At 39.8% G+C, this 72,089-nt stretch overlaps 2 protein-coding genes across 3 annotated transcripts; one reads left to right on the top strand and one right to left on the bottom strand.

Annotated features, from left to right (window-relative positions):
- Nucleotides 1-3,210: 3,210 nt before the first annotated feature.
- LOC119803018 (mas-related G-protein coupled receptor member A-like) lies at nt 3,211-4,201 on the bottom strand. The gene is given in 2 exon segments (XM_038314215.1): nt 3,211-3,336; nt 3,338-4,201. Coding segments are annotated over 2 exon segments (960 nt in total). The 5' UTR covers nt 4,172-4,201.
- Nucleotides 4,202-35,547: 31,346 nt separating this feature from the next.
- LOC119802829 (mas-related G-protein coupled receptor member B4-like) lies at nt 35,548-59,408 on the top strand. 2 transcript variants are annotated; one of them, XM_038313976.1, is made up of 3 exons: nt 35,548-35,637; nt 42,523-42,709; nt 57,686-59,408. In XM_038313976.1, the coding sequence occupies exons 2-3, from the start codon at nt 42,699-42,701 to the stop codon at nt 58,716-58,718; spliced, it is 1,044 nt and encodes a 347-aa protein (XP_038169904.1). In that variant the 5' UTR covers nt 35,548-35,637; nt 42,523-42,698; the 3' UTR covers nt 58,719-59,408. The 2 variants fall into 2 exon arrangements, with proteins under 2 accessions (XP_038169904.1, XP_038169905.1); XM_038313977.1 differs by lacking the exon at nt 42,523-42,709 and having other exon boundaries at nt 35,554-35,637.
- Nucleotides 59,409-72,089: the final 12,681 nt, after the last annotated feature.

Raw genomic sequence — 72,089 nt, 5'->3', positions numbered from 1 at the left:
TTATGAACTACAGAGAGAAGGCTCATAAGAAACTGGATGAGCTTGCTGTGTTCCTCACAGAATGGCTAAATTACTCTGGCAATGGTTTGGAGAAAGCTTAGTTTTCACACACTACCAATAGGAAAGTAACACAGCTTAGCACTATGGAAAGTACTTTTGCGTTTCCTGGAAAATTAAACATATACTTCATATTCTACCCAATGTTCCACTGTGGCACACATCCTAGGCAATGGAAAATGATGTTCACTTAAAAATCTGTGCAGGCACTCTGAACTCATCTTTATTTATAATAGCTAGTCTGGAAACAATCCCAACACCCTCTTGCTTGTGACATGTGGAAAAACCTATGTGATCTTATCATAGAATCCTGCTCTATCATTAAAACAAGTCAGCAATGGACTATTAGTGCACACTTCAACTTGGATGACTCCTAAGGACAGTATTCTGAGAAGAAAAAGACAAACTCAAAGTTAGTATGTGAGTCCAATCACGCAACACTTCTGAGCTAATGAATTCTCAAGTGGGCCTGGGAAGATAGCTCAGCCAGGAAAGCACTTGTTTGTGAGCCTGAAGACCATGTGTGATGCTTGATGCTTATTGTCTGTCTGATAGGATCTAGAGCCACCTAGAAGACAAGGGTTATCTGGGTTAGGCTAGTCTCTGGGAACCTCTGTGAAGTGGGAAGTCCCACCCTGAATGTGGGTGTCTCCATTCCATGAATTGCGGTCCAGGACCGAATAAGGAGAGAAGTGGATGGGTGTGGAACATTCATTATTCTGCTTCCCGACAAAGGTTGTGAAGTAGGCAGCAGCCTCAGGTTCTTGCTGCTGTGACAGTCTTGTCATGACAGCCCTCACCTTGGATCATAACTCAAAATAGACCCTTCCTTCCTCAAGTTGCTTTGTTCAGATATTTTGTTGCAATAACAACATAAGTAACTAATACACCATGTGAAAAGCAGGGTGTGGTGGTGCATGCCTGTAATCAGTGCTGCAAGGCAGGAGACAGGGTGGGAGATAGAATCCCTGGAAGCTTGAAGGCTAACTCTCCTGGCCTGTGTGATGAAGTCCAGGCTAATGGGGGTGGGGTGTCTCAAACAACAGGTGACAAGCACCACACACACACACACACACACACACACACACACACACACACATGCTCATATGCTTGCACACCTATCACACACATGTGCACACATGCACGCACATACATGCACACATGTGCAGGCACACACACGAGTGAGCATACACATGCACACTAGAATGCATACATGCACACCACACACACACATCTACAATTAAACCAGAATACAATGTATTCAGCAGGGCAGTTTGTAGGTAGATGATCCACATGAGTACATGGGTGTCCGTCACCTCTAATAAAGATACTAGTCTTCTGGAGAGGTATTATAACCCAGACACCTAGGCAGGAAGAAAATGACCCAAGCATTTATGGTAATTTAGCAGTATTTAAATTTTTATCTTTTCTTCCAGTGGCTTTTGGGAAGGAGTAAAGGACAAGGTAAAGGGAGAGCATAAGCATTGTCACACCACATCTTACTCCACTGTCCTCAGAGCTTCTGAAGCCCATCTGCTCTGTGTTTTGACTAGTGCAGGGCTGACGACCCTGTCTGAGTTGACATTATTTTGGAGCTGGCTCTGGCTGCTTTTGTATGTTTGTGCCAGTTGTCTGTCAGGGCTACTGCAAACACTGCTCAGAGCTCATGGTCCTCCAGCTTCTCCAGCAAAGGCCAGGATAGTAAAAAGTGTGTGTCTGTGTGTGTGTGTGTGTGTGTGTGTGTGTGTGTGTATGTGTGTGTATGTGTGCACGTGTGCACGTGTGCCCTGATAAACATTCATTTAAGAATCTTAAGGTTTATTATTATTTTATTAACAATGCCACAATGAATTCCTCCCTGTCCCATTTTATTGTATCTAGACTGTTTATTTTCCCACCCTGCCACAAAATTTTATATGATGGTTTAAATTATAGAATCATAGGTTTAGATTTCAAGCATCCCAGGAAATCTCCAATTTACGCACTTCAATTGCATAGTTACAAATGAGGTATTCTTCTCTTGACATATCTGTGTTTTATTCTGGATGGAATCAGAGGCAGTTGCACCTGTATGATAGCTCTGTGTAAGGAGACCTCTTGTATACTGCTGGGAGCAGGGACTGAGACTAGGAACACAATCACATCTATTTTATGGCCAACAGAGTCACGGGGTAATACTGATGCCTGACTCGTACCATCTCCACATTCAGAAAGAACATGTCACAGCAGCCTCTCCAAATCCCGGCAGCTGTCAGTCACGTAAAGGAGAATGTGCTCATTTTGATTACAGGCATGGTGGAGAGGGTACATTTCTGGGTCTTTCTTAATCAGTATGGTTCTTATATTCAGGCTGTGATTACAGTAAGATCAAATTCTACAACCTTGTTCAGAAAACAGGCCCCAGATTCCTTAGGGAATAAGATCGATCAGATCAGCAACATTTCCTGACTCCGGTACCTGCTTGTGTTTCTGTGGATGGACATGAGCTCTAAGGCGGTCATGGAACCAGCTTGAGAACATAGCCTAACCCTTCTTCTTAGTCTAGAACTCATAGCGTACACATCACAGTTATTTCAGATCTGTGACTGCTGGGGTCAGCTGACTGGAGCCCCGGGATTCTGCTGCTGCATCACAGGGCTGTGGGAGTGTGCGAGGCAGCACAGTGCCTGGGCCTTGGCGTCTGTCTCTGTAAACTGTGCAGTAGTCTCACGACAGAGAGCTACTATCAGCACCATGAGCATTATGATCGCAAACACTTTTGCTGTTGCCGAAGGCATTGTCTCTTGAGAGTGGTTCCCAGGAAACCATGGAGCTCCTTCGTCTTTACTGTCCAGTACAGAACAATCGCAAACAAGAGTCATGGTTTTAGATAGGGGCTATTTCCATGGCAACAAAAGTTGCAAAGAAAGCGTTCAGAGGACATTAGCTTGAGAATTCTATTCATGTCAAGGAGGATGAAGACACGATACTTTCAGATAAATACTTTTACTCAGGAAAGGTAGAAAAAGCTAAGTCAACGGTGATCTGTTGTAGACGTTGATGAGCCACTGAGGCGTGTCAGGTCACAGGGCTGAGAGGAGAGCAGCCAGCTGTCAAGAGCACAGAGCGGTGATCTCTCCAAAGTCACCTCTGAGGTCCAGGCAGTGCTCTTCGTCACTGCTCCACTCTGCTGCTTGACATCTCTGTGGTGTCCTGAGGGACACTGCTTCCATTTTCACCCGTCTCAGGGGCGTCCTGTAGAGCCCTCTGGAGAACCATCTTGAGGGTCTGATGCTTCAAACTGATGCCTGAAGGAGCCCACGAAGAAGTAAATGACAGAGTTGGCACAGCTGTTAATGGCAGTCAGAACAAGAGATGCCAGATAAAGGCCATAAGCAAATACGCCATAATCAATTTTAATCCAGATTAACAGGAACCAGTGGATGCCAAAGAGTAAACCGCAGAGAAGAAAAACCAGCACCGTGAGCATGATGGTAGCATAGAGTCTGGTGAGCTTTATCCGACCAGCACCACAGAACAACCTGGTCAGCAGGGCCAGGCTGAACAGAAAGAGGACCACAAACAATAATATCAGGCAAGCGGCAAGGAAGAAGTTTGATGCCAGACACCAGTTATCATTTTCATATTTGGTATCTAAGAAGCCACAGAAATACCGGTTCAGAATGCTGATCAATATGGACAGGATCCAGATCGCAGAACACACGACAGTTGATGTGTGTTTCGGGCGGCGGCAGCGATACCAGATCGGGCACAGGACAGACAGGCAGCGCTCGGTGCTGATGGCACTGAGCATGCTCAGGCCTGCTATGTAGGGAACCATCTTGACTGTGTTAAAGGCCGGGAGGAAGATAATGTCAGGATAGGAAAACTTGAGGAGAAGCAGTGTGGAGTCTATGATGTGACAGACGAGAAACAGGAAGTCAGCCACAGTCAGGTTTAGGATGTAGACGGAGAAGGTGTTCTGGCGCAAGCAGAAGCCCAGGAACCAGAACACAATGGCGTTTCCTGTCAGTCCTACTAGTCCTGAGATGACAATCATCAAGTTTGGGATCAGGGTCCTGCTGTTGAAACTCCCAGGAACAGTTTTGTCCATTGGATTTGTTGTGACTGCCATCCCTGAGGCTGAGGTGTTGAGGCTCAGAAACCCTGCCATGGTGATGCTGGGAACACAGAGAAGAGGTGAGCCTGCTGTATGTATATACATTTTTATTAAAGATGTACTTTTCAGCACATATTAACTGTATAAGGTGATGGGTTTATTATGAGATTTTCAGACATGTTTATAATGTACTTTTTATGATCACTAATTAATTGATAGGCCTATGTTAACATCTTGTGTTTCACGGGAAGTGATTCAGGCTGGCAGAGTTCATACAATTTACTAAAAATCCCAAAGCCCTGGAACCTGCTCCTACCCCTTTGAGCAGTTCTGTAGAATTATCACCACAGTGCAATGTGTGTGTGTGTGTGTGTGTGTGTGTGTGTGTGTGTGTGTATGGGAGATAAGCAGGAAAATGTTCTAATTATTTTCAAAATGGCAATCAATATTGTGGATTAAGAAACCACCAGGCTTAAATGAAATACAGAAGGAGCAAAGAAGCCAACAACATGGAATGAAATATTCATTTAGAGGAAAAATCAGAATCTGGAAGTTTGCTTTGCTTGCTTGCACACACACACACCCTTACAAAAGCAGTCATTGATTTCAGGAATTTACAGAGGCAGGAGGATGCATTGTTCTTCGGGGATTCAGACAGACATCCAGCACTGAATGCACCCCATTCTCGATGCCCTCTCTAAGAGACAATGACTGTTTTGGTCCCTGTTCCCATTTATGGAATTTAAAAAATTGTACAGCTAGTTGTAGGATCTGATGCATTTTCTTTTTCATGAAACCAGGAAATCCATAACAACAAGTTATTTATACTTAGTTTTTTGACTAACCTACTTGGAAGGGAAGACTAATGCTTACGGAGACAAAGAAATTTTCATTGGATGATGCCATGCAAGGCATTTTATTACTCATCCCTGATCTATTGTAGGTGCTGCTTAAGGCTTTCTCTCCTCACATCACTATACCCTCCCACCATGATGCTCTACATCACTACACACCCCATCATGAAAGATGTGTAGTTTGACCAGAATAAAGTCAATTATAATCTGTGATCAGTGAGTGCATGGTTGTTAAAGAGAGTAGCACCATCAAGAAGAAGCCAAGCACTGCACTAGGACAGTAGTGTCTTAGTTAGTGTTTCTCTTGTGATAAAACATCGTAACCAAAAGTAACTTGGGGTGAAAATTATTTGCTTCAAGCTTAAAACTCTCATATCATGCTTTATGATTATTACTGAGGGAAGTCAGGGAAGAAACTCAATACAGGAACATGGAGACAGGAACTGAAGTACAAGAAATGGAGACCACTGTTAACTAGTTTGTTACTCAAGGATTTTTCATCCCACAAGTGGATGGGACCCTTCTACATCAATCATTAATCAAGAAAATGCCTACAGACTTGCCTACTGGCCAATCTGATGGAGGCAGACAAGTTGAGAAAAACCAAACCAAACAAACAGAAAATTACTGTGGCCAATAAATAGAAAGTTTTCTGAGGGCATTTCAAGATTCTATCCACTGGCCAGACTCACCTCTTTGCATTGTAAGTTCAAAGGTGCAAACTAGTTCACTAATTTGAAAGACTTTCCTGTGAGTGAACGAGCCCCGAGGGCATCCTGCCACAGTGGAAGTGCTTTCCCAGCCTCATTGGCCAAGGTCTCAGAGGCTGTTGAAGTCAAGGCCTTTGTGCGCCCAGCTACTGCTTGAGCTGGTGTTCATGTAGTACATTCAGGGTGAAAAGGTTTCTGGATCATAGAATTTTCTACTGTGATTCCTGAGGAGAGCTAGGAATCTGGAGCAGAGTTGTACTCTCTACAGGGAATCCCTGAGAGTGTGATGTGTGAACTATTAAGGTAAATCCTTTTTCTCTGCTCCTCCATTTATTGCTGCTTGTATATTACTCTGTGTCACAGTATTATAGAATTATATTTTATATGTATATAATTTTTTATTGAGTCTGTGTCTTTTACATCATGCATCCCTTCATATCTGCCCTCTGCACTTGCAATATCCCTCACCAAAAATAAAATAAAATTTGAAAGAAAAACAAAAAACAACAAGAAAAAAAATCAAACGAACTAAAGTCTCAGCATGGAAACTGTGGTGAGTCACACAAAATACCCTTTAGTCTGTACATCTTTACTTGTAACTGTTCATTGCAATGAGTTAGAGATCTGGTTCGAGGGCTCTGGCATCTACTACATCATTTATACTGAGCCTCACTGGGACTCCGCTTGGATATCCTGTCCTTAGAGTTCCTACTGCTTTAGATCTGCAGGTCCAGCCACTTCAATACTCTAGCAGTTTAATAGATGGGGTAGATGTTGGAGTGGACCAACTCATAGCCTTGGTTCTGGGCTGGGATGGTAGCTGGATTGGTCAGTCGGCTGGTTTTCCCTCATCATCAGCCTCAGGTTAAGTTCTCCAGCACTGCCCCAGCTAACTCACCCACTGTAGTAGGCAGCAAGGAGCAGGGCCAGTTCTCATGCTCTCATGCCCTTGGGGATGACTCCACCACACCCACAACACCAGGGCCAGCTCTACTGTTTGGCCCAGGCAAGGGTTAGGGCTTGCTCTCCCAATTGCTGCAGTTAGTGAGGGGCAGGGCCAGCTCTCCCTCCCTCTCTCTTGACTCCATGGTCATCTCTTCCACCTGCTGCAAGTGGCAAGGGGTGGGTGAAGGAGGGTACCACATGACAGGTAGACAGGGGAGTGGTCAACTTTCCTGCTTTCATACTCTCAGGGCTGGTTCACCTAAGCCACTGCCAACAGGGTTATTTATGCTGTGTTGCCTAGGATGCGGTACAGGGCCTGCTCTCCTGAGTACTGCAGCCAGTGAGGGGCAAGACCAGCTCTCCCATTCCCATGTACGTTTTATATTCTCATATAGGTGTTCACAGCTGAAAGTTTGTCTTGCATCTCAGAGGAGTCTGAATTTATAATGTTGGAACTGCTAAGACTTTGGGACTTTTGCAGTTGGACTGGATATTTCATTATGAAAGAGACACAAGGCTCAGAGGTGGAATAATGTGGTTTAAAGTAATGTTTTGGAGTGCCAGACTGGGAAGGGGTGGACTTTGGGATGCCAGGCTGAGAAGGGGTGGACTTATATCAGGTACTAGCCACAGGAAAAGTAACAGATATGGCCATTATCAATGATTTTGTCTTTTCACTTTTGCATTAGGCTTAAAATTGTTGTCATCCAGGTAAACTCAAACCTGAACCCATCCCTTAAGGACCTGACAGAAACAGAGTGGACACTCACGCATGCATAGCAGGCAGTACCTTGACTCTGTATGCAGGTGCAAAGGTCTCATTAAGAGACAAGCTCTGAACACTTCTGTTTTCTGCATTTCTCGAGCAGAGGAACATCGCGTCGGGGCTGCGTGCGGAGGTAGTGGTGAGGAGGAGGAGGAGGAGGCGGAGGAGGAGGAGGATTCGGAGGCGGAGGAGGAGGACGAGAAGACGAATACCAAACGCGCATCATCCTCTCTCACTCCTCCCTCCTCCTCCTCCTCCTCTCCACCCTCCCCTCCCCCCCCCTCTCCTCTCTCTCATCTTTCTCATCTTCTCGTCTCAGCCTCTCCAGTGCCTCATTACTATCCTTCCCCTTCCCGTGTAAGCTGTGTGTGATGGCCTATTTGTCCCCAACCATGGGATTTATGGTCCCCTCTCGCCCTGCACATCATAACAAAAATCATTGAATACAAAAATTTTAGGTATAGAATATTTTTAGTGTTATGATAAGAACACTTGACGAAAGCAGTTCGAGAAAGGAAGGGTTTATTTGGGTTCATCGTTTCAGAGGAGCTTTCATGATAGGGAAGGACCTTGCTCATCACGGGTGTCTTAAATCAGAAAGTAAAGATTCCAACTATGGGGTGATGTCACCACATTCAGGATGACTCTTCCCTGCTTACTAAAACTGCCCTGGAAATATCTTCACAGACATGACCAGATATGCATTTCCTAGGCTTCTGTAAAGCCAGTCAAGCCACCAATGAAAAGTAACACATTGTGGCAACCTGTATTATTTCATTAGTTGGACTTATATTCTGTCCTTTGGTAAGTCTTATGTTATTAATAATGTCCTATGTTTTCTAGTTTAAAATTTTCCCTTTCACATTTACTGTAAATGTCAAGATGTTATGAACTTTGCCTTATTTATCCAGGAAAGTTTACTATTTCTACAGCCCTTCTGGGTGACAGACATGCTTGCTATGATGTTCTTGTTCCACAGTTATTTTTTTACTACAGTAATTTAAGTATTTTATTCTGTGTTCTGATCTGTAGGATTTGTGTCAAGGAGTCCACAGATGGTTTTATTGGGATTTTTTCATTTGTAATAAAGTTTCCATGATTTTGTAGAATTTCTGTAGTTTGTGAACTCTAACTTCACAGCGTGGTCTGATAAAATTCAAGGGGTTATTTTTTTTATCTGTCAAGGTTTGCTTTATGACTTAGTGATGTGTGAGTCCCCTCTGTGTGCTGTGATTACCATTAATGAATAAAAAACTGCTTTGGCCTATTGATAGGAGAGAACTTATGCAGGCGGGAAATATGGAACAGAATGCTGGAAGAAGGAAGAAGGAAGAGTCAGAGAGATGCTATGGAGCCACCAGAGCCAGACATGCCAAATCTTTGCCGGTAAGCTACTGCCACGTGGCAATATGCAGATTAATAGAAATGGGTTAAATTAATATGAGTTAGCCAATAAGAAACTAGAGCTAATGGACCAAGCAGTGTTTTAATTAATATAGTTTCTGTGTGGTTATTTTAATTCTGGGCGGCCAGGACAAGCAAGGGGCCTGCTGCTACATTTTGGTGCCCATGTGGCCAACTAAGTCCACTTAAAAACCTGAGAGAACTTAAAAAGACATTCTAGACACAAAAATACAAAGTTTAACACAGTTTCTTGCTGTTTGCTGACTGTGTGAGGCAGATTTTTAAAGAGGGGTTTTAAAAAAAAACAGCAGTTTTGAAATGCCAGCTTTCTGGGTCTTGCTGCCAGCACAAACTCTGGCTCTTTAAGGAGACAGAGCATTTTACTGGAGTTTGTGAGCAGTGTGTGGCAACTTGGTTGATGAAAATATAGACCAGCTTTGGGCCTGGAACTGGGACAGTGTGCACGGCTTGAAGTCACAGGTGGCTGTGACATGCTGGACTGTGCAGAGCAAGGAGGAAGTACCATATATATTATAGTATAGCACACTTTAAGTTTTAGATTGGGCTGTCAAGCAGTGCATACCATATATGCCATACTAATGGTGCAGCCTAAGTTTTAAGAAGTGCTTAGTTTTTAAAAAGTTTTCCGGGATATTAAAGAATTAAAGATATGCAATAAAGACAAACACAGATGTGTCATAGTGGTGGATAAATGTACATGGGCTTGGAAGAGTATAGAGAGTCATAAAATAACATTTATGCTTTTAAAAAAGGTAAAGTCTTTAAAGAGACAGAGTACAGCCAGTCATAGATTAAAAGGAGTAAAGAAAAATAAGTCACATAAACATGAAAAATTCACAGAGAGTCTGGATTATGTTTATTATCATGTTATCTTTGAATTTTTTGCCTGTGAAGGAGCTAAGTACAGAGAAACATTTCATTGTATGGACTGCTAAGTTAAACCAACATAAAGGTATCCAAAATTTGAATCTAAGGATATGTTCCTTTGAAAAGAGCTTCTTTTGTTTCCACAGAAGATGAGAACCTTTGGATTGCTTCCAGACCAATATAGTTTGATGTAACAAGATCTTCTGAAAGGTTGCTGTAAACACCCCCACACAGAAAACACTTCATCCAATAAACAGCAGGAAGCAGTTTAGAGAACTGTGCCCATAATCCCAAATATCTATAAATGTTTGTTTACATTTAAAAGGGGATATGTTATAGAGATTTGCATTGGCATGGATATTGGTTTATTGATACAAATTTAAGGTCAATTTTGTTATATGTATATTTCTGCTCTTGATTAAGGTATTGTGTTTGTGAAGTTCATTAAAAATGTATAGTTAAGAAATATAGGTTAATAGATAATCATCTATAATAGTCAATCTTATAGTCATGCTAGTTAGATTTTCTTAATATATAGAGATATATTTCAGTTAGATAGGTATTCTTTAAATCTTTCAGAGATCTTCAGAATATGGCATTTAAAATGTTTAAGAACTTAAGACTTTTCATGACAGTGAGATACGTCTTATCCTGGCAGCATCAAGCTACTTCAAAAGAATGATGGGCATTGAAGAGGCTCCTTATGTAGTTTGCTAGCCATTTGGGCAAGAAACTGCTCTTGTCTAGACTACTTAACTGGACATGTAGGACCCACAGAGAAATGACTGTTGAACTTTCTTAAAGGTGAGATGGTTCTTTGGGGTTCCTGCTTCATGAAAGATTCTGTGAGACATTCTGCAGGATACAGAAGAAAGTGACTGACAAACTGCCAATATAGGCAGAACTGTCTTTGAAATTTTTTGCTTTGTGGAAAAAGTCTACTTCTTTGTCACAGCATTCAGTTCTATCTTCCCTGCCTACCTAACTTCTGCCCTATCAACAGGCCAAGGCAGTTTCTTTATTCATTAATGGAAACCAAAGCACACAGAGGGGACTCTCACATCACCTCCCTTTTCTGTTTAAATAAAATGGAAGGCTTTAACTTTAACATAGTAAAATTACATATAACAAAACAGTTATATTTTTCATCCTGTAGACTGAATATTGATGCCTCAACAGTACAGAAGAACTTTGGGTGACTATCCAGGCATTGCTTACAATGCACTTCCTGTTTATTTCAATATTATATCCTTTTGGAGTCTTTGCTGGAGTTGAAGAATAGATAGATAGTTGTAATTTTCCTTAGTTATGATAACAGATAAAGCAAATATAAATATTGTAACTATAATTTCTGCTTGATAACTGAAATTTTAAAGTTGCCACACACAGTAATGCTGTGGAAGGGGTTCTACAAAAAAACACTTAGGTAAAAGCAAGCCAAGCAGGCAGGGCTGGGAGAATTTCTGGACTGTGGACCACCTAGTAGATGTGGAGTCTGAATCTACATGGGCACCAGATGAAGATGGACACTTAAAAGAAATCCGATACTAGGTCAGAATTGAGAATAATAGAAGGTTAATTTATTTAGGAGTAGACTCACATATCAGAATCCTCTGCTGGAACAGAAAACAGAAACTGAATCCTTCAGTTGAAAAAGAGGCCAGATGCATGCTTTACATCAGCATAAATAGTATAAGAGGGCATACCCAGTAGGAAGGTAACTACTGGCTATAGGATTTCCTACAGTATGGAGAAATTTGGGGAAGTTTCCAGGTGATGATACACTCTATCCTATTTTCACAATAAAATTTAAGATGTGACTACATCTGAAGTGTTTTTTATAGAATATGTAACATCTTCTATATAGATGGGTTTTGTAGATTTACTGACAAGAAATCAAGCTCATGATAAGGTTGTAGTGGAGGACCTGGTATGGTCTCTGTTCTAAAGACAGGACAAAAGTCACCAGGCTACTAAGCACATCCTATCCTGACCTTTGGTGTGGAAAACTCATTATTCTCTTCTCACTTTAAAAAGAAAATCCTGTGTATTTAATATTCCTGGTTTTTCTGGTGCTTATCTGTGAGCACAAGAACCCTTGTATCTCCTACAAAAGTTAGGCTAGAGCATTCATTCACTACAATAATTGCAATTCATCATGGTACAGGCATACACTCAGCAGTAAATGTGGTAGATTAGTTTTTGCTTCACTGTGAACAAATATTTTATGGAGTAAGCAAAGAGGAATGGTTTACTCATATTTATTTCATGAGGATTTGTTCCATGCATCTGATCTGGAAATGAGAGCACAAATCAGAAGATGGAGGGTCACACTATGGAAGATAGGATGTGATGAGAAAAGATGTCAACCCTCCCAGTGACTTACTTCTTTAGTATATTCTGGCTTCCAAAATTCTTGCAATCTCCCCAAGTAGCTTCAGCATCTGGAGAGGAAGCATATAAAGCATTCATACATATAGAATGTTTTCCATACTCAAATCTTTGCATTCTGTTCTTGAGCATAGAAGTTTATGTACATTTCAGAATACCAGTTTCATTTCATAACATATGATCAAAGCAGGACCCAGACATCCTCCTCTCAAACTCTGATTTGATTCCTTTGGCAATGTTTGGACCCAAGTGGCTGTGTGACTTCTAAGGGGAGATATAAATATTTTCTTACTCAGGAAACCCATGAAAAACAAAGTTCAGCCTGGTGTACTAATAAGGTTACTGGAATATCTTATAGGACTCTGAGTGAGGGATAAGAAATAGTGGAGATTGGTTGAGGGTTTACTTACAGGAGCATGGATGACCCAAGGATAGCTGTACCTTAAAAAGACCACTCTAGCATGGATAACAAGTCATGAAATCTGTAGTCTTGATGCTCTCTGTAGGACATGAATGATGTAAGACATGCTGATTTAGTAAGTCTTCTCCAGGAAGCTGTGGTAGGTCAGAGATCCTCAGGAGCCTCCCTCTTTACTCTAGGAGGAACTGTTTCACTTAGAAGGAACTTGCTTCACCAGAGTAGCTCAGAGCTACCTAGAAGAACAAGGTTATTACCTCAACCTAAATGAACTTCTGTATTCTGAGTCAAAACCACACTATAGAAGAAATTGTCTTATCTAATGTTCTCAGGCACCCTCAAATCTCTTCTGTTATCTGTGGTAAGGAAGGGTTTCTTACTCAGTAAGAAATGAATGCTCATGTGATGTTCTGGGATGATTAGTTCAGTGATAGTGTACCCTATGTGCTCATTCATTGTTTATGTTTTAGCTCTTGTTTTCTTCTAGTATCCACATATGTGTCCAATTCTATGAAGGCTGTGGCTCATCTTCACCTCCAGCTAGGAAGCTTAACCAAATTGTTCCCTTTCCTCCAGAAACACATGTGATTGTCCACAATCTGGCCATGCTTGTTTTCTTTGGTCCTGGTTTTATAGATAATGCCAGTGAAGCAAAATTTCCAAACTCCTGTAATGTCTTCATTCTTTACTGATTATATTTTTATTCACAAATGTTTACTGTCACATCCTTAGTGTCTGTTTTTTCATCCCCAGAAACAAAAGACAGGAAACAAAAGGATAACTGAGACTTCTTCTATACAGACATTTAACCAAGATAAATGGAGTTCTGAGAGAAACATGCAAAATATTTTATCAGAGAAGCATTACTGGTACTGGGACCGAAGGAATGGAGAGAAGTAAAAAGAATACAGAATTGACTGTAGGTATCTGTGTTTTTGGGAATGGGTTATTGGGAAGGTAGTGTTACTTAGGTAGGGTTATTATGGAATGGTCACTTTACAGCCTATCACACACACAAAGAGAGAAAGGGAGACAGAGAGAGAGAGAGAGAGAGAGAGAGAGAGAGAGAGAGGATAAGAGAAAGAGAGACAGACCAACAGACACAGAGAGACAGAGATAGTACAACTGAGAAAAAGAAAGATAATTAAAAGTAAAGCAAAAAAACAATAAGCACAACACCAAGTTTCTCTCTTCCTGACTACTGTCAATGTGTGGCTATACACAATTAAAATGAAAAATCAGTCTGGTTGTGAACCCATTGTCAAGGCACAGTGATGTCTTTTACCAGAAGAGTTTAAAGGGAAAAATATAGGATACTAATAGAAAATGAAAACATTTTATGTCTTTAGGTCTTTCTGGATCTTCCACACAGTTTGAATTTTCATGGAATTTCTCTATCTCAGGGACAACCTTGCTTTTCCTATTATATTTTACCAGTATGATTGTGTGTCTTCTCATATAGTGTCATTTTTGTGGAATGGTTTTACTGCTACCAAGGCTTACTTGAGAATGGAACAAAGTGAGTTAAATTGGTGCACACAGGTATTTTTGTTTTAAATTAATTGTATGAAGGGACTTGTTTCTATACATATTAACAGCTGCTTAAAGGAGAGAAGGAATTGTTAGACATTGACACATCTGGGGAGAATATATCTCATCTCCCTAGTTCCACCTAACTCTGAAATACATCAGCACTCTTTTTTGAGAAAGAGGAATCTGTGATCCTCTTACAGTGACCAGACCAATGGGATATCTATCCATCTCTATTTCTCATCAGCAACCCAAATGCTGTCATGCAGTGTAAAGAGAAGCTGATAAATGGGATCATTTATCAGAGCTTAAATTTTATGAATCGCTACATTGCTGGAGAAGACAGGTGATGGGCAAAATGGGAATGTCTAGAAGCCTCTGGTTGACAGTCATCTTACACGCATATGAAGGTTATACTCAGGAACACAGTGCAGGAAACATTTCTCACTCTCAGATATGTAGTGGTTAAATTCAGAACATAGATTTAGGTGACTGAAACTGTTATTGAACCTACATTAAACATTGTGATCTCAGCAACATCACTGTATGCTGAACCTCACACTCTCTAATGCACGAAATTCAAGTCCAAGTGGATTAAAGGCCTCAATATAAATCTGACCACACTGAACCTGTCAGAATAGCTAAAATATTTTACATAAGTATTACCTATTCAAAGTTTTATATGTTACATAACATATACTTATATTTTATTTCAGGTCCCAATAATAAAAATAAGGAAAATGTAACAGCACAACCAAAATAATTATGACATTCACATAGTTCTGAGAGGCAAAGATCATACAACAGCTGTACTTATAAAATTCTGTTAAAATGTCACATGGGTATAGAAGACATTTAAAATATTTAGACATAGTATATGTAGTACTTGAACTTAAGTTTTCTCTTAGTATTGATTTTTGAAATGTATTTTCTGTTAACATTTTATTTATTTCTATATTAATTATTCATTTTTATTTAAAAGTATTTTTCATTTTACAAAACAACCAGAGTTCCCTGTCCCTCCCCTACGCTTATTATCCCCCATCTTACCCCACCCAACTGCCCCATTCACTCTTCAGAATGGGTAAGATTTACCATGGGGAGTAAGCAATGTCTGGCATATGAAGTTGAGGCAGGACCAAGACCCACCCCCCTTTATTGATGCTGAACAAGTTTTCCCTCCATCCAGAATGGGCTCCAAAAAGCAAGTTATTGCACTTGAAATTAAATTCTGGTGCCATTTCCTGTGGCCCCAAAGAGTGCTCAAGCCACAGAACTGTCACCCACATTCAGAGTTCCTAGTCATATTCTTTGCAATTTCCACAGCTGTCAGTCCAGGGTCAGTGAGCTCCCACCAGCTTGGATCAGCTGTCTCTTTGGGTTTCCTCATCATGATCTTAACCCCTTTGATCCTGTAATACCTCCTATTTCTCTTTGACCAGATTCTGGGAGCTTGACACAGTGTTTAGCTGAGGGTCTCTGCATCTGCTTCCATCAGTTACTGGAGGAAGGGTCTATGATTACAATCAGGGTGGTCATCAATCTTATTAATGGGAAAGGCTATTTCAGGCGCACTCTCTACTATTATTGGAATCTTAGCTGAGGTCGTCCTTGTGGATTACTGAATATTTCACTAGCACCAGGTGTCCTGCTCACCCCATAACAACTCCCACTCTTAAGGTATCTTTTTCCTTGCTCTTCCTTTCTGTTACTTCCCCAACTCTACTATCCCATTACCACTCCCTAATGTTCTCTTCTTCCAGATCACCCATCCTGCCCCTAAGTGCTCCCAATTTACTAAGGAGATCTTATCTATTTCTCCTTCCCACGGACATCCAAGCAAGTTTCTCAAGTCTTTTTTTTTACCTAACTTCACAGGTTTGTGGATGGTAGCCTAGTTATCTTTTCATGTGTAATATCCATTTATGAGTGAGTACATACCATGTTTGTCTTTTTGGGTCTGGCTACCTTAGTCAACACAGTATTTTCGATTTCATCTGAACTGGTGAGTGAATGCGGACCCTGGAGCAACCTGCCCTGGAAGAGAGCACAGACCCCCTACCCCCACTTCCCTCTGCAGGCTAGTGTCGGTTTCTCCTGCCCCTGTGTCTCCCAAGCTTTCCCTAGTGTTCTCAGGTGTCCTGCTCCTGTTCTAAGGCCATCCACCCAAAGGGGTCAGACTCTGGCCTCCAGGCAGGTCTGAGGATTCCTGTGGAGGGGTGCGGGCTCCTTCAGATTGTGCTGCCAGGTTCGCTGTGTGGTATTCCATCCCACCCTGCCCCCACCTTGGCCCTTTTGTCTGGGCTGCGACCCTGGGCTGCCTGGAATCCCTGATCCTGTGCCCTGACATTCCATCTGAACTGGTGAGTGAATGCGGACCCTGGGGCAACCTGCCCTGAAAGAGAGCACAGACCCCCTACACCCACTTCCCTCTGCAGGCTAGTGTCTCCCAAGCTTTCCCTATGTTCTCAGGTGTCCTGCTCCTGTTCTAAGGCCATCCCCCAAAGGGGTCAGACTCTGGCCTCCAGGCAGGTCTGAGGATTCCTGCAAGGGAGGGCGGGCTTCTTCAGATTGTGACTCAAGAAATAGATCCTCCTCTGGCACTGGGGAGATCCAACCAGTTTCAGTCACAGCAAAGATTGGTCTAGGACACCAAACACCTCGGGGCTCCTTTTGAAGGAAGAGATGGGCAGGGGCCAATGCAGAAGTGCCTCCAACAACATGAAAGGCAACATGACATCACCACAAGCCAGACATCCCGAAACAACAAGAATTGAACACCCTACCCCAGAAGATATAGAAGAAACCGACCTTAAACAGTACTTTATGAAAATAATAGAGGACCTTAAACAGGAGGTAAAAAACTGCCATAAAGAAATGGAGATGACAAACAAAAAGGTAGACGAAATAAATAAATCTCTCAAAGATACCCAAGAAAAACAAGAAAAACAAGAAAAAGCAATCAAACAGGTAAGGGAAACAGTACAAGACCTGAAAAATGAAATGGAGGTATTGAAGAAAACACAATCTGAGGGACGACTGGAAATGGAAACTCTGAGTAAACGAGCAGAAACTTCAGAGACAAGTATTTCCAACCGAATACAAGAGATGGAAGAAAGAATCTCGGACTCTGAAGATACTATAGAGGAAATAAACTCACAGATTAAAGAACTAAACAAATCTAACAAATTCTTAACACAAAACATTCAGGAAATCTGGGACACCATGAAAAGACCAAACCTAAGAATAATTGGGGTAGAAGAAGGAGAAGAATTACAACTCAAAGGCCCAGAAAACATATTCAACAAAATTATAGAAGAAAACTTCCCCAACCTAAAGAAGGATGTTCCTATGAAGGTACAAGAAGCCTACAGAACACCAAATAGACTGGATCAAAAGAAAGCATCCCCACGCCATATAATAATCAAAACACAAAACATACAGAATAAAGAACAGATATTAAGAGCTGCAAAGGAAAAAGGTCAAGTAACATATAAAGGGAAACCTATCAGAATTACACCTGATTTCTCAATGGAAACCATGAAAGCCAGAAGAGCTTGGATAGATGTGCTACAGACACTAAGGGAACATGGATGCAAGCCTAGACTATTATACCCAGCAAAGCTTGCATTCACCATTGATGGAGAAAACAAGATATTCCAGGACAAAAACAGATTTAAACAATACGCAGCCACAAATCCAGCCTTGCAGAAAGTAATTGAAGGAAAATCACAAACCAAGGAGTCCAACAACGCCCACAATAACTCAGGCATCTAGCGACCCTTCACCAGCACAACTAGAAGAAGGGAAACACACAAACTCTACTACTAAAAATGATTGAAGTTAACATCCACTGGTCATTAATATCACTTAATATCAATGGACTCAATTCACCTATAAAAAGGCACAGGCTAAGAGACTGGATACGAAAACAGAATCCAACATTTTGCTGTTTACAAGAAACACGCCTCAACCACAAAGACAGACACCTACTCAGAGTAAAGGGTTGGGAAAAGGTTTATCAAGCAAATGGCCCTAAGAAACAAGCGGGTGTGGCCATACTAATTTCCGACAAAGCTGACTTCAAACTAAAATCAATCAGAAGAGATGGAAAGGGACACTTTATACTCATAACAGGAAAAATCCATCAGAATGAAGTCTCAATCCTGAATATCTATACCCCTAATATAAAAGCTCCCACTTATGTAAAAGAAACACTTCTAGAACTCAAGGCAGCCATCAAACCACACACACTAATAGTTGGAGACTTCAACACTCCTCTCTCACCAATGGACAGGTCAATCAGACAGAAACCTAACAGAGAATTGAAAGACTTAATGGAGGTAATGAACCAAATGGACTTAACAGACATCTATAGAACATTCCATCCAAATAGGAAAGAATATACCTTCTTCTCTGCGGCTCATGGAACCTTTTCGAAAATTGACCATATACTTGGTAACAAAGCAAACTTCCACAGTTACAAAAAAATATTAGTAACCACCTGTGTCTTATCGGATCACCATGGATTAAAATTAGAATTCAACAACAATGCTACCACCAGAAAACCCACAAACTCATGGAAACTGAACAGTCAACTACTGTCCCACACCTGGGTCAAGGAAGAAATAAAGAAAGAAATTAAAGTCTTTCTTGAATTTAATGAAAACAAAGACACAACATACTCAAACCTATGGGACACAATGAAAGCAGTGCTAAGAGGAAAGTTCATAGCACTAAGTGCCCACTTAAAGAAAACGGAGAAAGCGCTCATTGGTGACTTAACAGCACACCTGAAAGCTCTGGAAAAAAAAAGAAGCAGACTCACCTAGGAGAAGTAGAAGACTGGAAATAATCAAATTGAGGGCAGAAATCAACAAAATAGAAACACAGAAAACAATCCAGAGAATCAATGAAACAAGAAGCTGGTTCTTGGAGAAAATCAACAAGATTGACAAACCCTTAGCCAAATTAATCAAACGGCAGAGAGAGAACACGCAAATTAATAAGATCAGAAATGAAAAGGGGGACATAACCACAGACACAGAGGAAATTCAGAAAATCATTAGATCTTACTACAAAAGCCTGTATGCCACAAAATTGGAAAATGTAAAAGAAATGGACAGTTTTTTAGATAAATACCATATACCAAAGTTAAACCAGGACCAGGTAAATGCTCTAAATCATCCTGTTAGTCGCAAAGAATTAGAAACTGTTATCAGAAACTTCCCTACCTAAAAGAGCCCAGGACCAGATGGTTTCAATGCGGAATTCTACCAGAACTTCCAAGAAGACCTAATACCTATACTCCTTAAGGTATTTCATAATATAGAAACACAAGAGTCACTGCCAAATTCCTTCTATGAAGCTACAGTTACCCTGATATCTAAACCACACAAAGACTCAACCAAGAAAGAGAATTACAGGCCAATCTCACTCATGAACATTGACGCAAAAATTCTCAATAAAATACTGGCAAACCGAATCCAAGAACACATTAGAAAAATTATCCATTACGATCAAGTAGGCTTCATCCCAGAGATGCAGGGCTGGTTCAACATACGAAAATCTATCAATGTAATCCATCATATAAATAAACTGAAGGAAAAAAACCATATGATCATCTCATTAGATGCTGAAAAAGCATTTGACAAAATTCAGCACCCTTTTATGATAAAGGTCTTGGAGAGATTAGGGATACAAGGGTCATTCCTAAATATAATAAAAGCTATTTACAGCAAGCCGACAGCTAACATCAAATTAAATGGAGAGAAACTCAAGGCTATCCCACTAAATTCAGGAACACGACAAGGCTGTCCACTCTCTCCTTATCTCTTCAATATAGTGCTTGAAGTTCTAGCAATAGCAATAAGACAACATAAGGGAATCAAGGGGATTCAATTTGGAAAGGAAGAAGTTAAACTTTCATTATTTGCAGATGATATGATAGTATACATAAGCGACCCCAAAAACTCCACCAAAGAAATCCTACAGCTGATAAACTCCTTCAGTAACGTGGCAGGTTACAAGATCAACTCCAAAAAATCAGTCGCCCTCCTATACACAAAGGATAAGGAAGCAGAGAGGGAAATCAGAGAAGTATCACCTTTCACAATAGCCACAAATAGCATAAGATATCTGGGAGTATCTCTAACCGAGGAAGTGAAGGATTAATTTGACAAGAACTTTAAGTCTTTGAAGAAAGAAATTGAAATGGATACCAGAAAATGGAAGGATCTCCCCTGCTCGTGGATTGGGAGGATCAACATAGTAAAAATGGCAATTCTACCAAAAGCAATCTATAGATTCAATGCAATCCCAATCAAGGTCCCATTAAAATTCTTCACAGAGATTGAGAGGACAATAATCAACTTTATATGGAAAAACAAGAAACCCAGGATAGCCAAAAAAATCTTATACAATAAAGGTTCTTCTGGAGGCATTACCATCCCTGACTTCAAACTCTATTACAAAGCTACAGTATTGAAAACAGCTTGGTATTGGCATAAAAACAGAGAAGTTGACCAATGGAATCATATAGAAGACCCAGATCTTAAACCACAAACCTATGAACACCTGATTTTTGATAAAGGAGCCAAAAGTACACAATGGAAGAAAGAGGGCATCTTCAACAAATGGTGCTGGCATAACTGGATGTCAACCTGTAGAAGAATGAAAGTAGATCCATATCTATCACCATGCACAAAACTCAAGTCCAAATGGATTAAAGACCTCAATATTAATTTGAACACATTGAGCTTGATAGAGGAGAAAGTGGGAAGTACTCTACAACCAATGGGCACAGGGAACCGTTTCCTATGCATAACCCCAGCTGCACAGACTTTAAGGGCAACATTGAATAAATGGAACCTCTTGAAGTTGAGCAGCTTCTGTAAAGCAAAGGACATTGTCACTAAGACACAAAGGCAGCCTACTGACTGGGAAAAGATCTTCACCAACCCTGCAACTGACAAATGTCTGATCTCTAAAATATATAAGGAACTCAAGAGACTAGACGGTAAAATGCCAATTAACCCAATTAAAAAATGGGGCGCTGAACTGAACAGAGAATTCTCAACAGAAGAAGTTCAAATGGCCAAAAGACACTTAAGGTCATGCTCAACCTCCCTAGCTATCAGGGAAATGCAAATCAAAACAACTTTGAGATATCATCTTACACCTGTCAGATTGGCTAAAATCCAAAACACCAATAATAACCTTTGCTGGAGAGGTTGTGGGGTAAGGGGTACACTCATCCATTGCTGGTGGGAATGCACACTTGTGCAACCACTTTGGAAAGCAGTGTGGCGGTTTCTCAGGAAATTCGGGATCAACCTACCCCAGGACCCAGCAATTCCAGTATTGGGAATCTACCCAAGAGATGCCCAATCATACAACAAAAGCATATGCTCATCTATGTTCATAGCAGCATTATTTGTAATAGCCAGATCCTGGAAACAACCTAGATGCCCTTCAGTGGAAGAATGGATGAAGAAACTGTGGAATATATACATGCTAGAATACTACTCAGCGGTAAAAAACAATGACATCTTGAATTTTGCAGGCAAATGGATGGAAATAGAAAACACTATTCTGAGTGAGGTAACCCAGACCCAAAAAGATGAACATGGGATGTACTCACTCATAATCGGTTTCTAGCCATAATTAAAGGACATCGAGCCTATAAATTTGGGATCCTTGAGAAGATAATAAGAAGGTGAACTCCCCAAAAAAAGATATAGTAATCCTCCTGGATATTGGAAGTAGACACGATCGCCAGGCAAAATTGGGAACTTGAGGGTTGGGCAAGACTGGGCCAAGGGAAGATGGGGAGAGAAAAGTGTGAAGGGGAGAACGGGGGGAGCTCGGAGGAATGGGGTGCTTGGGATATAGGAAGGGTGGATATGGGAGCAGGGAAGCATATATCTTAATTTAAGGAGCTACCTGAGGGTTGTCAAGAGACTTGACCCTAGAGGGGTTCCCAGGTTTCCAGGGAGACGCCCCCAGTTAGTTCCTTGGGCAGCTGAGGAGAGGGAGCCTGAAAAGGCCAGTTCCTATAGCCATACTGATGAATTTCTTGCATATCACCATAGAACCTCCACCTGACGATAGATGAAGAAAATGACAGAGCCCAACATTGGAGCACTGGACTGAGCTCCCAAGGTCCTGATGAGGAGCAGAAGGAGAGAGAACATGAGAAAGAAAGTCAGGACCGTGAGGGAACCTCCAGCTGGCGACAGATGGGGAAGGTGACTGAGCCCCACATTGGAGCACTGGACTGAGCTCCCAAGGTCCTGATGAGGAGCAGAAGGAGCGAGAACATGAGGGAGAAAGTCAGGAACGAGAGGGGTGCGTTCACTCATGGAGACGGTGGGACAGAACTAATGGGAGATCACCAACTCCAGTTGGAATGGGACTGATGGATCATGCGACCAAACCCATCTCTCTGAATGTGGCCAACAGCGGGGGCTGACTGAGAAGCAAAGGACAATGGCTCTGGGCTCTGATTCTTCTGCATGGACGGGCTCTGTGGGAGCCTTCTCAGCTTGGTCGATCACCTTCCTGGACCTGGGGGGAGTTGGGAGGACCTTGGTCTTAGCATAGAGTGGGGAACCCTGATGGCTCCTTGGCCTTGAGAGGGAGGGAGGGGAGGTATGGGTGGAGGGGAGGGGAGGGAAGGGGGAGAAGGAGGGTAGAGAAGGTGGACGAGGAAGGGAGGGAGGGGGGAGGAGGAGGGAAGGAGATGGAAATTTTTAAATATAAAAAAATAAACCATTAAAAAAAAACTCCAAAAAAACACAGTATTTTCTAGTACTACCCATTTGCCTGCAAATTTTATAATTTGTCATTTTTTACTGCTGAATAATACTCCATTTTGAAAATATATCATGTTTTCTTTATCCATTGAGCATTATCTAGGTTGTCCAGGTTCTGAATTTTAAGAACTTATTTGAGCAAATGTCTTTGAGATATTAATTTGCATTATTTGGGTATATGCCCAAAAGTGGTAATCTGGGTCTTGAGGTAGATTGACTCCTAATTTTCTGAGAAATCACTATACTGATTTCCAAAGTTTGGACTCTGACAGCAATGGATGAGTGTTCCTCTTACTCCAAATTCTCTCCAACATAAGCTGTCATCAATGTTTTGCTTTTAGTAATTCTGACAGGTGTAAAAAGCTATCTCAGAGTCATTTTGATTTGCATTTCTCTGATGACTAAGAATGCTGAAAAATTGCTTAAGTGTATTTTAGCCATTTGAGATCCTTATGTTGAGAGTTCTCTGTTTAGATGTATACACCATTTTTTAAATTGGATTGTTTGGTGTTTTTTGTTTCTTTCTTTGTTTGTTTGTTTGCTACAAACAACTAGTTTATATTGAGTGCTAGGGTTTTTAACTTTCTTTCTTTCTTCCTTCCTTCCTTCCTTCCTTCCTTCCTTCCTTCCTTCCTTTCTTTCTTTTTACTTTTCCATTCAAAAAAATTTACACTTCCTCCCCTCTTCCCATTCTTCTCCCACTCCCCCACACCCCTCCTCCTTCCCCCTCCCTCCTTAAGAGAGGGCAGGGTACCATGCCCTGTGGGAAGTCCAAGGCCCTTCCCCCTCCATCCAGGCCTAGGAAAGTGTGCATCCAAATAGACTAGGGTTCCAAAAAGCCAGTACATGCAGTAGAAACAGGTCCCAGTGCCATTATCAATGGCTTCTGAGTATGCCCCTATTGGTAGCCACATTCAGAGAGTCTGGTTTGGTCACATGCTGGTTCAGTCTCTGTCCAGCTGGATTTGGTGAGCTCCCATTAGAAGAGGCACACCGTCTCAGTGGGTGGACCCCTCATGGTCCTGACTTCCTTACTCATCTTCTCCCTCCTTCTGCTCTTCAACTGGGCCTTGGGGGCTCAGCCCTTTGCTCTGATGAGGGTCTCTGTCTCTATCTCCTTCTGTCACTGGGCAAAGATTCTAAGGTGATATTGGAGATAATCATCTGTGTGATAGTGAGGCAAGGCAAGTTCAGGCACCCTCTCCTCTGCTGTTCAAGGCCCTAGCTGGGGACATCTCCCTGGATGCCTGAGATCCTTTCTAGAGCCAAGTCTCTTGCCAACCTTATAATGGCTCCCTTAATGTAGATATCTTCTTTCCTGCTCTTATATCTGCCCTTCTTCCATCTCCACCCTCCCACACCCTCAAGCTCTCCCCAGTCTTTCCCTTCTCCCTTCTCTCTCCCCCTCTCCCCTTCTCCTATCCCTACCCTCACCTCTATCCCCCACACCCATGCTCCCAACTTTTTCCTGAAGATCTTGTTTGTTTCTAGTTTCCAGGAGGATCTATATATGTTTTTCTTCGGGTTCACCTTGTTATTTGGCTTCTCTAGGATTGTGAACAATAGGCTCAATGTCCTTTGTTTATGGCTAGAGACCACTAATGAGTGAGTGCATACCATATTCATCTTTTGGGTCTGGGTTATATGCTGAAAAAGCATTTGACAAAATTCAACACCCTGTTATGATAAAGACCTTGGAGAGGTTAGGGATACAAGGATCATATCTAAATATATTAAAAGCGATATACAGCAAGCCAACAACTAATATCAAATTAAATGGAGAGAAACTCAAAGCCATTCTACTAAAATCAGGAACAAGACAAGGCTGTCCACTCTCACCATATCTCTTCAACATAGTGCTTGAAGTTCTAGCAATAGCAATAAGACAACATAAGGAGATCAAGGGATTCAAATTGGAAAGGAAGAAGTCAAACATTCATTATTTGCCAATGATATGATAGTGTACATCACTGACCCCAAAAACTCTACCAAAGAACTCCTACAGCTGATAAATTGATGGAGGAGTGTCTATGTGTTACTTTCATTATTAATAAAGAAAACTGCCTTGGCCCTTTAAGAGACAGAAAATTAGGTAGGCGGAATAGATAGGACAGAATTGTGGGAAAAAGGAGCAGAGTTGGGGAGACGCTTCAGGCAGTCGCCATAGTGAGTCTCCATGATTCTCCTCTCCGAGATGGACGCAGGTTAAGATCTCTCCTGGTAAGCCACACCTCGTGGTGCTATATAAATTACTAAATATGGGTTAAAGTAAGATGTGAGAATTAACCAATAAGAGGCTGAAACTATGGGCCAGGCAGTGTTTTAAAAGAATACAGTTTCCGTGTAATTATTTCGGGTGTAAAGCTAGCCAGCGGATGAAGCCCCGCTGCTTCCTTCTACAATAAATACCTTTAGTGATGTGGCAGGATGCAAGATCAAACTCAAAAAAAAAAAAAATCAGTTGCCCTCCTATACACAAAGAACAAAGAAGCAGAGATGGAAATCAGAGAAACATCACCTTTCATGATAGCCACAAATAGCATAAAGTATCTTGGGGTAACGCCAAAAAAGTGAAAAGTCTATTTGTTTGGTGTTTTGATTGTCTAGTTTCTTGAGTTCTTTATATATTTTAAAAATCAGTCATCTGTCAGATGTGGGATTGGTGAAGATATTTTCCCATTCTGTAGTCTGCCATTTTATCTTATTTACCATGTCCTTTGCCTAACAAAAGCTTCTCAGTTTTAGGAGGCCACATTTATTAATTTTTGCTCTCAGTGTCTATGATACTAGTGTGACATTTAGGAGGTGGACTTTTGTACTACTGCCTTCAAGGCTACTTTCAACTTTTTCTTCTACCAGGTTCATTGTATCTGAATTGATTTTGAGGTTTTTGATCCACTTGGACTTGTGTTTTGTGCATGGTGACAGAAATGGATCTCTTTGCATCCTTCTACATGTTGACATACAGTAATGCCAGCACCATTTGTTGAAGATGCTTTCTTTTCTCCATTGTACAGTTTTAGCTTCTTTGAAAAATTTCTGGTGTTCATCAGTTTGTAGATTAATATCCTGGTCTTTGAATTGATTCCATGTATCAGCTTTTATGCCAATACCAAGCTGCTTTTATTACTACTGCTCTAAATTAAAGTTTGAAGAAAGGAATGGTTTGCATCTACATATTCCTTTATTGTACAGGATTCCTTTTGCTATCCTGGAGCTTTTTTTCATTCAAAAGTGAGTATCTTTTTTTAGATCTGTGCAGAATTGTGATGAGATATTGATGGGATTGTATTGAATCTGTTGGTTGCTTTTGGTAAGATTGTCATTTTTACTATGTTGATCCTACACATGCAGGAGCATGGGAGATCTTTGCATTTTCTGATATCTTCATCACTTTCTTTCTTCAGAGACTTAAAGATTTTGTCATATAGGTCTTTCAGTTGTTTAGTTAGTTACCTGAAGACATTTTATGTTATTTGTGGTTATTGTACAGGGTGATGTTTCCCAGATTTTTTTAGCCCATTTATGATTTGTATATAGGAGGGCTATTGGTTTAGTTTTGAGTCACTATTGTATTCCTCAATACTGATGAAGGCTTTTATTGGCTGTAGGAGTTCCCTGATAGAATTTTGGGGTCACTTGTGTATACTATCATATCATCCACAGATAGCAAAAGTTCGACTTCTTTTCCAGTTTGTCTCCCCTTGACCTTCTTTTGTTTTCTTAATGTTTTAGCCATACCTTCGAGTACTATATTCAATAGATGTGGAGAGAGTGGACAGCCTTATCTTTTTTCTGATTTTAGTGTAACTGCTTTGACTTTCTCTCCTATTATGTAGCTTGATGTTGGCTTTCAGTTTGGTGTATATTACCTTTATTATGTGTATGTATATACTTATTCCTCTTAGTGCTCTAAGACCTTTATCATGAAGGAGTATTGGATTTTTTTCAAAGGTTTTTGCAATATATATTTAGATGATCATGTGGATTTTTTTCTTTTGGTTTGCTTATTTTGTGGATTACATTGACAGATTTTCATATGTTGAACCATCTCTACGTCTATGAAATGAAGCCCATTTGATCATGTTGGGTGATTTTTTGATGTGTTCTTTTATTTGTATTGCCAATATTTTATTGAGTATCTTTCATCAATGTTTATGAGGCAAATTGGTTTTTTTCTTTTTTGTTTTGTTTGCTTGTTTGTTTGTTTTTTCTTTTTTTATTTAATATTTTAAAAATTTCCATCTTCTCCCCTCCTCTTCCCCCTTCCGTCCCCTCCCTTCCACCCATACCCCCACGCCCTCCTGCTCCAGGCCAAAGAGCAGTCAGGGTTCCCAACACTATGTTAAGTCCAAGGTCCTCCCAACTCCCCCGATGTCCAGGAAGGTGATAAACCAAACTGACAAGGCTCACACAGAACCCGTCCATGCCGTAGAGTCCAAGCTCATTGCCATTGTCCTTGGTTTCTCAGTCAGCCTCCACCCTCAGCCACATTCAGAGAGTCTGGTTTGGTCACATGTTCAATCAGTCCCATTCCAACTGGTCTTGGTGATCTCCCATTAATTCTGCCCCACCGTCTCAGTGGGTGAACGCACCCCTCACGGTACTGACTTTCTTTCTCATGTTCTCCCTCTTTCTGCTCCTCATCAGGACCTTGGGAGCTCAGTCCAGTGCTCCAATGTGGAGCTATGTCTCTATCTCCATCCATCGCCAGGTGAAGTTTCTATGGTGATATGCAAGATATTTATGAGTATGGTTATAGGATCTGGCCTTTTCCTGGTCCCTCTCATCAGCTGCCCAAGGAACTAGCTGGGGGCATCTCCCTGGATACCTGGGAACCCCTCTAGAGTCAAGTCTCTTGACAACCCTAATATGGCTCCCTTAATTAAGATATATGCTTCTCTGCTCCCATATCCACCCTTCCTATAACCCAAGCATCCCATTCCCCCAAGCTCTCCCCATCCTCCCCTTCACGCTTTTCTCTCCCCATCTCCCCTTGCCCCCATCCTACCCCACCCCAAGTTCCCAATTTTTGCCAGGCAATCTTGTCTACTTCCAATATCCAGGAGGATAACTATATGTTTTTCTTTGGGTTCACCTTTTTATTATCTTCTCAAGGATCACGAATTATAGGCTCGATGTCCTTTAGTTATGGCTAGAAACCGATTATGAGTGAGTACATCCCATGCTCATCTTTTTGGGTCTGGGTTACCTCACTTAGAATAATATTGAAAACAGCTTGGTATTGGCATAAAAATAGAGAAGTTAACCAACGGAATCAAATAGAAGACCCGGATCTTAACCCACAAACCTATGAACACCTGATTTTTGATAAAGGAGCCATAAGTATACAATGGAAGAAAAAGGGCATCTTCAACAAATGGTGCTGGTATAACTGGATGTCAACCTGTAGAAGAATGAAAGTAGATCCATATCTATCACCATGCACAAAACTCAAGTCCAAATGGATTAAAGACCTCAATATTAATCAGAACACACTGAGCCTGATAGAGGAGAAAGTGGGAAGTACTCTATGACATATGGGCACAGGAGACCGTTTCCTACATATAACCCCAGCAGCACAGACATTAAGGGCAACATTGAATAAATGGGACCTCCTGAAGCTGAGCAACTTCTGTAAAGCAAAGACACTGTCACTAAGACACAAAGGCAGCCTACTGACTGGGAAAAGATCTTCACCAACTCTGCAACTGACAAAGGTCTGGTCTCTAAAATATATAAGGAACTCAAGAGACTAGACTTTAAAATGCTAATTAACCCATTTAAAAAATGGGGCTCTGAACTGAACAGAGAATTCTCAACAGAAGAAGTTCAAATGGCCAAAAGACACTTAAGGTCATGTTCAACCTCCTTAGCTATCAGGGAAATGCAAATTGAAACAACTTTGAGATACCATCTTACACCTGTCAGATTGGCTAAAATCAAAAACACCAATGATAACCTATGCTGGAGAGGTTGTAGGGTAAGGAATACACTCATCCATTGCTGGTGGGAATGCACACTTGTGCAACCACTTTGGAAAGCAGTGTGGCGGTTTCTCAGGAAATTCGGTATCAACATACCTCAGGACCCAGCAATTCCACTCTTGGGAATTTACCCAAGATATGTCCAATCATACTACAAAAGCATTTGTTCAACTATGTTCATAGCAGCATTATTTGTAATAGCCAGAACCTGGAAACAACCTAGATGCCCTTCAGTGGAAGAATGGATGAAGAAACTGTGGAATATATACATATTAGAGTACTACTCAGTGATAAAAAACAATGACATCTTGAATTTTGCATGCAAATGGATGGAAATAGAAAACACTATTCTAAGTGAGGTAACCCAGAGGCAAATTGGTTTTTAATTATCTTTCTAAGTTGATTTTTTGTATGGTTTGCCTATCAGGGTGACAGTAGCCTTGTAAAGTTTGTCAGTCTTCCATCTGTTTCTATTGTCTGAAACAATTTGAAGAGTAAAAAAATTAGTTCTTCTTTAAAATTCTGATAGAATTCTGTGCTGAAACATTCTGGCCCTGGATTTATTTTTAGTTGGGAGATTTTAATGATTGCTTCCTTTTCCTTAGGAATTATAGGTCTATGTAAGTCATTTATCTGGTCTAGATTTAATTTGATAAGTCATATCTATTCAGAAAAATTTCCATTTCTCTCAGATTTCCCAATGTTGTGGACTACAGGTTTTTGTAGTATGACTTAATGATTCTGTGGCTTTCTTCAGTGTCTGTTAAATGTTATGTTACCCTTTCCATTTCTGATTTTGTTAATTTATAATTCTGCCTCTGCCTTTTAATTAGTTTGGATAAAGGTTGGTTTATCTTATTGACTTTCTCAAGGAACCAACTTTTTTGTTTCATTGATTCTTTGTATTGTTTTCTTTGTTTCTGTTATATTGAATACAGTCTGTAATTTGATTATTTTCTGTCATCTACTCCTCCTGGGTATGTTTGCTTATTATTTCTAGAGTTCTAAGGTGTTCTGTTATGTTGCTAGTTTACAAATGTGGGTTCCATTGTATTTGGAACACAAATGTTCAGAATTGATACTTCAACTTAATTCTTTATGTAGACACTTAGTGTTATGAACTTTCTTCTTAGCACTGTCTTTAAAGTGTCTCATAAATTTGTATATGTTGTGCCTTCATATTCATTGTACTGGAGAAATCTTTAATTTCTTTTTTTTATTTTTTACTTGATCAAGTGGTTATTTACTTGTGTGTTGTTCAATTTTCATGAGATTGTAGTCTCTCTGCATTTTGTGTTATTGTTGAATTCTACCTTTAAGCCATGGTGATCCAATAACATATAGTAGATTATTCCAAATTTTGTATCTATTGAGATTTGCTTTGTGACCAAGTATGTGGTCAGTTTTAGAGAGCATTCCATGAGGTGCTGAAAAGAAGGTGTATTCTTTTGCGCTTGGGTGAAATGTTCTATATTTGCCTGGTAAGTCCATTTGAGTTATAAAGCTGTTAGTTCCCTTATTTGTCTGCTAAGAATCTTTCTAACAGATTTATCTGGTTGGGAGAGTGGGATATTGAAGTGTTTCACTATCATTGCATCTGGTTTGATGTGTCCTTTAAGCTTTAGAAATGTTTCTTTTGCAAATGTGGGTGCCCTTGTAGTTGGAAAATAAAATTTCAGAATTTATACTTCATATTGATGGATTTTCCTTTGATAAATATGAATATAAATAGGTAATATCCTTCTCTATCTCTTTTGACTAATTTTAGTTTAATGTCTATTTTATTAGATATCAGAATATCTATATCATCTTGTCTTTTAGGTTTATTTGCTTGGAAAATCTTTTCCCAACCCTATACTGTAAGGTAATGTCTGTCTTTGAAATTAAGGTATGTTTTTGTATGCTGCAGAAGGATGGGTCCTGTTTTTGTATCTATTCTGTCAGCATGTATCTTTTATAGGTGAGGTGAGTACATTGATACTAGGAAATATTAATGATAAGTGATTTGTAATTCCTGTTTTTTTTTCTGGTTTTGTTGGTGATGATGGTAGTGTGGTTTTGTTTCTCTTCTTTGGGATTCTTCTGGTGTGATATTATCTTTTGCTGGTGATATCATGGGTGTAACCAACTTCTTTTGGTTGGAGCTTTTCTTGTAATACTTTATGTTGGGCCATATTTGTGATCAGGTATTGTTTAAATCTGGTATTTTTGTGGAATATTTTGTTTTCTTTGCCTATGGTGATTAAAGACACACTGGGTATAGTAGACTTGGACAGCAATGTAGTCTCTTGGTGTCAGCAAAACATCTGCCTTGGAGTCCCTAGACTTCAGAAACTCCATTAAGAAGTAGGACATAATTCTGATAGGTCTGTCTTAATGTTCCCTGACCACCTTCTTTTGTAGCTCTTAATATACTTTTGTTATTTTGTATTTGGTTTTGATCAATATATTGAGGGTATTGTCTTTTTACTGAATCTATTTGGTGTTATGTAAGCTTCTTGTTCCTTCATTAGCATGTCCTTCTTTATCTTAGCAAAGTTTTATGCTATGATTCTGTTGAACACAGTTTTTGTGTCTTTGAGCTAGAGTTCCTCTGCTTCCCTTATTCCCTATTATTCTTAGGTTTGAGCTTTTCAAAATTTCCCAGATTTCCTTAATATTTCTGTTAATAATTTGTTGTGTTTGACATTTTCTTTGACTGATAAATCTAATTCATCTATCATATCATATCTTCAATATCTGATATTCTCTCTTCTGTATTTTGCATTGTTTGTTGTACTTGTATATGTGGTTCCTGTTCTTTTATTGCTCTTAAATATTGTAAAGATTTGTCACACATAGTGGTTTAATCAAGTTCTGATTTTCCAGTAGCTACGCACCAAGCATAAGCTAGGTGACCAGACTAGGATAATTCTGAAAAGAAGAAAGACAGAGAGTCAGTCACCAGCCAAATGCAAAGGAAGCAAGATGAGAATGACATACCTAGAAAAGGTACCAAGGCATGTGGCTAGACATAGATAAGAACTATGTGTTAATTTAAGTTGTACAATCTAGTTAGTAAGCCAGAGCTAATAGACAAAAGAGTTTATAATTAATATAAGCCTCTGTGTGTTTCTTTGGAACTGAACTGTTGTAAAACCGGGCAGGAAAGAATTTTCCATCTACAAATGGCTCCCAATGTTCATCAGTTGCATTCACATAAAACCTGAGAGAGCTTGGAAAGGCATACTAGACATAAAAAACTGGGTTTAGCACACCTTATTGATAGCAGCATATTATCAGGTGGGTTTAGTTTGGTAGAGTCATGCAGAGGTGTGACTCCTTTAAGAGAGGATTCCTGACTCAGTGTTAGCAGCAAAAACCCTTCAGTTCTTTTAAGAGGCCCTGTTAAATGGAATTTATGAGCTTCTGGCAACATGTTTCTTGGTAGTATCATGGACCTAGAAAACTTTAGAGTTGTGACAATAAAGGTGGCTCCTGCCAGTACCATTGCCATAAAGCTAGACTCTCAGGATGTTGAAGAACAGGGTGGATCCAGCCGGCAAAGCTGCCACTTTAATTTTAGCCTTGCTGTTTAGCAGATCAAAGACTCATGGTCAAAAATAGTTAGAGATATACAATAAAGACAGATTGAGAGAAAAACCCTCTAAACAGTTAACAGTGTGTTTAAAAATATACATAGCCTTGGGAGATTAAAAAAATGATACAGAAAGGCCTTAAAAAGAAATAGACTAAGGAAGAAAGCCACATAAAGATGGAAAATGTACAGAGTCTGGATACTGCATGTTGTTGCATTTTATTTGAATTGTTTGATGGCTTAAGGAGCAACAACTGCTATAAGATGTTTAATTATAAATACTGCTGGATTAAAGCAATCTATATATTTTAAAAATATCTTGACTTCAAAATTTAAGCCAAAAGATATGTTACTTTGGAAAAGAGGTTCTGCTTTTATATTTGCAGGAAATGAGAGGCTCTGTATTCATTCTGGATTAAGAAACAACAGGTTTGATCTAGGAAGACCTGCTGAATAATCTCCAATAGGAGCAGATGGACAAGATGACTCAACATCTAAATTTCCTCCAAGTTCTACATCCAGAACAGCTTCAAGGTTTCTAGTTGACGTGATCCTCACAGAATATTCCTGTCAGAATTTGACCATAATTTTACATTCTCCCAGGGTTCCCCAAAGATTTCTAGCATCCCCAATCAACCAGAAATAGTCAAGAAAACTATGCATACATTCCAAAATAGATTATGTATGTTTGTTTGTGGTTAGCTTATTGGTTATATGTTGCTATGGATAATGGTCAGGAGAAAAGATAAACAAATGAGATTAGATTCAGATTTCTTGTTTTCTAAAGTAAGAAAGGGGAAATGCTATGGGATACTGCTCACATATACTAAAGATTTGTCACTCATACTGGTTTAATAAAATTCTGAAAGGCCAGTAGTCAGGCAGGAAATATAGGCAGCACAACAAGACTAGGAGAATTCTGAGAAGATGAAAGACAGAGAGTCAGTAACTAACAAGATGTAAAGGAAGCAAATTTAAAATGCCTTACGGAGAAAAGGTAACAAGCCATGTGACTAAACATAGATATAAATTATGGGTTAATATAAGTTATAAGAGCTAAATAATAATAAGCCTGATTTTATAAGCCAAACAGCTTATAAATAATATAAAATGCTGTGGTTCTTTGGAACCACAGAATCGGGCAAAACAGAAAGTTGCATCTACATCTCTGGTCTCTTTGTGTATGAAAAACATCTCTACAGGACTTCTTGGGCTTTAGAGTCTCCATTTAGAAGTCAGGCATAATTCTCATAGGTCTGCCTTTATATGTTACCTGACCTTCTTTTTCAGCTCTTAATATTCTTGCTTTATTCTTTATTTCATATGTTTAGTGTTTCACTTAATATGTGTTGAGGATATTTGTTTTGGTTCAGAGTATTTGGTGTTATGCAAGTACTATGCTCCTTCATAGATATGACATTTTATGTTGGGGATATTTTCCTCAGTGGTTTTGTTGAATATATTTTCTGTGACTTTGAGCTAGATAGAGGTCTGCTTTTCCTATTGCTTTTAATCTTAGGTTTGGTCTTTTCATGGTCTTCTAGATATTCTGGGTGTTTTGTATTAAGAATTTGTAAGATTTGGTGTTTTCTTACTGATAAATCTATCTCTTGTATTTTGTTGGTTAAGCTTTCACCTGTGGTTCCTGACCCTTTGCCTCAATTTTCCATTTCCAGAATTTGCTCAGTTTGTGTTTCTTTTATTGCTCCTATTTCAATTGTGGAGTATTGAACTGTTTCTTTCACCTGTTGAATTGTTTTTTTCTTGGCTTTCCTGACTTTCTTTAAGGGATTATTAATTTCTTCCATTTTTGTTTATTATTTCCTCCATTTCTATAAGGAAAATTTTCATTTTCTTTTAAAGTATCTCTATCATCTCTATAAAGTATCCAGATTGGTATTATAGGTACCTATGTTGATTCTTCCTACAATTGATGTAGGTGAAGGCTGTACCTCTGAGTATCCTCTGATGCCACTGGGGCTGGTGGTGGAATATGTTGTTTATAGTAGTCTTGCCTGCTGTCAGGCTGCTGTGGCTCTTTCTCCAATTGGTGTAGGTGGGGGCTGTTCCTTCAGAATCCTCTGATGTGACTGAGTATGGGGGCAGAATAACCTCATCCTCTATTTGGTACAGGTTGTGTTTTTGACTCTCTGTGGTGCTCTGATTCTACTTTTCCTCCAGTCAGTGTGGGTGGGGGTGGCTCTGATTCCAAGGCCCTGTGATGCAACTTGAGATGGTGGTAGGGTGACTTGGCCACAGGAGACTTTTCTGTTCATGAGCTACTATTTTAAGTTGGGTGAGGGATCGGTGGAGGAAGTGCCACCATGACCTAGGCACTAGAGAGCTGGGCTGTCCAGGCAGGATAGTGGGTCTGTCCAGCCAGAAGAACAGCCACTTCCCTCTTAGTCTAGTCATTGCAGATGTTGGCTGTGCTTCTGGGGCTTTCTGATACAGCTGTAGGTGGTAGGGGAGTAGCCTGGACTCAGGAGAATTGCCTGATGACTCACTACTTATCATTGTATATCAGAAGTCAATCACTTTACCCTGTGCAATATGCAAAGCTGAAAATGCAGAGAACCAAAACATTCTCTAAGTTGTATCATCCTGCTCCCTGTTTATCAAGAAACCAATCAAAGAATCAATGTAACACACTAACTCAAAACCCAGTGAAGATGGGGAAGATAAAGATAAAAAGTTTCTCAATAGTCCTGGAAAGATAACTCAGGGGAAAAAATATTTATCCTGAAGTTGTAAGGGCCCGATTTATAATCCCTGTTACCAACATTGATACTGTTTTGGAGTCTGCCTATAATTTCAGCACATGGGAATATCTGGAAAAAGATGAATAGCTAAACTAGTCTAAAAGGTAGGTCCTGTTTCAACTGAAACTAACAGGGTGAGGAAATCTAAGAATAGGCATGACCAGAAGATTAGAGATAAGAGCCAGGTCAACTGTCAAGAATAGTCTCCTGAAGAGCATGACCCAAAGGGGTGATGTTCACATGACACTTCAGATGCAAGATCTAAGTACAGGAAACCACAGGTCTCTCTGCTCTATTTATTAGCCTTCCTCAAGCACCAATCTCACTGCATTCTCCAGGCTACAGAAGTCTTTCATTTAGATGACTGACTAAGTGGACACTTCACTTCACCACAGACCAGCTTGCCACCTCCCATATGAAAAATGGAATATAGGTAAGAGGTGTTTTAAAACCTTTCTCCCAAAGATTTTATCTGTTTTTCTTAGTCTGTGACCTTGAGGTGGAGAATCCAAAAAGTCTAGGTGTTTCTTAAGAATCAGAGTTACAAATGCTACTCTAGCATTGTGGGTTAGCAGACATGACTTCAGGAGCTTGGAATGCTATGAGTTAAGGCAGGGCCCACTTCTTTAATTTCTCCTCATTCTTCTCTCATCTCAACTATTCAAATATTCTATTATTGTGAGAATTATGCCACATTTTTCTACTTGGCAAGCCATATACTTACAGGTACCCTCTATATAAGCCAAGTTCTCTCAGTAACTCAGCCACCTGTGTTTCCAGAAATGGGAAATTCCATTTTTTTGAGGAAATGCAGTTTTGTACAAAAAAAATGGTCTAATACTGAGTGACTGAAAAGAACATAATTAAGTATAGTTTATCAATAATATACACATTTATGGAAAATTAAACATGATGTTAAACCCAACTCTAACCCAAGAAGAACAAATGGAGTATGTAGATATAGCAACAGTAAGAATCATCTGAGCCAAGTGTTGGGTTCTACAGTGGATGTAGGTGTAGTTGTGATAATTCAGATATATAACTCATTTACTATTTTTTTATCTGAAAACTTGATCTCTGTGTACAATGTAGTCTTACTACCCTCCCCTCCCCTCTCTTACCTCCATCTGATCCATTTTAACTTCCTTTTTCATCCCTACTAAACCCTTTTCCAGACTGATCACTTTTGGTCATGTCTGTAATATAGCAAAAGACAAGAGATATGTACTTAGTGTTTCATACCTGGAAGGGTGAGCAGCTTGATAGGAAATTGATTGCTCTCAGGACATTAAATACAACTTTACACGGTGTCCTAGTTTTAGATATTTTTACAGAAGTGTGCTATTTTTTAATGACAGGTTAATTTTTTCAAGTAAAATAACACATGCCCATTCAGCTCTGACCATCAGCATTCTTCATGTGCCATCTGCCCTTGACACTTGTCACTACAGTTTGTTGTGTTAGGGTTCACTTCTTGTCCTTTTCATTTGGAACTCTTCTTCTGTTTGAATGTCTGTAACCATCCAGAGGACAAGTAAAACCAGCATTCTAGTTCACAGAATTAGTTTTCTGTGCTTTAGTCTGTGTCTCAGACCTCTGCTTTGCATGAAGAATTTGTATGTTTGGTCTATAAAGTGAGTATCACATTCCTTATAGCTTTCTTTTTCATGCTTGCTTACCCGTTCCAACATTCTGGGAATTTCTGGACTCACTATATATCTCAGACTGTCCTTAAACTCATGGAATTCTTTCTTTTTGTTCTTAGAATACTGGTATTCCACAAGTGAGGTAACAGTTGGTAGAAGGGTTTCTATTACCCTCCACATAGAGACCATCTTTGTCTTCAAACCCTGTAGATGTACATATGTGTCACAATACCCTCTACTTAGCACAGTTTCCACTTCTGTCTTTCTCTCCCCTTCCCACACATTAAAATTTTAACTCATGAAGAATGTTAGAAATTCAGTTCAATTCATGATTGTATGCCTAATTCTTCAAGGCCAGAAGTTCTCAGCCTTCCTAATGATGCTATAATTTAATACAGTTCCTCATGTTGGAATGACCCTCCAAGCATGAAACTTTTTGTGTTACTACTTTATAACTGTAATTTTCTACTATTATGAACTGTAATGTAAACATATGATTTGGGAAATATATTTCCCAATTTATTTTTTGAAAAGCTATCTTTTCTCATTTTACATGCCAAACCCATTTCCCACTTCCACTCCTCTGCTCTCTTCATATTCTCCAATCTTCATCCACTCCTTAGAGAAAGTAAGGCTTACCCTTGGAGAATAAACAATATCTAGGACTTTTTTGAGGCAAGGTCAAAGCCCTCCCCATTGTATCTAGGCTGAGCAAGTTATCCCTCTAGAAAGAATCAGTTACAAAAAGTCAGAACAAGAATCAGGAATAAATCCTGGTCTCACTTCCAGTGGTCCAACAGTGGGCTGCATCCATACCTGTGTCACACACATTCAGAAGGCCTAGTTTGGTCCTATGCTGCTTCCCTGATTGTGAGGCCAGAGCTGGACGACTTCCATTAGCTCAGGTGAGCTGTTTCAGTGGGTATTCCTGTCAGGATCTTGACCTCTTTGCTCATATTCTCACTTGAACCATTTTTTTTACTGGACTTTCAGTGATCAGCCCAATGATCCACTGTAGTTCTCTGTATCTAATTCCATCACTTGCTAGATGTAGGTTCTATGATGACATGAGATAGTCATCAATCTGACTACAGGGTACAGATAGTTCAGGCACTCTCTCTACCATCGTTTAATATCTTAGCTGGGTCATCCTTGTGGATTTCTGGGAATTTCTCTAGTGCTAGGTTTTTTCCTAGCCTCATAATGGTTCCCTCAATCAAGATGTCTCTTTCCTTGTTTCCTGTCACTTGTCCTTCCTCCATCTTGACAATCCTCTTTACTCTAGTTCTCTAGTTTCTCCTCTCCTATTTCCCTTCTATCTTCCTTTCTTTAACACTGCCATACTCTCAATTTTCTCAGGAGATATTGTTTATTTCCCCTTCCAAGGGTAGATCTATGTATGTTTCTCTTAGGGTTATCCTTCTTTCTTAGGTTTCTGGGGTGTTGGCCTGCAGGCTACTTCTCCTTTGCTTTACAGACAATATTCATCTGAGAGTGGGTCCATACCATACTCATCTTTCTGGGTCTGGCTTACCTCACTCAGGATGGTTTCTTCTAGTTCCATTCATTTGATATGCAAATTTGAAGATGCCATTGTTTTTTATCACTGAGTAGGACTCCAACATGTAAATGTGCCACATTTTCTTTATTCATTCTTTGGTTGAGGGACACCTAAGTTCTTTCCAGGTCTAGACATTACAAATAAAGCTACTATAAACATAGTTGAACAATTGTCCTTGTAATATTATTGATCATCCTTTGGGTATATGCCCAAGAGTAGTATTTCTGTTTTGCATTATGTTGATTTACAATTTATTAAGAAAACTCTATACTGATTTTCAAAGTGGTTGTACAAGTTTCCATTCTTACCAGCAATGGAAAAGAGTTCCACTGCCGCTTTTTTACTGTTATGGCTGAATTAGGAAAGCCTCTCTAGGAGCTGTGGAAAGCAGCCAACAAACAGCAAGAAGTTGTGTTAAACTCTGTATTTGTTTCTAGAATTAATTTTAAAGTCCTCTCAGGTTTTACATGGAGTTGGTTTACCACTTTGGAGTGCCAATCTGTTGTAGGAAGCGCAGGGTCCTTTGTTCTCTCCTGATCACCTGCTAGTTTACACCCAAAATAATCACACAGAAACTGTATTCATTTAAACACTGCCTGGCCCATTAGCTCTAACTTTTTTGGCTAATTTTTACATCTTAATTTAACCCATTTTTATTAATCTGTGTATTGACACATAACGGTGGCTTACCGGCAAGATTTTAACCAGTGTCCATCCCAGGCAGGAGATCTGTGTGTTCTCCCTGACTCTTCTTCCCAGCATTCAGTTCTGTCTACTCTGCCTACCTAAATTTTGCCCTATCAAAAGGCCAAGGCAGGTTCTTTATTCAGTCAATGAAAGCAACACATAGACTGAAGACTCTCCTACACCAGACCTCAATAGTTAGAGTTACCCCCAAAATATTTTATTTTTTGAGAGTATGTGAAAGATTTTGTTTCCCTGATTTCTTTCTTGGTCCATTTGCCATTTGTATATAGAAGTGCTACTATTATTCATGAGTTAATTTTATATTGAGCTACTTTGCAGAAATTGTCAGCATGAAAAGTTTCCTGGTAGAATTTTTAGAGTAATGGAGATTTAAAAAAAAAAAAAAACAATGGCCCCATTAGGCTCATATATTTGAATACTAGGTTGTCAGGAAATGTAACTACTTAAGCAGGATTAGAAGGCTTGGCTTTGTTGGAGGAAGCTTGTCAGTAAGGGTAGACTTTGAAGTTTCAAAAACTCAACTTGGACCAGTATCTCTCTTCCTACTGCCTGTGGATCAAATGTAAAACTCTGAGTAGCTTTTCCAGCATCATGTCTACTTGTATGCTGCTATGTAATAGCCATGATTAAAAAATGGACTAAACCTCTAAAAGTGTAAGCAAACCCAAATTAAATGTTTTCTTTTGGTCATCATCTCTTCAAAGGAATAGAACTGTGAGTAGAACAGTCATTTATGAATGCAATTCTCTTATTTGAAAATAAGGATATTTTGATCTTTCTTTCAAATTTTTCTTCAGACACTTCTGTTATTCTCCAGATGAAACTTGAAATACTATATTGAATATGTATAAAAAGAGTGCATAATATAGTATTATTTCTTAATTTTGTGGAAATGTTTTGAGTTTCTCTCTGTTCTCATGCATATTTAGTGTGAGTTTACTTATTGTAAATTGTATTATTTTGAGAAATGAATCCTGTGTCTCTAGTCTCTCTAGAAGCTATTATGAAGAGTGCTGGATTTTTTAAAAAGCTTTTTATGACTCTGAGGAGATGGTCATGTGGTTTAATCCTTTCTATTTTGTTTATATGGTAGAAGCATTTTTAATTTTATATATTGAACTATTCTTTTATCTCTGGAATGAAGACTACTTGATCACCATGAAGTTATTTTTAATTTATTCTTTTTTTGATTCATTCTTAAATGTGACTTATGAGCATTTTGTTGAATAGTTTTGCATCTTTTTTCACAAATGAAATTGGTCTGCAATTCTCTTTCTTTTTGGGTCTTTCTGTGCTTTGGATATCATGGTTTCTGTATCCTCATACAAAGAATTAGATAATGTTCATTCTGTTTCTGCTGAGGAATAGTGGCATTATTTCTTGAAAATCTCATAGAATTCTTTGTTGCATCTATCATGTCCTTAGCTTTCTTTTAGTTTGGAAACAATTATTCACTTCTTCTATTGTAGGAGCTATTGGTCTCTTTAAGTAGCTTCTCTGATCATAATTTACCTATGGTAGGGGTATATATAGAGATAATTTCTATTTCTTTTAGTTTTCCAATTTGGTGGAGTATACATTTTTTAAAGTATGTCAATATGATTGTTTTTACTGATGTCCTGATGCTCCATTTTGTGCCTAATTTTGTGAATTTGGATATTCTATCTTTGCTTTTTAGTTAATTTGGCTAGTGGTTTATCAATTTCATTGACTTTTCTCCAAGAATCAGGTCTTAATTCATTGGTTCTTCTATTGTTTTATTTTATATTTTATATTTTAGCTCAAAGCTTGTTTATTTCTTGCCATCCATTAGTAGCCTGCATTTCTTCTTCCCTTTTCTTTAGAACTTTCACTTAAGGTTCTAACATGTGATCCCTCTAACTTTAGTGTAGGTATTTACTTCAATGAAGTTGTCCCTTAGAAGAGCCTCCATCATCACTCATAATTTGGGCAAGAAAATTTTTATTTCTTAATTTCTCTCTTGAATCTCTTCTCATTCAATAGTGCACTGTTCAGTTTCCATGAGTATGTAAACTTTCTGTTGTTCATATTCAGCTTTAATCCATAGTTGCATGGTATTATTTCAATTCTCTTGTTTCTGTTGAGACTTGCTTTATGTGCACATATGTAGCCAATTTTGTTTCTTTTATGTACTTGTATATTCTTGTGTTTGATGGATAAATGTATAGAATTGCATTAGCCTTCTGGTGGCTTTCTTTTTTGACAAGTATGTAGCATCCTTTCTGTATCTAGTTCCAAGACAGGCTCAAAAGCTACAGAGAAGCCCTGTCTCGAAAAAAACCATAATAATAATAATGATGATGATGATGATGATGATGATGATGATGATAATGATAATAATAAAAATAATAATAATAATAATGAAAGCATTTTGTTTCATGTACAAGAGCTGCTGTCCCCTATGATGGGGTTTGAGAATTCAGCATTGGATGTCAGGAGGACAAGGATTTTACAGAACTTAGGTATATGGAGTTTCCAAATAGGGGGAATAGGCAGTGTTAAAGGATCAGAACATAACATGTGATTGAAACAAGGTAATCAGAACAAGTAGTCATAATAAGGTAATCACAGGTATTCATGTGACCTTTTGAAACAGAGGTAGTGTTGCAAGATGGCTATAAATAACTTTTTTGAACAAGGACAAGAATAGCATTCCTGGAACAATCAGTACAGAAACATTTGTACTTAAGATTACAGGTGGGGTATAACCCAATCCTTGAGAAGCAGAGGGTTAATCATAAACAGGATGGAACCTAGTTTGTCTTTACTATAAGTTGACATTGAAGATTAAAATAGAGGCAGCTGGTTCTTCACTAGTAATAAAATTGTGAAGATGTGTAAGAGGTGGAACTTAGGACAGCTGCAGAAGACTCACAAGGACTGTCAGCTTCAATGCCATCTGGAAGAAAACCACCCTGAGTGCAGCACTGCCGTGGAAGAAGGACCAAGAGTGACACATCATCACCATGCAGACCACTACAAGGCTACATGGTCTGCTCAAGCTTCAGTTATACAGTCACAGACCCCAAGCTGACATGCTTTGATGTTGCTAGCTGTGGTGGGGATTGGCCCTTAATGGAGAGAACAGTTATTCCAGGTAGGTTGTTCAGTTAGGATGGGATGGTAGAGGCTGATATGTGAGTCATGATATGATGATGATTCAGTTATGCACTCACACAACCCAAGCTGGTACTACTTGATGTTGCAACCTGTGACGGGGGTTGGTCTATAAATGAGGGAAGAGTAATTATTTGGACACAGGTAGACCTAAATGGATGGGATGGGACAGGCTGATATGAAAGTAGAAATGGGGCAGATGCCAAAAACATCTTAGTGAGCATCTGTACTCAAAGGTTTCTTGTGTGTGGCTTGTTCTCACTAGATATACTGCAAATCACAAGGTCTGCTCAACACCTTAAAAAGCCTCACCTGGGTCAGAAACGTTTACTCAGCTCTTTAAGGCAAATCCCAATTCCAGAAGAAGGAAGCAGAGTCTAGAACAAATCTGTGTAAGAGTCTTCTTCAGCCTTGGTCAGCTCTCTACCTGTAGCCCTGAAGATGGGAGAAAGGTAAGATTATATTACGAGAATGTTCAAAGAATTACTGTCTTCGAGTTTTCTCTGTATCCATTTGCCTGTGTTGCTACCACAAAATGCAACATATAGGGTTCAGGGAATTCTCCTGGGAAGGCTTGAAACAGAGCTTCCTTTTAAAGCAGAGAGATGGCCTGGCTAAAACAGGGTTTTCTTATTATCCCCCAAATCATTCATATTCATGTCTGTTATTTCTTTGAGGAGGAATATTATGTGCATATTTTGTTTCCCAGGAGAGAGGGGATGAGAGAGGGGGAAGAGAGGTCACAGTTATAGGTCAGCAGTAAGAAGGGATAATTAGTTGCCTAGACAAGCATTGCTACTGCAAACACACAGCTGACCAGGAGTGGGTGTAGAAAATGCAATTCTCAAACATCTTGTCTTTTGCTCTCTTGTGTCATTGAAATGTCAACAATGGCCTCAAATAAAAAAAACTTAGAGAAAAGGACTGCTCTTAGGGGTCAGATAAGGCACTTCTGAGGGATGTCAGGGAGCAAAGAGGAAGGAAAATCTTCCTCACTTGAAAGTCTTCATCCACCGTGAGGTTTCTAGATTTAACTGTCATCAGATCATTTCTTCCCTCATCTCCACCAGAGTGATGTTTGTCTTGTTTGTACTTCATTCTTCTAGTGCTGCTTTTGTGAGAGGACTCACCCATTTTGATCAAAAATAAGATTCGACTAAAATTTATGCAGGGAAATATCGTTCTTATTTGCCATAGCATTAGAATGCCTACTCAAATACAAAACTGTAGAAGAATACCTTACCAAGAAAGTTGCTACCAGTGGATTGGCAACTGCACCTCATCAGACACACAGAAAAAAAACAGCATTAGTATTCTACAGACCTAAATGGGCAGCAGCAGGCTGTGATCATAGACTCTCAGCCACAGCAACATGTCGGAGAAGGGAAGACACACAGAGGAGCAGTGCTTGGTGCATTTCTCTACTCATCTCTGAATCTCCAGTTTTGGTTAATGCTTTGCCATCTGATCCAGCCAGAATGCAAACTGGGATCCCTTTTAATTAAAAACTCGGATAATTCAGTAATAGAGAAGTTAACACACTTGTTCTGTCTGGCAGTCTATAAAGGTCTTGAAAGTTTCTCAAGCATGGGATCATAGGGAGATTTTTGGCATCTTCTCAAAAGTAGGGGAAAGTGAAGCAGAGAACAGAGAGAAAAAACACATCATATGAGATGCAGAGAAAAAAACTCAAGGATATGGTAGCAATGTGATATCAGGAACTGCCTTTTGTACATTTAACCCTGCTTTGCCCAAGGGACATCACAACAAATGTTGTTTAAGGAAGGCATGTCCACCATCACCACTTTTATGCGGACTGTAGCTGATGTCCACCACCTCCGCCCTCAGTCCCATTTGAATTCTCTCTTGCTGTTTCACAAGTTTTTTAGTTAGGAGTTTTATTCAACCACACTTGTGCCTGCTGTCTTGTTTATGGTGTGGGTAAGTCTCCTGTGATTTCCCATTATTCACATCTATAAACACAGAGTGTTGTGTTGGACACAGGTTTGTCAAGGAAGTAATTCTTTCCTAGTAGATGGACTAGTTTAAAAAGCAACTGTGGTACAAGCATGAGAACCTGAATTCCAGCCTCTAGAATAATCCAGGTCTGGCAAGGCATGCCCATCACTCCAGTACTGGGGATGTAGAAACCAGAAGATCCCTGGAGTTTATTGGTCTGCTGTTGAGTCTGTGAGCTCCATGTTCATTCAGACATTCAGAAACCCTGTCTCAAAAAGTAAGTTAGTTATCTGTTGAAGAAAGCCTTGACATCTGCCTGTAACATCTACAAACATGTGTACACACACATGTGCATGCACACACACACACACACACACACAGAGAGAGAGAGAGAGAGAGAGAGAGAGAGAGAGAGAGAGAGAGAGAGAGAGAGAGAGAGAGAGAGAGAGAGAGAGAGAGAGAGAACATGTTACTGATGCAGTTTTTCTGGATTGGGACTCACACTGTGAGAATTCACACTGTCATCTTTTTATGCTACAATTTCATCCTCAGAAAACTGGAAAAAACATCCATTTTTACATCACATACTGTATGGTGATTCAACATGACAATATAGTTAAGTTTTTAAAGATTGAATTTGTTCAGTCAACATATGAGCTTGTCCTGTTCCTCTACTAAATAGAGTCTAGTTACAACTGCCTATCCATCCCTTTTTGTATTACAATTCCTGTACCTTCACAGCTGCTCTTCAGTCTGCACAGAGACCTTTTGTCATCAGAGGAAGCTCTCCATCTTCTACCTTCTTCTAGAAGAGACTATGGAGATGGCTAATGTTATATTAGGCTTCTTTCTCATCTCTGCACTCCACTTAGCAGTCCCGCATTAGACATATCCATTTTCCATTCCCTTCCTGCAACAGTACTTAGACTTCACCTTCCCTTCCTTCTGGCTCCTTCCCCTGCTTAGCAATCATCTCAGAACCACATGCATCTCTAGGCTGTGGACCTAAGTGTGTCCTGCTGCTTAACTAAGCTCAGCTGGGTCTTTACTACAGTGCCCTGCCCATGATCAGTATTTTAATGATTTGTCCACACATGAGTAATTGGAAATAATTTGTCAACTCGGGGCTATTGACAAAAAGAGTTAGGATTATTGAGAATTTCTTTATCACTTTGCAATGCTGGTCAATAACTTTTGTCACATTTCCCTTTTTAATTCATATGTGATTCATCATGCGTGCACTCTTTCATGATTAAACAGTGTCAAGGTCTCACATACTCTGAGGATGAGGATATAAATACACTCCATAATCACCATCTGATGCACTGAGACATTTCTAGGATATATGGTTTTTAAATAAAGGATATAAAGAGATTTTTACCGTTTAAAATTTAAATTTGGAATTTTTCTTTCTCTTTTTTATTAAGAATTTTTAATATAATCTTTTCTCATTTTACAGAGATATCCTCATTCCCACTCCCTCCCCTCCTCCTGTTCCACCTTTCCTTCCACCCCACCCTTATCTGCTGCTCAGAAAGAGTAAGGATTCCCATGGGGAGTCAACAAAGTTGACTCCAACAGGTCCTAGATGGGGAACATGGTAGGGTAGGATAATCCCAGGTCCAGCTGTGGGTCTGGGTGTGTGTTGAGCTGGTCAGTCTAGGCCCCTGGGAACACTCTCTCAGATAAAGGGTGGAGCCAGCTCCCCTACACTCATGCCTTCAGAGTCAGTTCTCACTTAATGTGTGGGGAGGGATGGGGCCATCTCTCCCAAGTGTGGGGACCAGCTCACCCATGAGGGTCAGGGCCACCACTCTTTCTGCAGTGTCCAGTAAAAAACATGGCCAGTGAAGGGTGGGATTGACTCAACATGGCCCTGATTTCATCAGGCACAAATCCTATATACCCCTGAGATGACACAGCACACAGACACCAACATAGACCCCAGCTGCATCATGACCATGAACCCAACATGGCCGTTGGTAGCAACTTGGGCCTGGGTGACATCCTCGCTATGGGTGAAAGCTCACGCCACCCAGATCAGGACAGCTCTGGTGGTGACACATCTCCCAGACACCAAAAAGGCTACAGGTTGCAGCCCCAGTCCCAGGCTTCTGTGTAACCTTTGGTGGCAACACAGACCCTGGATGTGTTGGTACCATACAAAGATCCAGACATGGTCCTCAGCAACAGATCAGGTCTGGATGTCACCGTGGCCCCAAAGGGTGATGTAGGCCCTCCAGATCTGCAAGCCCCCAGTGGCAGCATGTCATTTAGAAACCAGCATGGCCCCAGGAATCTGCATGGTCCTCATGATGAAAGGAACCATGGGCATCAGCAGAAACCCTCGCTGCTGTAGGGCTACAAAACCAGACATGGCTCCCTGCTAGCTACCACCCTGACCCAGATATCGCCATGACAACAAATAGCAGAATATGCCACTTTGGTCTGTATGGCCCCAGATTTGGCATGGCCCTTGAGTACCAACATGGTCTCAGGTGACCGATCAGACCCCAGTAATCACACAGACCTTGGTTATAGCAGGAGCCACAGACACTGACACAGACCCTGGTTGCTGTAGGGCCATGGACCCAGACAAGGCCCTCTGCAGGACCTCAGGCCTGGATGTTACTATGGCACTGTATGGCAGCACAGGCCACTCAGATCTGAATGGCTATGTTGGTGGCACGGCTCCTAGACACCCACATGGCCATGGGTGGCAGCCCAGACATTGGGCATCCACATGGTCCTCTGGTTACATGGGCCATGGGAGGCTACACAGGCTCTGGCTCTGGTAGATCCATGGACCCAGACATGGCCCCTGGCAGGAGCCCTGGCCCACATTCCACCATGGCCCTGGTTGGCAGGAAAACCTCCCACATCAGCATATTAATAAATACTTTAAACTCTTCCACAGCACATGAACCATTCTGTTCCTCCTATTCTCCCATTTCTCCACCACATACATGCTTGTCATAACGGGACCCACCAGGCTGGCCTGGAGGTTGCTTGCACCCACCTGAGCTAGAGAGCATCAGATAAGCCATAGACATCTTCCTGCCAGACCAGGTCTTGAGGACCCAAGCCGGACTTTGTGTGGTTTGCACCTACCTGAGACAGACATCATCAGGATGACTTTAGATTGTTGCACGCTTCATTGTAATTTTCCTTTATCCTTATTAAGACTGCTTTATGACCTAAAATATGATATAGAAAAATTTCTATGGGTTGCTGACAAGGATATGTATTCCATGGTTCTTGGGTGAACTGTTATGGACAATGTCTTAGGGTTTTATTGAAGTGAAGAGACACCAACCATGGCAATTCTTACATAGGAAAACATTTAACTGGGGCTGGCTTACAGATTCAAAGGTTTAGTCCTTTATCATTATGACAGAGATGATGGCAGCATGCAGGCAGACACAGAGCTAGAGAAGGAGCTGAGAGTTTCACATCCAGGTCCACAAGCAGCAGGAAGAGACTGAGACACACTTTCTCCAGCAAGGCCACACCTACTCCAACAAGACCACATCTCCTAATAGTGCCATTCCCTTAGAAACTATGGGATCATTTTTATTCAAACCACAATATTCCACTTCCTGGCCCCATAGGTTTACACCTTTTTAAAAAAAGTTTCACAAATTGTTTTATTTTTTATTTTTTAAACAATCTTTTATTGTACATATGAATCTCAGTTCCCCCTACTCATGCTTCTTCCACTTTATCCCCACTCCACCCACCGTTCACTCCTCAGAGAGGGTAAAGCCTCCCATGGAGAGTCAACAAAGTCTGTCACATCACACTGAGGCAGGACTAAGACCCTCACCCCTGTATCTAGACTGAGTAAGGTATCCCTCCATAGGGAATGGGCTCAAAAAAGTCAGTTTGTGCATTAGGAATAAATCCTGATCCCACTACCATTGGCTGCACAAACTGCCCCAGACATACAACTGTCACCCACATCCAGAGGACTTAATTTGGTCCTATTCAGGATCCCCAGCTGTCAGTCCAGAGTCAGCGAACTCTAACTAGATTGGATCAGCTATTTCTGTGGGTTTCCCCATCATGATCTTGACCCTTTGCTCATATTATCACTTCTCCCTCTCTTCAATTGGACTCTGGGAGCTCTGAATCAGAGCTTAGCTGTGGATCTCTAAATCTGCTTCCATAAGTTATTGGATGAAGGTTCTATGTTTACAATTAATGTAGTCATCAATTTGATTACAGAAGAAGGCCAGTTCAGGCATCCTCTCCACTATTGCTTAGTCTTAGCTGGTGTCATCTTTGTGGATTCCTTATGAAAAAAATGAAGAAGATATTAGAAAATGGAAAGATCTACCATGCTCTTGGATAAGAGGGATCAACATAGTAAAAATGGCTATCTTACTAAAAGCAATCTACAGATTCATTGCAATCACCATCAAAATTCCAACACAATTCTTCACAGACCTGGAAGGAACAATACCCAAGTTCATATGGAAAAAAAAAATTAGTGTAGCCAAAACAATCCTGTACAATAAAGGAACTTCCAGAGGCATCAAGCTCTACACTAGAGCTATAGTAATAAAAAGAGTTTTATATTGGCATAAAAACTGTCACATAGATCAATGGAATCAGATTGAAGATCCTGATAATAATCCTCACACCTATGAACACCTGATTTTTACAAAGAAGCTAAAATTATGTCATGTAAAAAAGAAAGAATCTTCAACAAATAATCTTTATCATAATGCAAAGTGTATTTAGTACAACTTCAGACGTCCCCATAGTCTATAACAGTTTCAAACTTGTTCTAAAGTGCAAAGTCTCTTCTAAGACTCATGAAAATCTTTTAACTAAAACTCCTGTAAAATCAAAATGAAAGTGGAGATTTCATACTTCCAACATAAAATGGTACATGATATGCATTACCATTCCAAAACAGGAGAAAAGGAGCACAGTGAGGAAAAACTGGGCCAATTCAAGGTGGAAAACAAGCTGGGAAAACTCTAAAAATTTCATCTCCATGTTCAATGCCAAAACACTTTTCAGGTCTCCAACTCTGTTCAGTTTTGTTGACTACAACATACTTCTTTTTCTTGGGCTAATTCAACTCCCCATTAGCAGCTTTCCTTGGCAGGTTTCTTACAACTCTGGCATCTCCAACATCTTGGGGTCTCCAAAGCAATCCAGGTTCCACATTCACAGCTTCACACAATGGTCTCTCTTGGCCTCCATTCAGAAACATCCCTGACACATGCCTGGCCTCAGATACTTTCTGATTTTGCAAAGGGGGATTCTATAACCTTTCTTCTATCCTTGACATTAAAGCTGGAACCACAAGGCCAAAGCTGCCAAGTTCTATTGCTTGCTAAGGCTATAACATGACCCCCTCATTCAACTATAACTTTACTAGTTTTCTGACTTTTGTAGTTTCTTTCACTGCCTAATCTTGGCTATCCAGAATCTCAATCTGTAGACCAGGCTGACCTTGAACTACCTACCTCTGTCTCCTGAATGCTGAGATGAAGGACACATACCACCATGTTTTGATCTAAGTGGTTCTTTAGTTCCTTTTCACAAGTTGGAATCTTAGCTGAAGTTAGCACTCGCATTATTTCTTTTAATATCAGTCTTTCCTTTAATTTGTTTACATTCTTGAACACAGGACTTAGCTCCATTTCACTTCCTGTTGCCCTTTTCTCTGCAAATTGTACATTTTGTATGTTTTCTTACTTAGCTTGCTTCTTTTCATTCTAGCTCTTTGTTTTTTTTTCTCAAATTCCCAAAATGATTGTTTATAAGTGTTTGTCTTCACATAAAGGAGGATATGATATAGAGATGAATACTTTGCATTGGTATGGATCTTGGTCTATTGATACAGATTTAAGGTCTATTATGTTATATTGTTTATTTGTATTTCTGCTCTTGTTTATAAATCTCATTTAAAAAGTATTAAGTTTATACAATTCACATAAAATGTAATTAATTAAATGTAATTTTATTAAAATGTAATTACTTAAGTAATGTATACCTAAGAAATACTTGTTAATAGATAGTCATCTATAATAATCAAACTTGTAGTCATATTAGATAGGTTTTCTAGATATACAGAGATATATTTCAGTTAGATAGATCTTTTTACTTTTTTCTCTTTTTTATTAAATTATACAACTTTTACAAAACTTAAACCTCCTCCCATCCTCCAATTTCCATTCCCCTCCCCACATTGCCCCTCCCCCTCCCTCTCCCGTCCAAGGAGAAGTCAGGGTTCCCTGCCCTGTAGGAAGTCCAAGGTCCTCCCCCCTCTATCCAGTTCTAGGAAGGTGAAGATCCAAAGAGACTGGGATCCCACAAAGCCAGTACATGCAAAAGAATCAAAACCCAGTGTCATTGTCCTTGGCTTCTCAGTCAATCCTCCTTGTCAGCCACGTTCAGAGAGTCCGGTTTGATCACATGCTTCATCAGTCCCAGTCCACTTGGCCTTAGTGAGCGCCTATTAGATCAGTCCCATTGTCTCGGTGAGTGTACGCACCCCTCACGGTCCTGACTTCTTTGCTCATGTTCTCTCTCATTCTGTTCCTCATTTGGAACTTGGGATCTCAATCCAGTGCTCCAATGTGGGTCTCTGACTCTATCTCCATCCAACACCAGATGAAGGTTTTTGGTAACATGCAAGATATTCATCAGTGTGGCTATAGTTAAGGGCCAGTTCAGGCCCCCTCTCCTCAGTTGCTCAAGGAACAAGCTGGGGACATCTCCTTGGACACCTGGGAACCCCTCTAGAGTCCAATCTCTTGCCAACCCTCAAATGGCTCCCTTAATTAAGATAAATACTTCCCTGCTTCCATATCCACTCTTCCTCCATCCCAAATGTCCCATTCCCCAAAGCTCTCCCCATCCTCCCTTTATAACTTCTCTCTCCCCATTTCCCCTTACTCCCATCCCACCCCCACCACCAAGCTGTCAATTTTTGCCTGGAAAACTTGTCTACTTCCAATATCCAGGAGGATAACTACATGTTTTTCTTTGGGTTCACCTTCCTACCTAACTTCTCTAGGATCATGAAATATAGGCTCAGTTCTATGACTAGAATCTACTAATGAGTGAGTACACACCATATTCATCTTTTTGGGTCTGGGTTACCTCACTCTGGATGGTGGTTTCTATTTCCATCCATTTGCATGCAAAATTCAAGATTGTCATTGTTTTTACCACTGAGTAGTACTCTAATATGTATATATTCCATACTTTCTTTATCCATTCTTCCATTGAGGGGCATCTAGGTTGTTTTCTGGTTCTGGCTATTACAAATAATGCTGCTATGAACATAGTTGAATAAATGCTTTTGTAGTATCATAGGGTATCTCTTGGGTATATACCCAGGAGTGATATTGCTGGATCCCGAATTTCCTGAGAAACCACGACACTGCTTTCCAAAGTGGTTTCACAAGTGTGCATTCCCACCAGCAATGGATGAGTGTACCCCTTACTCCACAACCTCTCCAGCAAAGGCTATCATTGGTGTTTTTGATTTTAGCCTTTCTGACAGGTGTAAGATGGTATCTCAAAGTTGTTTTGATTTGCATTTCCCTGATTGCTAAGGAGGTTGAGCATGACCTTAAGTGTCTTTTGGCCATTTGAACTTCTTCAGTTGAGAATTCTCTGTTCAGATAAGTACCTCATTTTTTAATTAGGTTAATTAGCATTTTAAAATCTAGTTTCTTGAGTTCTTTATATTTTTGGACATCAGACCTTTGTCTGATATGAGGTTGGTGAAGATCTTCTTCCAATCAGTAGGTTGCCTTTTTGTCTTATTGACAGTGTCCTTTGCTTTACAGAAGCTTCTCAGTTTTAGGAGGTCCCATTTATTCAATGTTGCCCTTTATTGTCTGTGCTACTGGGGTTATATGTAGGAAGTGGTATCCTGTGTCCATCTGTTTTAGACTATTTCCCACTTTTTCTTCTATCAGGTTCAGTTTGTTCAGATTGATATTAAGATCTTTAATCCATCTGGACTTGAGTTTTGTGCATGGTGATAGATATGGATCTATTTTCATTCTTCTACAGGTTGACATCCAGTTCTGCCAGTACCATTTGTTGAAGATGCTTTCTTTCTTCCATTGCATACTTTTATATCCTTTGACAAAAATCAGGTGTTCATAGGTCTGTGGGTTAATATCCGGGTCTTCTATTCAATTCCATTGGTTGACTTCTCTGTTTTTATGCCAGTACCAAGCTGTTTTTATTACTGTAGCTCTGTAAAAGAATTTGAAGTCAGGGATGGTAATGCCTCCAGAAGTTCCTTTATTGTATAGGATTGTTTTGGCTATCCTGGGTTTTTTGTTTTTCTATATAAAGTTGATTATTGTTCTTTCAAGGTCTGTGATGAATTTTGTTGAGATTTTAATGGGGATTGCGTTGAATTTATAGATTGCCTTTGGTAGAATTGCCATTTTTACTATGTTGATCCTACCCATCCAAGAGCATGGGAGGTCTTTCCATTTTCTGGTGTCCTCTTCAATTTCTTTCTTCAAAGACTTAAAGTTCTTGTCAAATAGATCTTTTACTTCCTTGGTTAGAGTTACCCACAAGATACTTTATGCTATTTGTGGCTATCGTAAAAGGTGAAGTTTCGCTGAATTCCCTCTCTGCTTCTCTGTCCTTTGTGTATAGGAGGGCTACTGATTTTTTTTTAGTTGATCTTGTAACCTGCCACTTCACTGAAGCTATTTATCAGCTGTAAGAGTTCTTTGGTAGAGGTTTGGGGGTCACTAATGTACACTATCATATCATCTGCAAATAACAAAAGTTTGACTTCTTCCTTTCCTATTTGAATCCCCTTCATCTCCTGATGTTGTCTTATTGCTATTGCTAGAACTTCAAGAAATATATTGAAGAGATATGATGAGAGTGGGCATCCTTGTCTTGTTCCTGATTTTAGTGGAATGGCTTTGAGTTTCTCTCCATTTAATTTGATATTAGCTGTTGGCTTGCTATATATTTCTTTTATTATATTTAGGTATGATCCTTGTATCCCTAACCTCTCCAAAACCTTTATCATTAAGGGGTGTTGAACTTTGTCAAATGCTTTTTCCACATCTAATGAAATGATCATATGTTTTTTTCTTTCAGTTTATTTATATGATGGATTACATTGATATAGTTTCATATGTTGAACCAGCTCTGCATCTCTGGGATGAAGCCTACTTGATCGTAATAGATAATTTTTTAATGTATTCTTGGATTCTGTTTGCCAGAATTTTATTGAGAATTTTTGCATCAATGTTCATTAGTCAGATTGTTCTGTAATTCTCTTTCTTGGTTGGGTCTTTGTGTGGTTTTGGTATCAGGGTGATTGTAGCTTTGTAAAAAGAGTTTGGCAATGACTCTTCTACTTTTATTTTGTGAAACACATTAAGGAAAATAGGTATTGGCCCTTCTTGGAAGTTCTGATAAAATTCTGCATTAAAACCATCAGGGCCTGGACCTTTTTTTGGTTGGAAGGTTTTTTATGACAGCTTCTATTTCCTCATGACTTATAGGTTTATTTAAATTGTTCGCCTGGTCTTGATTTAATTTTGGTAAGTGGTACTTATCTAAAATCAAGCCCATGTCTTTTACATTTTCCAACTTTGTGGCATACAAGCTTTTGTAGTAAGACCTAATGATTCTCTGAATTTCCTCTGTGTCTGTGGTTATGTCCCCCTATTCATTCCTAATCTTGTTAATTTGCATGTTCTCTCTCTGCCTTTTGATTAATTTGGATAACGGTTTGCCAATCTTGTTGTCTTTCTCAAAGAACCAGCTCTTTGTTTCATTGATTCTTTGGATTGTTTTCTGTGTTTCTATTTTTATTGATTTCAGCCCTCAATTTGATTATTTCCAATCTTCTACTCCTCCTGGGTGAGTTTCCTTTCTTTTCTAGAACTTTTAGCTGTGCTGTTAAGTCTCCAATGTGAGCTTTCTCCATTGTTTTAATGTGGGCACTTAGAGCTATTGATATTAAGTGATATTAATGACCAGTGGTTGTTAACTCTGGTAATTTTTTTTGTAGTAGAGTTTGTGTGTTTCCCTTTTTCTAGTTCTGCTGGTGAAGGGTCGCTAGATGTCTGAGTTATTGTGGGCCTTGTTGGACTCCTTGGTTTGTGATTTTCCTTCTATTACTTTCTGCAAGGCTGGATTTGTGGCTACATATTGTATAAATTTGTTTTTATTCTGGAAAATTTTGTTTTCTACATTGATAGTGAACAAAAGCTTGGCTGGGTATAGTAGTCTGGGCTTCATCCATGGTCTCTTAGTTTCTGCAGTACATCTATCCAGGACCTTCTGGTTTTCATGGTTTCTATAGAGAAGTCAGGTATAAGTCGGATGGGTTTACCTTTATAAGTTACTTGACCTTTTTCCTTTGCAGCTCTTAATATTCTTTCCTTATTCTGTATGTTTTGTGTTTTGATTATTATATGGCGAGGGAATTTTGTTTGATCCAGTCTATTCGGTGTTCTGTATGCTTCTTGAAACTTCACAGGAATGTCTTTATTTATGTTGGGAAAGTTTTCTTCAATAATTTTATTGACTATATTTTCTGGGCCTTTGAGCTGTAATTCTGCTTCTTCTTCTACCCCTATTATTCTTAGGTTTGGTCTTTTTATTGTGTCCCAGATTTGCTGAATGTTTTGTGATGAGAAATTGTTGGATTTGCTGTTTTCTTTGATCAGTGCATTTATTTCTCGATGGTGTCTTCAGAATCTGAGATTCTTTTTTCTATCTCTTGTATTCTGTTAGTTATACTTGTTTCTGTAGTCTCTGTTCATTTACCTAGATTTTCCATATCCAGCCGGACCTCCTTTTGTGTTTTCTTCATTGCCTCCATTTCAGTTTTCAACTCTTGAACTGTTTCCATTATCTGTTTGATTGTTCTTTCTTGGTTTCCTAGGGTATCATTTACAGATTTACTCATTTCTTCAAACTTTTTGTAATTCTTCTCATCCATTTCTTTAAGGGAGTTTTTCAACTCCTGTTTAAGGGACTCTATCAGTTTCATAAAGTGAATTTTTTCTATTACTTCTGGATTAGGATGTTCAAGTCCTCATGTTGTAATTTCGCTGGGTTCCGGTGTTTTCATGTTGTTTTTAAGATTGTTGGAAGAATTCTTGCATTGGCGCCTGCCTATCTCTTCCTCCAAATGCTTCCTGAAGGATCTTTTGGTGCAGGATCAGGACCCCTTGCTGGCTAGGGTCCTCTCAGACAAAAGGCCTACCTTGCTGCAGGCAGGCTGTTGAAAAAAGGAACTCCAGCGTGGTTGCACTCACCACCCTGTCCCAGCACTCACACAGGCTCTTCATTCTAGCTCTTCATAGGAGTGAACTCTAAAAACCACAGAACAGAGTTGATACAAGGCTGTTTTGAGAGTTCCTCTGTCAATGCAATTAATCAAAAACTCGTCAAATTATACTGAGGCATATTTTTTGGACAAGGGCAGAAATTAGCCATATTCTTTACCAAAAGACCACAAGAATAATTTCTAGGACACATATTAACATTCTCCTCCTCTGAAACCAACTGAGCCAGGCTCCCACAGTTCAAGTCTCCCTCAGCACCACTGTCTTCCATTGACTAGAAAAACACTGGCTAGCAAAACCAGTCACAATTACAGCTGAACCTGAAATGATCCCATTTTGCTTCCTTGTTCCATTCCGTGAAGCTGAAATGCCCATTGGAGAGCACTTATACCCACTACTGTCATGCTACTATCATCAGCAAACTTGGATGGGGGGGTGCTGGCTGCTTACCTAGTGCCAGTCTGCCAATTTTAAGCTGTTGACTATAGGAGGAGAGAGCCACTTGTTGATCCCTGGCCACTTAGCTCTGAAATAATCACACAGAAACTATATTAATTAGATCACTGCTTGGCCAATTAGCTCTAGCTTCTTATTGGCTAACTCTTACATCTTAATTTAACCCATCTCCATTAATCTGGGCATCACCACAAGGTCGTGGCCTACCAGCAAAGTTTCAGCATGTATATCTCTGGCAGAGACTCCATGGCTTCTCTCTGACCCCACCTTCTTCCTTCCAGCATTCCGTTTAGTTTTCCCCACCTACCTAAGTTCTGTCCTATTAACAGGCACAAAGCAGCTTCTTTATTAACCAATGCAATATATTCACAGCAAACAAAGAGGAATCCCAAATTAGTTGATGCCCCAGATGGTCCCCCAAATGGAAAATGTGTGTTCCTATGGGATGATCAAATCTTCAAGAAAGAATGCTACAATCTTGGTAAAGACAATTGAGTTTGCTGGATGATTTCCTTCAAAGACCAAGTGTGAGGTTAGCTTTTATGTCTTCTGGATGCTTTCACTTATCCTGAATCTCTGTCTCAACACTCTCAGATATTTTCTCCTTCATGAAGGCCTGTCTAAAAAAGAAGTTATCCAGAAGGATCTTGTGATGCAAAGCTGCCTATGTATATACTGTTCAGGCTAACCTACTGAAAGCCCAGGAACAGGCCTCTTTCTGCAGCCCTGCCCAGTGTGCAAAAGTAAAGCTGTCTTTTCTTCAGATGCCTGTGTGACTTTAGGCATAAGAAATAGAAGCCTATTAAGGTTGTCTGTAAAAAGGATTGGAGTGGAAAGAAAGCTCTATGTAGATACTACCTGTCCAGCTATCGTGCTCTCTTTTCCAGATCATTTGTGCACATGTATAGACCTCAAAGCTCTTCTGGGAGGTTGGGACACTGTTCCCAAATGGAGGAGCTCTCTATTTTTTCTGCAGCACACTCCACACTTTTCATGTCAGAGACCTGTGCCTTCGCATGAAACACAAGTAACGGCCAGAACATTTACTACAAATTTTCAACAGCCCTTGAAACTGGGGTTCATTTGCTCATTTGTCATAGTTCTTGACTTTCCACTGTAACCCTATAGATAACACGATGATGGTGACATAATTACAAACAGAAGAGTGCCTGATGTCCTTCAAGGCTTCTCTGCCTTCTAGTTTCCATATTATAAAATGAAGGCTTAGCCCTTCTTGCATAAGAAGTGTGACTGCTCACACACAGATCTTCATAAGAAGTCCCATTCTCTTCATTATTCCATTTTTCCCTTTTAATAGACCCCTTACAGAGACTGAGTGCAGCTATGACTTGTGCCAGGATCTTCCATATTCCTACACCCGAGAAGGAACCTCAGCCCTGGAACAGAAAAGTTAGTTTTGAAATTCTGTCTCTTCCAAACACAGCATAAGATGCTTAGCAACTGTACTGGTACCATCCACCACCCCAATATCACTAAAGGCATTGGTCTGCAGATAGACTGAATAGTACAAACTGGGTTTAAATGAAGTTTCTAGAATGTGGGAGTTTGGATAAATTGCTTCATCTCTGCAAACCTGTTTCCCTTCCTTATGAAACTGTGCCAGATACTCTGCCATAGCCAGGTGGTCTTGACAGAAAGTAGCATGTGTTCATATCTCAATTTACTTTGCAGGAACGCAAGTGGAAAATTCCCAAGCATGGATCCCATCACCCCAGCCTGGAGCACTGACACCACAACAATAAATGAAACGTACTACACTAGAAACTTACCCTGTATTGGCTCCATCCGCATTATTTTGTATATTCTTGAAGCTGTCATTGCCATGGTTGGGCTGGCAGGAAATGCCATAGTGCTATGGCTTCTGAGCTTCCACATACAAAGGAATGCCTTCTCTGTTTATGTCCTCAACCTGGCTGGGGCTGACTTTCTCTCCCTCAGCTTTCTGACTGTGCATTCCCTGAAACATATCCATTTTTATTTCCATGCCATGTACTTCGGTATGCCCATCTATTTTGTCAATGTATTCATCTTTGCTTACCTTGCAGGTATGTGTATTATTGCAGCAATCAGTGCTGAGCGCTGCCTATCTGTTTTGTGGCCCATCTGGTATCGCTGCCAACGACCAAGACACTTATCAGGTGTCATATGTGCCCTGCTCTGGGCCTTCTCTCTACTGTTGACTCTCCTGTTAGGGAATGATTGCGGCCTTCTAAATTACAATTATAACCATTCTTTCTGTAGGAGTTATAATTTTATCACTGCTGCATTTGTGATAGTATTATCTGTGGTTCTTTGTGGATCTAGCCTGGCCCTGTTGGTCAGGATCTTCTGTGGCTCACAAAGAATTCCTGTGACCAGGTTGTGTGTGACCATTACCTTCACGGTGCTGGTCTTCTTATTCTTTGGTCTGCCCTTTGGTATCTATTGGTTCCTCTTACATCGGTTTGAGGAGTTGCATAAAGTTTTCCCTTGCCATACTATACAAATGACAATTTTTGTATCCTGCATTAACAGCTGTACCAACCCCATCATTTATTTCCTTGTTGGCTCTGTTAGGCACCGCAGGTTCAAGAGGCAGACTCTGAAGTCACTACTGCAGAGAGCCATGCAGGACACTCCTGAGGAAGAAGGTGAAGAAAGGGGTTCTTCAAGAAATCCTGGAGAACAGGAAACAGTCTGGTGTAGCAGTGGAGTGAGTCCTTGATCACACACTGTTGTTTTGAAAATCAATATGGACTCTATTTAAAGGGGCCATTTTCACAACCTTTTTCAATTGGTTGAGAAAACAGCCATTTTGTAAAAATAGGGTGAAATGGGGCTTGTTAAACAGAAACTGACTACAGCATCTTAAAGCTTTCTTATGTGGGCTCACTGCATCTGCTTGTGATGTAATCTTTGTAACCAAATCGCTTGAGGCCAGAACAGCTCCCAGTATAAACAAACCCTTCCCTACAAAGAAGGCCCAAAGCAGTGCAGGGAAGGTTGTGATTTCTTTGGTCATTGAACTTGATAAATATTAAATGAATAGTATATTCTATAGAAATGTCCCTATTTTCCACAAGTTATTTTCTAAATGTTAAGAAAAATTAATTGAAATTTCCACAATCCCAGTTTCCTTCATGAATATTGAAGCTTGGTATGACTTAATTGTTTCCTTCCCTTGGCAATTTGTATAGTAATTTTCTGGAACCATGAAAGTCTTACCACAGGAAAGAAATTACATCAAGATCAGATCATCTGAGTCCTTTGACCTAAATGTGAAGTATGTTCTCATCCACTAAGAAATAACCATTGATTACATCTATAATCCATATTGTTTTGGGAGTCACAAGGACTACACTGACTAACCATTCAAAAGGAGGTTTCTCATGCCAGGAACTGGTTCTGTGGGGATTATTGTCAGGATAAGTTTTTTAACTTCCATATATGTGTGTGTGTGTGTGTGTGTGTGTCTATGTCTGTGTGTATGAATATGTATATGTATATATGTATATATAATATGTGTGTACATGCATATATGTATACATGTAAATATGTGCACACACACACACACACATATATATATATATGTAATCATGTAATCAAGGAAATATAAAATATTACAAACCCTTAAGGCCTTAAAAAGCAACCTTCCTATTATTTGTCCCCATCCCTCCTCTTCCTTCTGTATTGACCTTCCACCCTCCACCCCAGTCAGATTCCCTCCCCATTTTTCCATTTCCCACTTATATCATCTCTATCCTGCTATTCCCTCCCAAAATCTCCAACATGTGGTCTCTTTATGCCTTTCTGGCTTGTTGGAGCTAGGAGCTACAATAAGAAAGACTGTGTAGCATTTGTCCTTGTGGACAGCACTCTATTTGCTAAGGATTGACAAGCAATTGATGAGTGAGTCTTCATAAAACTAGAACCTTCTCCACAGCTAAAGAAACAATCAGTCAAATAAAGGGGAAACCCACAAAATGGGAGAGAACTTTGTCTGTTATACACCAGAGAGAGGGTTAATACTCAGAATATATAAAGAATTTTAAAAATTAAGAGTCAAAAAACCAAATTACTATTTGAAAACTGGTCTGGGACCTATGCAGAGAGTTTGCAAGAGAATAAATAAAAATTGCTAATAAAATCTTGAAAAGACCTTAGGACAGGCTCAAAAGCCACAGAGAAACTCTGTCTCGAAAAACAAAAAAAAAAAACAAAAAAAAAAAAAGAAAAGACCTTATCATCCTAAGCAATGAGAAAAATGCAAACTAAAACAACTTTGACATTTCATGTCATGCCAAGCAGCGTGCTTATAATCAATTTAAAATCTGACACCAAACGTTGTCTAGGTTGTGGAGAATTCGACTCCTCACTCATTTTTGGAAAGAATATGAACTGATGTAGCTGCTCTGGAAAACAGGATGCAGAATCTTCAAAAGACTAAAACTGTATCTACCATATGACCCAGATATACTACTCATTAGCATATGACCAAATAACTAAACATCCTAATCCACAGAGACTTGTTCACCAGTGTCCGCTGATGCCTTATTCACATATGTAATATTATGATAATTAGAAATGGTGAAAACAAGCATCATTGTCTTGTTTCTGGTTTTTGAAGAAAAATCAGTCTTTCGCTTAAATATGATGTTAACTGCAAGTTTTTCATACATGGCATTTATCATCTTAAAGAAGGGGAGATGGGGCTGATAAATGAAAGCAATATTTATTGCACTTATTTTATATTCCAGACAATAGTCTGTAATCATTCAAAAATGCTTATTGAGTGTTTGCTATAAACTAGGTACTGTAATACAATGGAAAATGAATCATTTTTGACCTTCCTATCCTGGCAACTACAGTTCAGTGAGTGAAACAGACATATATACCTGTGAGTGAATAAAAAAGGGGGGCTCTTTTCCTTAGGAACCCCTCAAGAAACAAGGGAAAATTAGTAGAGTGCATTTTTAAAAATCATTGTTAGAAAGACTGCTCGGAGAGAGGTTTTGGTTTTTTTTTTTTTTTTTTTGACCTAGGCTTAAAAGAAGACAAGAGATATGATTATATTTGAGGGAAGAAGATTCCAAACAGGAAACAACAAAGTTCTCAAGGTGAGAATTGACAAGTTTTGTGAACACAAAGGAGGCCAACTAGTCTAGAAGGAAGTAAGCTATAAGGGCTTGAATGGTGTGAGGTGTGAAGATTAACAACACAAAGGGCATTCGGAGAGCACAGTAATGAATTTAGATTTAATTTCCTGAGGGATGGAGAGTCATCGTGGGGCATGAAATAAAAGAGATCCGAGTTCTATGTACAAAAAGCAACTGTGGCTGTGGGCTGGAATCGGGTAACTAAGGTGGTAACTAAGCACGGGGAACTGGGGGAGATAATGAAAATGTTCTGTGTCTTGATGACAGCGATGTTTTCTAAAGTCTCAATGTCTGTCAAAACTCATCAACGTGTACTGTCAAATCATACCACCAAATATCAAGTGCTACAATTGAATTGATTTGCTTCTGAACAGAAAAATAATAGAAAATAATCAGAAGTCTTTTAACTCTGTGCCCTTGTAAAATAATGAACAAACAATATACGTCTTATTCCAAAATGAAAGAATTGAATAAAAGCAAAATAAACTAAAAATATGGAAGTATAAATACAAATCTTGTAGCTTCATGTTCAGCATCTGGGACTCACTCACTGTGTAGTTTTCTAGCTCCAAAAAGTTTGTGCAGGTTCATTCTCTAGCTCTTCCATTAACAGCAAACACAGCTTGTCTCATACACTCTGCCATTTACAGAAAACACAGTTCATTACATCAGTGCAGGGTATTCCAAACTACACCTGCCCCTGTCCCTGGAAACCATCCTGTGGCACTGTCACTTCTGATATTCAGGGGAGTATAATGGAAGAGGGGTATCTTCATTAGGGTTTCCATTGCTGTGAATAGACACCATGACTGTGGCAACTCTTATAAAGTAAAATAATTAATTGAGGCTGGCTTACAGTTCAGAGCTTTAGTCTAATATCAGCATGTAGGGTTGCATTTACGGAGACATGATGGTGGCAAGGAGATGAGTGCTCTACATCTTGACCTGCAGGCAACAGGAAGTGAACTGTGTGTCCAACACTGGGTAGAGCTTGAACATATACGATTTCAAAGCCCACCTACACAGTGACACACTTCCTCCACCAAGACTACACCTACTCTAACAAGGCCACACCTTCTAATATTGCCATTCTATAGGCCAAGTATTCAAGCACATGAGTCTATGAGGGCAATACCTATTCAAACCACCAAAAGAGGGGACAAAAAAACTATAATATTAAGAAGTCTGCTATGAAACTGTCTTTCCTAGAAACAGTTGTGATGTGTTAGGCTGCTTGTTTCTTCCCGGCTGCTCAGCCCACAAAATAATCACACAGAAACTATATTATTTGCAATATTACTTGGACAATAGCTTAAGCATATTTCTGACTAGATCATATCTTAAATTAACCCATATCCATTAATCTGTGTATCACCAAGAGGCTGTGGCTTACTGGGTAAAATTTTGGTGTCTGTCTCCAGCATGGCTACATGGCTTTTTTCTGACTCCAACTTCCTTTTCCCAGCATTGAATTTAGTTCTACTCTATTTTATCACAGGCAAAGGCAAATTCTTTATTAACCAATGGTATTCACAACACACAGAGGAAAATCCCACATCATCTGTAAATAAAAAGGAAGGTTTTAACTTTAACATAGTAAAATTACATATAACAAAACAGCTATCAAGCAAGAATTATAGTTACAATATTTATATCTACTTTATCTTTTATCATAACTAAGAAAAATTATAATTATAACTATTTATTCCTCAACTCCATCAAAGATGCCAGAAAGATATAATATTACCTAAATAAACAGGAAGTGCATTGAAAGCAACTTCCAAAACTCTAAAATTGACAGAGACATCTCACTGTTTGGACAGTCACCCAAAGTTCTTCTGCATTCTTGGAGCATCCATCTTTAGCCTACAGGCCCAGCAGACTTCTCAACAAAGCAGGAAATTTCAAAGACAGTTCAGCCTGTATTAGCAGTTTGTTAGTCACTTTCTTCTGAGTCCTGCACAATGACTGGCAAACCCTTTCATAAAGCAGGAACCTGAAAGGATATACTCACCTTTAGGTAAGTTTAGCAGTCATCTCTCTGTAGGTCCTGGGTATCCAGCTCACATAGCATACCATCAAGCAGTCCAGGAAAAAGCAATTTCTTTATCAAATGTCCAACAAACTTCATAAGGAGCTTCTTTGATACCCATCATTCTTTTGAAGTAGTTGGTGCTGCCAGGAGCAGATGTGTCTCATATCATGAAAAGTCCTAAGTTCTTGAAACATTTTAAATGCCATATTCCATAGGTCTTCGAAAGGTTTGAAGATTATCTAACTAAAATATATCTCTATATATCTAGACAACCTAACTAACATGACTACAAGATTGGCTATTATAGATGATTATCTATTAACCTATATTTCTTAATTATACATTGGATTTTTTATTAAAGATTTCCATCTCCTTCCCTCCTCCTCCCCCTTCCCTCCCCTCCCTTCCACCCATACCCCCACTCCACCCCTCTCCAAAGACAAAGAGCCATCAGGGTTCCCTTCACTATGTTAAGTCCAAGGTCCTCCCAGCTCCCCCTAAGTCCAGGAAGGTGAGCAACCAAACTGACAAGGCTCACAGTGAGCCCGTCCAAGCTGTAGAGTTCATGTTCATTGCCGTTGTCCTTGGTTTCTCAGTCCTCCTCCACCGTCAGCCACATTCAGAGAGTCCGGTTTGGTCCTCTGTTCCATCAGTCCCATTCCAACTGGACTTGGTGGTCACCCATTAGATCTGTCCCACTGTCTCAATGGGTAAACGCACTCCTCACGGTCCTGACTTCCTTGCTCATGATCTCCCTCCTTTTGCTCCTTATCAGGACCTTGGGAGCTCAGTCCGGTGCTCCTATGTGGGGCTCTGTCATTTTCTCCATCCAATTCCAGGTGAAGGTTCTATGGTGATATGCAAGATATTCATGAGTATGGCAATAGGATCTGGACATTTCTGGCACCCTCTCCTCAGCTGCCCAAGGAACTAGCTGGGGGCGTCTTCCTGGACACCTGGGAACCCCTCTAGAGTCAAGTCTTTGCCAACCCTAGAATGGCTCCCTTAACTAAGATATATAATTCCTTGTTCCCATATCCATCCTTCCTATATCCCAACCATCCTATTCCCCCAAGCTCTTCCCATCGTCCACTTCACACTTTTCTCTCCCCATCTTCCCAACCCCCCATCCCACCCCACCCCCATGTTCCCATTTTTTGTCCGGCAAACTTGTCTACTTCCAATATCCAGGAGGATAACTATATGTTTTTCTTTGGGTTCACCTTCTTATATAGCTGCTCTAGGATTTTTTACGAATTATAGGCTCGATGTCCTTTATTAATGGCTAGAAACCAATTATGAGTGAGTACATCCCATGTTCATCTTTTTGGGCCTGGGTTACCTCACTCAGGATGGTGTTTTCTATTTCCATCCATTTGCATGCAAAATTCAAGATGTCATTGTTTTTTACCGCCGAGTAGTACTCTAATATGTATATATTCCACACTTTCTTCATCCATTCTTCCATCATCCATTATACATTGGATTTTTAAGTGAACTGCACAACTACAATACCTTAATCAAGAGCAGAAATGTACATATAACAAGATTGATATTAAATTTGTATCAATAAACCAGGATTCATACCAATGGAAATTTCTATAGCATATCCCCCTTTAAATGTAAACAAACATTTATAAACAATATTTGGGAATTTGGGCGTAGTTGTCTCCAGACTGCTTCCTGCTTTTGTTGAATGAAGTAAGTTTCTGAGGTATTTACAGTGACCTTTTGGGGGACCTTGGTCCATCAAACCACATTAGTCTGGAATTAATGTACAGGTTCTCATCTTCTGTGGAAGCAAAGACAGAACCTCTTTTCCAAAGCAACAAATCCTTAGACCCACACTTTGAAATCAAGCTACCTTTCAAATATATATACTAGTTTAGTTTATCAGTCTATACAATGATATGTCTCTCTGTACCTAGCTCCTTCACAGTAAAAAAATTAAAAGAAAACACAATAATATACATTATCCACACTCTCTGAGTATATTCCATCTTTATGTGGTTCATTTTTCTTAATCTGTTACTTTCTCTACACGTTTAATATTTATTATCTTTACTCCTTTAATCTATGACTGTCTGTACACTTCTATTTATTTATTTATTTATTTATTTATTTATTTAAAATTACCACCTCTTCCCATCCTCCCATTTCCCTCCAACTCTCCCCCACTTCCCCTCCCCCTTGCTCTCCAGTCCTAAGAGAAGTCAGGGTGCCCTGCCTTGTGGGAAGTCCAAGCCCCCTTCCCCATCCAGGTCTAGGAAGGTGTGCATCCAAACAGACTAGGATCCCAAAAAGCCAGTAGATGCAGTAGAATCAAAATCCAGTGTCATTATCATTGGCTTCACAGTCCACCCTCAAAGAATTTGTCAGCCACATTCAGAGAATCCGGTTTCATCACACGCTCATTCAGACCCAGTCCAGCTGGCCTTGGTGAGCTCCCATTAGATCAGTCCCACCGTCTCCATGGGTGGACGCACCCATATCAGACAGAAGTCTGAGAGTGAGACCAAGCTTGTCTGACTGTAAACTCACAGCCCATCACAATAAGCATAGTCCTGAAATAGAATGGAAATGCATACTGTGTGAGACAGCTTTTGAGACAGACTTGTGACCCCAGCATATTTCAGTAAGGACTGGTTCAGATAGTTATCTGAACTGTGTCCTTATGAAATCCTCTAGACTACAGTACAGATCTTCCCAGTATAAGGATTTATCTACTCAGTACAAAGTTCTAAGACAAATTGTCCTGCTTTTTAACAGCAATAAATTAGGCCTTACCATACACTATATTGTGAAAGATTTCTGTACTATTAGTAAAGGCAGAGCCCTTGGATTCCTAGACTTATTTTAGGCAAAGTGGCACTGAGTCCCAAATCTTTAAGAATTTTCAGAACCTTAGGATTGTTCCAAAGCTTAAAGCTGACCTGCTGATGATGAGCATCAAAACATTGATCTGTATCACTGGAGCAGAGTTTTCAGCCTGGTCCAAAACAGTTTTAGAGTTTTTTATATGACCATTTGCCTTGGTGATTGTTGTGTTACTCAAAGATGGAGGGTAAGTGATAGAGATGCTCCCTTGGACACCAAGACTACTAACAAGATTATGTGTAGCTGAGCCTCATAATCACAGCAATATGAACATTCATTGCAAGGGACCATGTGCCTACAGTATGACTGGCACTGACGTAGGCAGATATTCAGTCCTGTCAACTGTGTGCATAGGTCTCAGTTAGATGCTTCCTTATGCAACTCTATCTCTAATCCTGATCGGTCTTCACAGTTTCTCTTCTATGAGTGCGAGATCATTTTCTGAAAGACTTGACACTGATCTCTAAGCAGAACTCTCTGCTGTTCTCCTTGCCATCTGCACAGTAGATAACATCTTACTCCTTACTCAGTCTGACATACACCATTGGAGGATGAGTATTAAAGAGACATGTTTTCTTTTTGCTAGTGCTGCTCTAGTGACTTTCCTGTGAACATAGATTTGGAGGTAGTAAAGCAAGGACTCCATTCAACACTGAATTTCAGAAAGCAGGTCTAGTAGTGGCATTTGAATCAAAGCCTAGACTTAATTTTCTGTCAGTTCCCCAAGCTTGTATTTGTGTACAAATCATGGTGGTCAAAGTTAGGAGAAGTATTGCAAGCTACCCTTTTCTTTTTTTTTTCTCATGGTTTATTTTTTTTGTATTTAAAAATTTCCATCTCCTTCCCTCCTTCCCCCCTCCCTCCCCTCCTCCTCCCCCTTCCCCCCCCTCCTTCTCCCCATTCCCTCCCCTCCCCTCCACCCATACCTCCCCTCCCTCCCTCTCAAGGCCAAGGAGCCATCAGGGTTCCCCACTCTATGCTAAGTCCAAGGTCCTCCCAACTCCCCCCAGGTCCAGGAAGGTGATCGACCAAGCTGAGAAGGCTCCCACAGAGCCCGTCCATGAAGAACAATCAGAGCCCAGCGCCATTGTCCTTTGCTTCTCAGTCAGCCCCCGCTGTTGGCCACATTCAGAGAGACGGGTTTGGTCGCATGATCCATCAGTCCCATTCCAACTGGAGTTGGTGATCTCCCTTTAGTTCTGTCCCACCGTCTCCATGAGTGAATGCACCCCTCACGTTCCTGACTTTCTCCCTCATGTTCTCGCTCCTTCTGCTCCTCATCAGGACCTTGGGAGCTCAGTCCAGTGCTCCAATGTGGGGCTCAGTCACCCTCCCCATCTGTCGCCAGCTGGAGGTTCCCTCACAGTCCTGACTTTCTTTCTCATGTTCTCTCTCCTTCTGCTCCTCATCAGGACCTTGGGAGCTCAGTCCGGTGCTCCAATGTGGGGCTCTGTCATTTTCTTCATCTATCGTCAGGTGGAGGTTCTATGGTGATATGCAAGAAATTCATCAGTATGGCTATATTTAATCATATTATGATGAGAAACTTGGATTTTTGCCCATTTCCTTAGCTTTTGTTAATAGTTGTGCATCTTCATGTGACAAATAAGAAATGGTCACACAAAATCATACTAAGCAAAGAAAAAGTACTGCTCAACTTCTCATTTTTATTAACTTCAAATACTCATTGAAAACTCTAGGTTGATAAATAAATAGATACTTAAAGTTTTAAATTTTTATTTTGTGTGTACTTTTGTATTTTTTAAATTAACCATGTTGATAATATAAGTAAAGTTTGGAGTTCAAAATATTACCCTCAGGACTTAATTCTCCAGTGACACCTTGTGAAATCCAGAGGTAAAACTCTGTTCATCAGGCTGGATGCAACATTTTCTGCCCTCTGCAATCCCATAAATAAATATTGTGAAGAATATCATGCCAGAAAAAAAATGTTAGGCTGTAGTAATTCCTACCACCAGTACCCTTTAAGTTACCTGCCCACTTGGGCGTGGCCTCTTATACTACGTATGTCAAATGTAAAGTAAACATCTGGTCCCCATTCCAGCAGAGGATTGTGATCTGTGAGTCTACCCTAAATAAATAATCCTCTATAATACTCAATTCTGAGCTAGTGTGGGATTTCTTTTAAGCGTCCTTCTTCATCTGGTGCCACACATGGATGCGAACTCCACAACTACTTGTGGATTGGCTTAAAGGCCTAAAGGGTCCAAAGCCCAGAAAGTCTTCTAATCCTACCTGCTTGTCTTATTTTTACCTACTAAGTATTTTTTTGTAAAACAACTACCACAGTGGAGCTAACTATGTGCAGCAAGTTTGAAATTTTCAAGCACGCACTCTACCCCTACCCCTACTGCCTCATTCCCTGCCACATGGCGACTTAGGCAGCTTTTGGTTTGTACCCCCAGCTCCTGAGTTCTGAGCTTCTTGCTCCATGTATGGAATTGATTTAATTGCTTTTAATTTGTCACGCAAAGCATATTTCTCAGTATTTAACCAGCACCAAGGCAGGGGAAAACAAAGTCACTCAGGGCTGTTCGTGGCACCAGGTTGTGCCTTTAGTTGTGACTCCGCAACCATGACACCGGCTGGACAATAAATATTATTACACCTAAAACAATTTACTGGATTTCATAAAAGGTAATTAATAAATCAATAAACTTGAAGGTTATATAATGGCAGACATCATTACCATTGAAACTTTTAGTAACTTTTTTCCCTATATTCTGCAAGGCTTATATGGCTATGGTGATACATCCATTTATTGGATATTGGAACTCAGTTTTTTCTTCATATTATATTCTTAAGAAAATGGTTAGACAACAGAGCCAAGAATGAGGCACTTTTAGAAATAATACAACCTTACAGACTAATAATGTGCAGCTAGCTGACAGAATTAATATTATTGAAAGTCAAAAGTTACCTGAAAAAATTAATACTATTGAAAAAGGGCAACATTAATTTGACAGACAAAATTAAATCTGTGAGGGCCAGCAATGATAATCTAAGTCTGGGCAGAAAGAAAGTGCTTTACTTCCTTCAACTATTATGACCTGGGACTCTGGCCATTGATCAATTTAAATGGAGTCTGGAGTCTCAATAGTTTACCCTGAGACAATGCATGGCAGGCCGAGATTACCTGACCCCTAACCAAGAGCAGAACATTCAAAGGAAATTCCTGACATTCTAAGTGCTGTAAATAAGAAACAACTGCCAGCACTTCACCAGGACAGTCTAGACAAAGGTCAGACAATCAAGGGTCCTGAACCTCAGAGACCCCTCACCCCACCTTTATTACTATAAAAACCTAATTCTACTTGAGCTCGGGGCTCTCTGGATATTCCAATATGTTGGACATGTGGGGAGAACAAATTTGCAAACTGGTTTAAAATAAAGGCTCTTTGCTTTAACATATGGGATTCGGTCTCCTTTGTTGGATTTTGTGGGGACCCATAGATTTGGGCATAACAAATCCATATCAAAGGATACTGAAAAATTGTCTGAAAGAATTCATACTGTTGAATTTAACAATAAAATTTCTTTAAAAAGATATGATAGTTTAAAAGATAGAGTATCTTTCCAGCATGGCAATCTGCATGCTATCCAAGTAATGCCCAAGGAAGAGGTGTTATCTTTAAAAGAAAAACTTCAGACCTTGGAATCACGTGTGCAGAATGAGGACTAGAGGCTAGGTGCCTCAATGAAATCACTAGAAATGTATACAGACCAGGAGATTCAGGCTTTACAGAAGACAGTAGTAAAAAGATTTGAAACAATTGTGGAAATTTTTGAAAATGATGAGCAGGGAAAGAAAGTACAAGGACAGGATTCAACATCGCCACTCTGGTAGAACATCAAATTCTAAAGGTCCAAAAGGATCCCAGGAAGGTAGATGTATTTCAATAGAAATGAATGATCTAAAAGAAGTTAAGCAAGCAATTGTAACTTATGGCTTGCATTCCACATTTTTAGGGAGATGATAAAGATATGGCTTCTAGCATTAAAATCACTACATATGACTGGCTTCAGTTAGTTTCAGCGGTGCTGGACGATGGGCCTCAACTGATATTTAAATGCTATTTCAGAGAAGAAGCTAAAATTTTAGAAGAACAGGGGAATGCGAAAGGACTTGAGACTTCCTATGTGTAACCCCAGTAAGCACAGAAAATAAGAGCAACAATGAATAAATGGAACCTACTGAAACTGAGATGCTCTGTAAAGCAAAGGACATAGTCATTAAGATGACAAGGCAACCTGCAGTGTGGGAGAAGATCTTCACCAATCCCACATCAGACAAAGGTCTGATCTCTAAAATATATAAGAACTCAACAAACTAGACTTTAAAATTCTAAATAATCCAATTAAAAATGGGGCACTGAACTAAACAGAGAATTCTCAACAGAAGAAATTCAAATGGCCAAAAGATACTTAAGGACATATTCAACTTCCTTAGCTATCAAGAAAATGCAAATCAAGCCAACTTTGAGATACCATCTTATACTTGTCAGAATGGCTAAAATCAAAAACACCAATGATAACTTATGCTGGAGAGGATGTGGAGTAAGGGGAACACTCATCCATTGCTGGTGGGAATGCAAACTTGTGCAAGCACTTTGGAAATCAGTGTGGTGGTTTCTCAGAAAATTGGGAGTGAACCTACCTCTAGAAGCAAAAATACCACTCCTGGGAATATACCCCAAAAATGCCCAATCATACTTCAAAATCATTTGTTCAGCTATGTGCATAGCAGCATTATTTTTAATTGCCAGAACCTAGAAACAACCTAGATGCTCCTCAACAGAGTATCACCATTTATCACCAATAGTTTAGTGACAAATGGAGACAGAAACAGAGACGCACATCAGTGCACTGGACTGAGCTCTGAAGGTCCAGTTGAGGAGTAGAAGGAGGGAGAATATAAACAAGGAAGTCAGGACCACAAGGTGTTGTTTCACCCATTGAGACAGTATGCCTGTGCTAATTGGAGCTCACAAACTCCAACTGGACTGGGAATGAACGAGCATGCAATCAAACTGGACCTTCTGAATGTGACTGACAATCGGGGAAGCCTGAGGAGCCAAGGATAATGGCACTGGGATTTGTCTCTACTGTATGAATTGGCTTTTTGGGATCCTATACTCTTTGGATGCATACGTTCCTAAAGCTGGATGTAGGGGGAAGGTGCCTTGTGCTTTCTTCAGACTGGAGGGGGTGGAAGGCAGGGTGTGGAGGGGAATGGGACAGAAGTGTGAGGAGGGGAAGAAGTGGGAATTTTGATTGGTATTATTTATAAAGTAATAAAAAATCAAAATATAATGCAAACCAAAAACCTAAAAGATAAAAATTAACACAAGTCTTTAAAGAGACAGAATACAGACAGTAATAAATTAAAAGAGTAAAGATCAGAAAATAAATATTAAACTTGGAGAAAAATAATAGAGTAAAACTAACTTACATAAAGATGGAAAATTCACAGAGAGTCTGCATTATGTATATTTTGTGTAATCCTTGAAGTTTTTGACTGCAGAGAGATATTTCATTCAGGGAACTGCTAATGTAATCCAACATATATATTTCAAAGGTATCTTGAGTTTAAAATTTGAGTCTAAGGATATGCTGCTTTGGAAAAGAGGTTATTCTTTTGTTTCACAGAGGATGAGAACCTGTGGAATCCTTCCAAACTAGTGTGGGTTGATGTACCAAGACCCCCTTAAAGGTTGCCTTAAACACCCTTCAAAAATTATTTTGCCCAATAAACAGCAGGAAGAAGTTTAGACAGATCTATGCCCATATTCTCAAATAGTGTCTATAAATGGTCCTTTACATTTAAAGGGGGATATGCTATAGAGATTTATATGGATATGGATCTTGGTTTATTTATACAAATTTAAGGTCATATGGTGTGTATATATTTCTGTTCTTTTTTGCTTTTTTTAATAGGATTTATTTTTTATATTTAAAAATTTCCATCTCTTCCCCTTCTTCTCCCCCTTCTCTCCCCTCCCCTCCT

The sequence above is a fragment of the Arvicola amphibius genome, chromosome 12 (genome assembly GCF_903992535.2).
Source record: "Arvicola amphibius chromosome 12, mArvAmp1.2, whole genome shotgun sequence".
Lineage (NCBI taxonomy): Eukaryota > Metazoa > Chordata > Mammalia > Rodentia > Cricetidae > Arvicola > Arvicola amphibius.
Note: the sequence above shows the minus strand (reverse complement) of the source record. Positions and strands in the feature narration are given on the sequence as shown.